Source organism: Betta splendens, chromosome 14 (assembly GCF_900634795.4).
Source record: "Betta splendens chromosome 14, fBetSpl5.4, whole genome shotgun sequence".
Classification (NCBI taxonomy): Eukaryota; Metazoa; Chordata; class Actinopteri; order Anabantiformes; family Osphronemidae; genus Betta; species Betta splendens.
This window is the reverse complement of record NC_040894.2, coordinates 13988561-14060158: the sequence shown is the minus strand read 5'-3', so window position 1 is coordinate 14060158 and position 71598 is coordinate 13988561. Positions and strand designations below refer to the sequence as shown.

General features: G+C 43.7%; 3 protein-coding genes and 1 long non-coding RNA gene across 9 annotated transcripts; 2 read left to right on the top strand and 2 right to left on the bottom strand.

Moving 5' to 3' along the window:
- Positions 1–22808: 22808 nt before the first annotated feature.
- igsf5a (immunoglobulin superfamily, member 5a) lies at positions 22809–31834 on the bottom strand. Of its 4 annotated transcripts, none has more exons than XM_055502059.1 (9): positions 31721–31834; positions 31240–31322; positions 30383–30697; positions 25681–25971; positions 25023–25142; positions 24517–24541; positions 24352–24410; positions 24195–24259; positions 22809–24056 (listed from the first exon to the last, which is right to left on the bottom strand). In XM_055502059.1, the coding sequence occupies exons 2-9, from the start codon at positions 31304–31306 to the stop codon at positions 23952–23954; spliced, it is 1047 nt and encodes a 348-aa protein (XP_055358034.1). In that variant the 5' UTR covers positions 31307–31322; positions 31721–31834; the 3' UTR covers positions 22809–23951. The 4 variants fall into 4 exon arrangements, with proteins under 4 accessions (XP_055358034.1, XP_029030481.1, XP_029030485.1 ...); XM_029174648.3 differs by having other exon boundaries at positions 31565–31765; XM_029174652.3 differs by lacking the exon at positions 31240–31322 and having other exon boundaries at positions 31721–31788.
- Positions 31835–31879: 45 nt separating this feature from the next.
- LOC129602957 (uncharacterized) lies at positions 31880–33258 on the top strand. Its single transcript, XR_008692457.1, has 3 exons — positions 31880–31996; positions 32650–32763; positions 32864–33258. It is a non-coding gene; the product is annotated as an uncharacterized LOC129602957 (long non-coding RNA).
- A 19003-nt stretch (positions 33259–52261) lies between these two features.
- hmgn1b (high mobility group nucleosome binding domain 1b) lies at positions 52262–55299 on the top strand. The gene is made up of 6 exons (XM_029174243.3): positions 52262–52421; positions 53700–53723; positions 53886–53915; positions 54009–54050; positions 54141–54251; positions 54327–55299. The coding sequence occupies exons 1-6, from the start codon at positions 52404–52406 to the stop codon at positions 54372–54374; spliced, it is 273 nt and encodes a 90-aa protein (XP_029030076.1). The 5' UTR covers positions 52262–52403; the 3' UTR covers positions 54375–55299.
- Positions 55300–64814: 9515 nt separating this feature from the next.
- Positions 64815–70422, bottom strand: LOC114869300 (glucose-6-phosphate exchanger SLC37A4-like). Of its 3 annotated transcripts, none has more exons than XM_029173419.3 (10): positions 70170–70422; positions 69027–69454; positions 68631–68863; positions 67717–67963; positions 67399–67551; positions 67227–67312; positions 67043–67156; positions 66875–66940; positions 66655–66793; positions 64815–66495 (listed from the first exon to the last, which is right to left on the bottom strand). In XM_029173419.3, the coding sequence occupies exons 2-10, from the start codon at positions 69172–69174 to the stop codon at positions 66350–66352; spliced, it is 1332 nt and encodes a 443-aa protein (XP_029029252.1). In that variant the 5' UTR covers positions 69175–69454; positions 70170–70422; the 3' UTR covers positions 64815–66349. The 3 variants fall into 3 exon arrangements, with proteins under 3 accessions (XP_029029252.1, XP_029029253.1, XP_040929668.1); XM_029173420.3 differs by lacking the exon at positions 70170–70422 and adding an exon at positions 69728–69865; XM_041073734.2 differs by lacking the exon at positions 70170–70422 and adding an exon at positions 69603–69740.
- Between the last annotated feature and the right edge of the window lie 1176 nt (positions 70423–71598).

The window sequence follows — 71598 nt, the reverse complement described above, 5'->3', positions numbered from 1 at the left end:
AATACAAATTTACAACTACTACAATATAAAATTTGTCATAGAACACATTATACAGGACAACGGATGTTCCAAATCGGTTTCACAAACTTGAATATTTGCCCTAAATGTACAGATAACACAGCAGATACAGTAGACTCCTACTGTACATGCATTCTGGTCATGTTCACCTGTGCAGCAATTTGGCAAGAAGTATGTAAAAACCTGTCAACCTGGTTAAGCTGTCCAGCTGGGAGTGCCTGCTTGCCTAAGGGAGCGGGGCAAGGGGGCTGATGGATTTATGGGTGGTCACATGGGTCCGCTGCAACCCGCTGGGGGAGTGATGGCTGCTGGGACCAGTAGTCTGGCGCCGGAGTAGAGCCATTTGGAGGGTTGGCGTGTGCCTGTCTCCGGGGGCGGAGATGGGCCTCCCTGCCAGTGGAGGCGGACCTGGGGATGGAGACCTGAGTACCCTGTGTTTGGGGGGTCCCTCTGGGACGCTGTCCCTGCTCGGTGGGATGCTGCCTGCTCTAGCTGTCCGACATTCTCTGGTGGCTGCTTGGGCCTGTCGTGGGGGGGGGCATTGGGGAGGTCTAATGGGCTACTCGTTCTTCATCCGGCCCTAGGAGGAAGTTGGCCCTCCAATGCACAGCCGCAGAGTATGTGTGTACATTTGAGTGGAACACTACATGGGGCGAGCATGAGGATGCTTGACCGAGAGAATGGGTAAGTGTGACAGAGGGGTGATGGTGGTTCTGGCTGCGCTGCTTGTGGTGCCTAGTACTGCGGTCCCTGGGTCTCGTCTATCTATTCCTGGCCGGGGGTTGAAGGGGGCCGTGGGATGGGTAGCAGAGCTAGTCTGGAACCTCTGATATATTTCTCATTTACTCTTCTTGTTAAATCAAAACTGTCCGGCACAATACGGCATTCAGCCTAATACATGTTGCTTGTTGAACTGCTTCACAACAAAAAAAAAAGGTTCGAGCAAGAGCAATCATGCAGACGGGGAGCAGGCAAATGGTAATCAGTATCCAGAGAGGGTCAAAAACACAGGCAAACATCCAGATACCAAAACCGAGGGAAACAGGCAAGACGAGGTCAAAACAAGCGCTAGAGTCAGTGCACTGGTAGGAGTTACTGGTAATGAACGCTAGAGAGTTGACACAGGGATGTGATCTAACAATCTACAGTCGTAGCACTTAAAAGTGTCAGCCTTTACCGCAATCAGCTTTCATTTTCAGCACGGTATCACCTTGTTTTTACCGCATTGGAGCATGTGTTACGTCTTTTTGGCGTATAGGTGGCGATCCCTATAACGCCGTACTAAGACCATGTTATATGGGCCCACGTATAGTAACGTTACAATGTCTTGGTGGTGTAATGGTTAGTTATTTAACAGTCTTGACTCATCAGTTTTTTTGTCCCAGGTTTGAATCTGGTGGAAGCAGTTGTAATTACTGAACAATCAGCGTTGTTATCTCATTTTTATATTTTGGCCTACAAGATAATAACAAATGACTAATAGGGCTGGCTGTTTGTATTATTTAGCAGACGATTGTAGTATTTAGTATAGTAGTATTTCCAAGTTATGGCAGTTCAAATCTGAAATAAGCAGCTGTACTGTATGCTTAGACAGACCGAGTGCGCACTCCCACATACAGCGTTCGATTTTATTATATTATTCCTGCGGGACAATCAGATGTCGTAGAACAAACAACTTGCTGCATTAATGAGTCAGCGATCTGCTGACTGCTGGCGTTCTGGCATACCATAGAGAGAGTTTAATATTTATTTTTATTATATAATATCCTCTACAAGTTAGCAGTGGTAGTCTGCCAGACTTGTGTGAAATACCCTAACAAGTAAAAAAAGTGAAGTCAAAGGTTTTGGCGTCCCACAGCCTACGTAGGCGCAGCTGATCATGTTGCCCGATCTCCCATGGAGCGTTTTCTTTGTCTCTGAGCTAAAGCAGCACTAAGCACCTATAGACCAAGTGGTGACAATATGTTAACATGTTCCTGTGCCAATATGGAGTAGGGGGAAGGGGTGTGAAGTTCGCTTTACTGACTGAACCAATATCAGACACCATGTTTATGATGCAGAGCGAGTTCCAAATCCACTGTGTTACCTGTGTAATAAAAGTTTGTTTTTCTGCAGATATTGTGAATAACGTCATTCCGGTAAAATGTTGGAGCTTCCGTTTAAAGGACATTGTGTCAGACTCGGGGCAGGCGGCGGACCCACATGCACAGCACGGAGGCGAGATGATGATTAGACACGGGTTTATTCGACAAGGCAAGGTCAGACGGTCCAGGTCATACACAGGAAGGCTCAGCGACAAAGAACAAAGGGGAGCAGGCAATCTCGAGTCCGGTATACAAGCAGGGTTTGATACACAGGTGGTCACGGCAAAAGTACAGGCAGGGATAAGGCAAAACTCACGGTCAGATAGTTAGTCCAGGGTCAGGCAGGATACACGGTGCAAAGCAAAACCGGAACAAAACACGAGGAACACGAAACACGGGAAACTTCAAGACACTCAGGAAACTCAGGAAACTCGAGACACTCAGGAAACTCAGGAAACTCGAGACACTCAGGAAACTCAGGAAACTCGAGACACTCAACAATCTGGCGGAGAACTAAGGACACAGGTGGTGGTTAAATACACGGAGACTTGATTACCGATTACAGACAGGTGAGGTGAATGAACTAGGGAGTGAGCAATGAACTGACAACGGGAAGTCTACAAAATAAAACAGGAAGTAGTGTGACAACAGGACATGACGTGATACATGACAAACAAAAGGACATGGCGTGAAACATGACAGTACCCCCCCCCCCATGGCGCCTTCCACGGCGCCCACGGAAGCCCCCCCCCCAAACCAGGGCGGAGGGTGGTCCCAGGAGGAGGGACCGAACCCCTACCCCACAAGGCACACGAGCAGGGTGGGTGGAGGGAGGACCGGAGGAGGGTCAAGACAAGAGTTCACAAGTCCGATACGGAAAGTCCATGCCCGGGAAAACACAAACTTCAGGGATCCCCTCACGGAGGGTGAAGGCGTGGCGAGATCCTGCTCTGCCGCCGCTGAGCCCGGGTGGCCCTCTTAGTGCCCTTGAGCTGGGCCGACGTCCCCGGGGACCACCCCGAATGGCGACGTCCTCCAGGCGGACGCTGATCCGAGGGGCTGAGGAATCGAGGTGGACGTCGCCGCAGGAGGCAGCGCCATCCACGCAGCAGGAGGCGCCGAGGGCGAGGCCACCAGTCCGGCAGCCGAGGCAAGGACGAGGCAGGAACCAGCGGCGTCCTCCATGGACCACCGCGACGAGACACAGGAACCAGCGGCATCCTCCTTGGACCACCGCGACGAGAAACAGGAACCAGCGGCGTCCCCCTTGGACCACCGCAACGAGAAACAGGAACCAGCGGCGTCCTCCTTGGACCACCGCGACGAGAAACAGGAACCAGCGGCGTCCTCCTTGGACCACCGCGACGAGAAACAGGAACCAGCGGCGTCCTCCTTGGACCACCGCGACGAGGAACCGATGCAGGTGCGGCCGGAGCCGGGCCGCCAGGAACCGATGCAGGTGCGGCCGGAGCCGGGCCGCCAGGAACCGATGCAGGTGCGGCCGGGGCCGAGCCGCCAGGAACCGATGCAGGTGCGGCCGGAGCCGAGCCGCCAGGAACCGATGCCGGTGCGGCCGGAGCCGAGCCGCCAGGAACCGATGCAGGTGCGGCCGGAGCCGAGCCGCCAGGAATCGATGCAGGTGCGGCCGGAGCCTAGCCGCCAGGAACCAATGCCGGTGCGGCCGGAGCCGAGCCGCCAGGAACCGATGCAGGTGCAGCGGGAGCTGCGACGGGAACGACACCCTCCTGGAGGTCCGCCGGGACTGCGACGGGCGCGACCCCCTCCTGGAGGTCCGCCGGGACTGCGACGGGCGCGACCCCCTCCTGGAGGTCCGCCGGGACTGCGACGGGCGCGACCCCCTCCTGGAGGTCCGCCGGGACTGCGACGGGCGCGACCCCCTCCTGGAGGTCCGCCGGGACTGCGACGGGCGCGGCCCCCTCCTGGAGGTCCGCCGGGACTGCGACGGGCGCGACCCCCTCCTGGAGGTGCGCGGGGACTGCAGCTGGCGCGACCTCCTCCTGGAGGTGCGCGGGGACTGCAGCTGGCGCCGCCAGGAGGAGGCAGGGACGGGAGCGCCCTCAACTTGGCCGACAGGGACAGGAACGCCCTCAACCTGGCCGACAGGGACAGGAACGGCCGCAACATGGCCGACAGGGACTGGAACGGCCGCAACATGGCCGACAGGGACTGGAACGGCCGCAACATGGCCGACAGGGACTGGAACGGCCGCAACATGGCCGACAAGGACTGGAACGGCCGCAACATGGCCGACAGGGACTGGAACGGCCGCAACATGGCCGACAGGGACTGGAACGGCCGCAACATGGCCGACAGGAACAGGAACGGCCGCAACATGGCCGACAGGAACAGGAACGGCCGCAACATGGCCGACAGGAACAGGAACGGCCGCAACATGGCCGAGAGGAACAGGAACGGCCTCAACATGGCCGACAGGAACAGGGACTGGAACAGCCTCAACATGGCCGACAGGAACTGGAACGGCCTCAACATGGCCGACAGGAACTGGAACGGCCTCAACATGGCCGACAGGAACAGGAACGGCCTCAACATGGCCGACAGGAACAGGAACGGCCGCAACATGGCCGACAGGGACTGGAACAGGAACAGGAACGGCGTCCTTACTAGAGCCGCCGGCGCTGCTCTCAGGCTCCTCACAGGAGCCGGCGGCGCTGCCCTCAGGCTCCTCACAGGAGCCGGCAGGGACTGAAACGGCGTCCTTACTGGAGCCTACGGGGAAAGGAACGACCCCTAACGGGTCGACAGGAACTGGGACGGCGTCCCCTCCGGAGCCGGCATCTGCAGCTGGCGCCGTCTCCTCCTGGAGGTGCGCGGGCGCTGCGGCTCCGAGGGTGACAGGGACTGGAACGACCTCTCTCGGGTCGACAGGAACGGGGACTGGAACGACCGCTACAGGGCCGACAGGAACGGGGACTGGAACGACCGCTACAGGGCCGACAGAAACGGGGACTGGAACGACCGCTACAGGGCCGACAGGAACGGGGACTGGAGCGACCTCTACTTGGTCGACAGGAATGGGAACTGGGGCAGCCTCAACTTGGCCGACAGGAACGGGAACTGGGGCAGCCTCAACTTGGTCGACAGGGACGGGAACTGGGGCAGCCTCAACTTGACCGACAGGGACGGGAACGCCCTCAACTTGGCCGACAGGGACGGGAACGGCCTCAACATGGCCGACAGGAACAGGAACGGCCGCAACATGGCCGACAGGGACTGGAACAGGAACAGGAACGGCGTCCTTACTAGAGCCGCCGGCGCTGCTCTCAGGCTCCTCACAGGAGCCGGCGGCTTTGCCCTCAGGCTCCTCACAGGAGCCGGCAGGGACTGAAACGAACTGGGGCAGCCTCAACTTGGCCGACAGGGACGGGAACGCCCTCAACTTGGCCGACAGGGACGGGAGCGCCCTCAACTTGGCCGACAGGGACAGGAACGCCCTCAACCTGGCCGACAGGGACAGGAACGCCCTCAACTTGGCCGACAGGGACAGGAACGCCCTCAACTTGGCCGACAGGGACTGGAACGGCCGCAACATGGCCGACAGGGACTGGAACGGCCGCAACATGGCCGACAAGGACTGGAATGGCCGCAACATGGCCGACAGGGACTGGAACGGCCGCAACATGGCCGACAGGGACTGGAACGGCCGCAACATGGCCGACAGGAACAGGAACGGCCGCAACATGGCCGACAGGAACAGGAACGGCCGCAACATGGCCGACAGGAACAGGAACGGCCTCAACAGGGCCGACAGGAACAGGGACTGGAACAGCCTCAACATGGCCGACAGGAACTGGAACGGCCTCAACATGGCCGACAGGAACTGGAACGGCCTCAACCTGGCCGAGAGGAACAGGGACTGGAACAGCCTCAACATGGCCGACAGGAACTGGAACGGCCTCAACATGGCCGACAGGAACTGGAACGGCCTCAACATGGCCGACAGGAACAGGAACGGCCTCAACATGGCCGACAGGAACAGGAACGGCCGCAACATGGCCGACAGGGACTGGAACAGGAACAGGAATGGCGTCCTTACTAGAGCCGGCGGCGCTGCTCTCAGGCTCCTCACAGGAGCCGGCGACGCTGCCCTCAGGCTCCTCAGAGGAGCCGGCAGGGACTGAAACGGCGTCCTTACTGGAGCCGACGGGGACAGGAACGACCCCTAACGGGTCGACAGGAACTGGGACGGCGTCCCCTCCGGAGCCGGCATGACTGCTTACAGCTGCCGAGCTCGACGGAGGAGACGTCGGGCCTGATTGGGTGGAACTAACAGTCGTCAGACGGACGTTGCCCTCTGACTGGGATAAGGACTGAGCGTGACTGGACTGGACTGGGACGTGACTCGACTGGACTGGAACGTGACTCGACTGGACTGGAACATGGGCTAGACTCGACTGGACCTGAGCGTGACCGGACTGGACGGGGGCCTGGACGTGACTCAACTGAACTGGGATCTGGACTGGGCTCAGCTGGACTGGGCTCGGCTGGACTGGGATCTGGACTGGGATCTGGACTGGGCTCGACTGGACTGGGCTCGACTGGACTGGGCTCGACTGGACTGGGCTCGACTGGACTGGGATCTGGACTGGGCTCGACTGGACTAGGCTCGACTGGACTGGGCTCGACTGGGCTGAAACCTGGACTGGGCTCGACTGGGCTGAAACCTGGACTGGGCTCGACTGGGCTGAAACCTGGACTGGGCTTGACTGGGCTGAAACCTGGACTGGGCTCGGCTGGACTGGGACCTGGACTGGTCTCGACTGGACTGGGACCTGGACTGGTCTCGACTGGACTGGGATCTGGACTGGGATCTGGACTGGGATCTGGACTGGGCTCGACTGGACTGGGCTCGACTGGACTGGGCTCGACTGGACTGGGATCTGGACTGGGATCTGGACTGGGCTCGACTGGACTAGGCTCGACTGGACTGAAACCTGGACTGGGCTCGACTGGACTGGGGCTGGAACCTGAGCGTGACAGGGCTGCACTAGAGCATGAGCGTGGCGAGGCTGAACGGCGACTGGAGCCTGAGCGGAGCATGGCTGAACTGGGGACTGGGCAAAACACGGCTGAACTGGGGACTGGGCAAAACACGGCTGAACTGGAGACTGGGCAAAACACGGCTGAACTGGAGACTGGGCAAAACACGACTGAGCTGGAGACTGAGCAAAACACGACTGAGCTGGAGACTGAGCAAAACACGACTGAGCTGGAGACTGGGCAAAACACGACTGAGCTGGAGACTGGGCAAAACACGACTGAGCTGGAGACTGGGCAAAACACGACTGAGCTATAGACTGAACAGCTCGCGGCTGGGCTGGAGACTGACCAGCGCGCGGCTGGGCTGGAGACGGGGGACCGCATGAGTGCAGGAAATCCTCCCAGCGGAACAAACATGGAGCTGGGCAGGTTGGTGCAGACACGACGGTCCGACGGGGCTGGGAGGAGGAAACCGAAACCATCGGCGGTGCGACCGGCGCTGGCGTGGTGCGGAGCGCGTCGCTTAGCTCTTCGAACCTTGCGCACAACCGTTCGTAGAGGCGATGAACACTGGGGAGCTCTAACACGCTGTCCTCGTCCTCCAGGGTCAATATCGCCACCTCCACGGCGCTGCGCTGGTTTTCCGGGTTACGCGCTCGTCGGTAATCCTCCGCGAGGATTTTAAAATAAACTTGGAGGTCGCTAGGTAACTCGGCGCAGGTAAACTCCATGCTCCCTCGGGTGAATAATATTTGCCGTAAAAAAAAGCAAGAAAAACAGTCACTGACCTGACCGGAGGCTGAGTGCTGGCTGGGTCCAAGCTGGCCAGATTGTTCTGTCAGACTCGGGCCAGGCGGCGGACCCACATGCACAGCACGGAGGCGAGATGATGATTAGACATGGTTTATTCGACAAGGCAAGGTCAGACGGTCCAGGTCATACACAGGAAGGCTCAGCGACAAAGAACAAAGGGGAGCAGGCAATCTCGAGTCCGGTATACAAGCAGGGTTTGATACACAGGTGGTCACGGCAAAAGTACAGGCAGGGATAAGGCAAAACTCACGGTCAGTTAGTTAGTCCAGGGTCAGGCAGGATACACGGTGCAAAGCAAAACCGGAACAAAACACGAGGAACACGAAACACGGGAAACTTCAAGACACTCAGGAAACTCAGGAAACTCAGGAAACTCGAGACACTCAACAATCTGGCGGAGAACTAAGGACACAGGTGGTGGTTAAATACACGGAGACTTGATTACCGATTACAGACAGGTGAGGTGAATGAACTAGGGAGTGAGCAATGAACTGACAATGGGAAGTCTACAAAATAAAACAGGAAGTAGTGTGACAACAGGACATGGCGTGAAACATGACAAACAACAGGACATGGCGTGAAACATGACACATTGACTATATCTTACTGGTTTAACTGTTCTCACACACACCTTAAAAGTGGTCAAAGTGGTTTATGCTGCAGAGCAGAAGGAGTTATTTTTGTTTCCATCCAGTATAACTGTTAACATTTGGAAACACACTGTGTGTATCTTCTCTTAATGTGTGGAATCAACAAAGACTGGGCAGCAGGGCAACGCGGTCTCTGTGCGTTATAACAGTTTGATTTCCCCACCAGAGTAAAAGATGGTTTTGTCGTTTTCTCGTTTTGAGGAAAAAACGGAAAACAAGAAAGCGACTCGTCTCGTTTTTCCAGCTTTTACTCTGGTGGGGAAATCAAACTTAGAACGTACACGGACCCGGCACACCCGACAGTACTTAAACATGAGGACACACTGTATAAAGACAGCAGCAACTTCAGCAATTGACAATTGACAACAAACACTAGCGCGCATTGACAACTTGATCCACGTCATCTGCCTATAAATAAGTGGCTCCTCAGCACCAAATCATTGGAAGGTCACATCACTGTCTGCTTGGGTTTGGTTTCTCCACCAACTTAAAAGCTGCTATAACGAAAGGACGACTTATTTTTTCATTCTCTGTTTTTTTCTCAAAACGAAAATCAGCTTTAAATCCAACTCTGTGCTTTGTGTCGAAAAAACAACAACACTTGAATTGCGTTTGTCGGAATTTGTTTTTTTCAGCTTGCTGCAGGATTAAAAATCCTTAGTCGGGGACACACCCGTTTGCGCGGTGGCGACGCGACCGTACTGCAGTAAAAAAAGGTGGTTACTTTGAAGTGCTACGACTGTAGCAAACGGGTGAATACTGGAGCTTAAATAGCTTAAGTGATGACTAATTATACGCAGCTGGGACATCACATGACAAGAAAATAAAGCTGGCAAGAACAGAAACAAGCAGGAAGCAAAACAAAAGACTTTGAAGCTGAAACCTTGATGAAAAATAAAGCATGAATTAACTAGACAAAACAGGAAACCAGGCAGAAACCATAAAATGATGCTGAATCTATGATATCATGTTAGCAGCCTCCTATTGAATGCTGTACTGTGGTTGCTGTTCGATGGTAGTTTCCAGGGCAATAACTGTCCAGCTGATTTTCCTTTGATCTGCATCATTCACAGCATTAATTGAGGGAAATACTCATACAAGTTCAAAATAATTATAATATCTCTACTTCAGAGACATTTTTTAATTCATTGAGTATTGTTATAATTGTAATAATGCAAAACATCACATTAAGATAAAGAACACCTGGGTTACTGGTGAAATAATAAATGTATTAAAATATTAAGGTGTCGCTGCCTTGTCCATCCATCCATTCTCTACCGCTTATTACCATGCAGGTGGTGCTGGAGCCTATTCTATCTGTCCATGGCGTACACCATGGACAGATCACCACATCGCAGGGCAACACACAGAGACAATCATTTAAACACACACACACACACACACACACACACACACACACACACACACACACACACACACACACACACACACACACACACACACACACACACACACACACACACGCCTACGGGTAATTCAGAGTGACCAATCAACTCAATGCATGTTTTTAAACTGTGGGAGAAAGACAGAGAACCCCGGAGAGAACCCATATGAACACGGGGAGAACATGAAAACACACCGGGCCGTCCCGGGAATCACACCCAGGCCCCTCTTGCTGTGAGGCAACAGTGCTACCCTCTGCACCACCCTTGCTACCTTGTCTTTACCTAATTAAAGGGAGACTGTTCTCCATCTTAATTAACAAAATTACTCTCAAAGCACTAGGACAGGGAATAAAAATGGTCCATGTGAAAACCCGTAGACAAACTGTTGCTGGTGCTGAAGCTCATTAATTCATGAACTTTTTGCTGTGCCACGTCCTATTTTACTTTGTTGACATTTCTGGTTTAGTTTGATGATCCAACAGCTGTCAATAATGTGTAATTAAGTCAATCATTCCTGTATCTTTGCCTGTTGGCTGTGCGTTACGACCTGTGCCTGTTTTTTTTCAATCTGTCAATCAGTGCTTACCTTTACCCTTGCTCTGAAAAGACCAATGCTGCACTCCAGGAGTTGGCTCGCTGCACTACCTGTCAGGAGAACATGGTGGTGAAGCTCAGCAAGCAATTTAAAGGATTTTACTTGAGATCCTGCCGCCCGAGGTTGCGCTGGTTGAGGCAGTTTACTCTCCTGCTCCTGCTGCACGCCTGGGAGCTCCCTTGTGCTTTTCCAGTGAGTCAGGTGGTTGCCGAGCGTTCCTCACACAATGCGACATTCATTTTGACCTTCATGCCCCAATTTTTTCCCACAAAGGTAGCGCACACCATTTCTCACGGGGCCCGTAACAATGTTTTTTTCGATTCTCATTCAGAGATTATTCACCTCCATTTTGTAAAAGCTTGCTACCATCCTGTTGTCTTGGGCCACAAGACTGCACAATCCCCACCTGGATTGGAGAAGCAGTTAAATAGGGGAATCGAGTTCAGAGTGCTCCAGTTCTTGTTTTTGTCTTATGCAGATCTTGACCTTGCAACTCTCCTGGACAGGACCAACCTGAGCAGGGGCCAAGATTTTTGCGCAATGCTTATCATTTGGTGAAAATCAGAGAAGGGGAAGACAGTATTAATACTCCTAATGGTCACTACGAGCTCTACATAAAGGCGGAGAAGTGCAAATTCCTTGGTCATGGGATATCACAGGGACACATCCAGATGGATCCAGCCAAGACTCAGACTTGTACAGCAGCATAGCCTCACCTCTCCACTCTTATCCAGCGCATGCCCGACCTGGGTCGTCAGTTTGGCGTTGAGGTGAAGGCCTCCAATACCGGGGTCATCCGGTACCATCCTCCCAGCTGGTTCTCTGGTTGGAGCTGTCACCTGGGCAGTAGACGAGCGAGTAAAAGAAGCCATCCAAGGCTTACCTCCTGAGCCGTTCTGTCTCACCTACAATCTGTTTGTTCCCCCAGAGGTCAGAGAAGTTATTCATTGGGCCCATGAGGTCCCTGGGAGCTGCATGGACCCAATGGACGGGCGATGTTACCATGGCGGCCGAGGTCGCCTCAGACAGGACCACCATGGCAGCCGAACGTGAATGTTCCCCTCCGGACCCCCAGGAATTGAGGCGTGTGTGGTCCCCTCCGGACCCCCAGGAATCGAGGAGTGAGTGGTCCCCCCTTGACTCTCAGGAATCGAGGTGTGCGTGGTCCCCTCCTGACCCGGCGTGCGAAAAGTCTGGGAAAGCATAGACATTGTACATAGCATAGACGCACGGTTGTAGTCCAACACTCCAGAGGAGGTGGATAGAAGGAAGTCCACCTCCCACTGCCACTTAGCCACTGCCACCAACTCCCTCCTGAAGTGTTGGCGGGGTAAAGCAGGGGCCACGATAAAACTGAGGCCACTGGTAAAGTGAAAGTAACACTTATTTTGACAATTAGTGAGACTTTTAAAGCAAAAAGTAACAATAACTTAACTAAAATATTTACCTGGTGCATTCATTTTATCCAAAACGTGACATTATTATTATTATTATTATTATTATTATTATTATTATTATTATTATTATTATTATTATTATTATTATTATTATTATTATTATTATTATTATTATTTTATGATTGTGGCAGAGTATATAGGACCATAAAATCAATATGTTGATATAATGTTTGAAAGTATTGTTTTACAAACACATTTTACATTTTATACATACAATAAAACTACACACATCAATAAGAATCAAAGACCACTAATTACTCATGGAGGCTTCCTACCCAATTTCCAGCTGGGGAGAAAAAGAAAGAGATGGCTGAGATGTGAGAACAAGGCTCTGCTGGAATGCTACTACTCAAGTAACCCTAGTCAGAGGGGCTACATGCAAAGAATGCGCGGTGAATGGGAACATTCAAGGCTAACGGCAAAGCAACTAGTAGCTCAGTGTTCCAACATCCACAAACGGCAACTGCTATCACAACTTGAGATTGACGATATACAACACAAATGCTATGGCAAGGGGGAGCCTGGACGCCAGGTCAGAGGGGAGGTTTCACCATCTCCCCAACCGGAAATTGGGTACGAAGCCCCAATAAGCACAGATACACTGAGCGAGGCAGCGACTGACCTGAAAGATAAGATCATGGCGAGATTGAACAGGCAACCCCGAACCCCACTACAACGGCTAAGTGAAGTACCATCAGAAAGTCTCATGGAAGATGTGAATGCAGCATTGAGAGCGATCCCTACCACAACAATCACAGATACCAATGAGCTGATATACGCTTCAGCATCAGTGATCCTAGAGGTGCTTGGCCATAAGAGCAACCATGGGAGCCATGAGAAACAATACCCACCATGGAAACGAAGGTTGGAGGCAAAAATCAAGGCAGCTGGGAGGGAAGTGAGCCAAATGACAGAGGCCCAGAGAGGTGCAATGAAAAGACCGATGCCCAAGAGGTACAGCCAGATGACCATACCTGAAGCACTCGAAACTGCCAAGCAAAGGCTACAAGCCTTGGCCAGCCGCCTAAAGAGATACACCAGAGATAACGAAGCCAGACGAATAAACCGGCTGTTCGCAACACAACCTGCGAAAGTGTACTCTCAATGGCAGGGTAATAACAGAGCAGACCCACCAAGGCTGGAAACTGAACAGTACTGGAAGGGTATATGGGAAAGGGAGGCATCACACAACAGTGATGCACAGTGGCTGGTGGATCTGAGGGAAGACCACAGCAACCTCCCTGAACAGAATCCAGTGACTATCACAGAGGCAGACATCCAACAAAGAGTCTCAGGTATGAAAAACTGGACAGCACCTGGCCCTGACATGATCCACGCCTACTGGCTAAAGAAGCTCACTGCAATCCATGAGCGCCTGGCAGCACAAATGAACCAGCTGCTAAGGGATGGGACTCACCCTGAATGGCTAACCAAAGGGCGAACGATCCTAATAATGAAGGATCCCTCAAAGGGTACAGTCCGATCCAACTACCGACCAATAACCTGTCTCTCCACAACATGGAAGCTCATGTCAGGAATCATCGCAGCTAAGATAAGTGGGCACATGGGTCAATACATGAGCGAAGCACAGAAGGGCATTGGTAAGGACACCAGAGGAGCCAAACACCAACTCCTGGTTGACAGAACAGTCGCCCAAGACTGCAGAGTGCGACACACCAACCTGTGCACAGCCTGGATCGACTACAAGAAAGCCTATGACTCAATGCCACACACATGGATCACTGAATGCTTGGAGCTGTACAACATCAATAGGACTCTAAGGGCCTTCATTGCAAACTCGATGAGGTTGTGGAGAACCACCCTTGAAGCCAATGGAAAGCCACTCGCCCAAGTATCCATCAAATGTGGCATATACCAAGGAGATGCACTGTCCCCACTGCTGTTCTGCATAGGTCTGAACCCCCTCAGCGGAATAATGAACAAGACTGGCTATTGATACCGACTCCGGAACGGGGCCACCATAAGTCACCTCCTCTACATGGATGACATCAAGCTGTACGCTAAGAATGACCGAGACATCGACTCGCTGATCCACACCACCAGGATCTTCAGCTCAGACATTGGGATGTCATTCGAGCTCGAGAAATGTGGGAGGATGGTGACAAAGAGAGGCAAGGTAATCCACACAGAAGGGGTCTCACTCCCAGAAGGAACAATAGCAGACATTGAGGACAATTACAAGTACCTTGGAATACCACAGGCGAACGGCAACCTTGAACAGGCAACAAGGAATGCGGCAACAGCCAAATACCTCCAACGAGTAAGGCAAGTCCTAAGAAGCCAGCTCAATGGCAAGAACAAATCCCGGGCAATAAACAGCTACGCTCTGCCAGTGATCAGATACCCTGCAGGAATAATTAGGTGGCCAAAGGAAGAGATACAGACCACAGATGTTAAGACACGAAAGCTCCTCACCATGCATGGAGGGTTCCACCCCAAATCCAGCACCCTGAGACTGTACGCTAGCCGCAAGGAAGGAGGCCGAGGACTAGTGAGCGTGAGAGCCACTATTCAGGATGAAACATCCAAGATCCATAAGTACATCAAGGAGAAGGCACCGACAGATGACGTGCTGAGTGAATGTCTCCAACAGTGGAGAACAGAGGATGAGATGCTGAAAGAGGGACCATCATGGGAGGACAAGCCCTTACACGGGATGTACCACCGGAACATAACTGAAGTGGCTGATCTCAACAAATCCTACCAATGGCTTGAAAGGGCTGGGCTGAAGGACAGCAAAGAGGCACTCATCCTGGCTGCACAGGAGGTGGCCCTGAGCACCAGAGCCATAGAGGCCCAGATCTACCACACCAGACAAGACCCAAGGTGTAGACTGTGCAAAGAGGCCCCTGAGACAGTCCAGCACATAACTGCCGGGTGTAAGATGCTGGCAGGGAAAGCATACATGGAACGCCATAACCAAGTGGCTGGCATAGTATACAGGAACATCTGCGCAGAGTATGGACTGGAAACCCCAAGGTCAAAATGGGAAACACCTCCCAAGGTGGTAGAGAACGAGCGAGCCAAGATCCTGTGGGACTTCCAGATACAGACTGACAGAATGGTAATGGCGAACCAACCAGACATTGTGGTGGTGGATAAAGAGCAGAGGAAAGCCGTAGTGGTGGATGTGGCAATACCAAGCGATGGCAACATCAGGAAAAAGGAACATGATAAACTACAGAAATACCAAGGGCTCAGAGAAGAACTGGAGAAGGCTTGGAAGGTGAAGGCCACAGTGGTGCCTGTGGTGATCGGAGCACTGGGGGCTGTGACCCCCAAACTGGAGGAGTGGCTACAACAGATCCCTGGAAAAACATCCGAAATCTCAGTCCAGAAAAGTGCAGTCCTAGGAACAGCAAGGATACTGCGCACAACCCTCAAGCTCCCTGGCCTCTGGTAGAGGACCCGAGCTTGGAAAGTGGATGAGACCACCCGCGGAGGGTGAGAATAGAGTGTGTGTGTGTGTGTGTGTGTGTGTTTATATATATATATATATATATATATATATATATATATATATATATATATATATATATATATATATATATATATATATATATATCACATCTCGATACGATTTATATTATATAAATAATGAGTACACAAACCTCATGAGTTTATTAAATGTAAAGTAGTTAACTTAAAGTTATGTCTAAGTAAGTAGAAAATTACAGCAGTTCTGAATAAAATGCCCTTTAGTCAAACATTCAGTCAAGATGGATATTTTATTTGTTCTAATTATACTATGTATTACTGTATTGTAATGATTAGCACTAAAATTACTGGCATTTTTTTTCAACCAGTCAGGAATAAATGACAACAGTCTAAAAGTCTAGTCTAAAAGCTTCCTCAGGCTGAGGGAAGTTTCATATTATCCTCCAGTTTGGCTTTACTTCACACTTGCAACGAACTGGCTCGTTACGTGAACAAAAGACACAAAAGTGAGTAGGTGTGATGAAACCTCCCCCAAGAAGGACACCAGACTGAAAGTGTTGACATGACTCAACTTCCACACACCTTCACCTGAGCCATGAAAACCAGATATATTTGTAAACTGCTTAACAAGAAAATTTGCCATAGGTCCATAACTTTAAAGGTTCTGCTCAAATCAAGGCTTTGTTAACTTAATGCTGTATGAAGGAATTAGTGTCTGTACAGTACAGTAGGTCACCCTCAGAGGACCAACAGCCTAGTGGTTGTACAGCAGGAAATCAGCAGCCTCATCCACCATGTCCAGTAATAAATGGACATCTGAATACATGTGTTACCAGAGTTATGCCAGCTGATATTCTTTGATTTCTGTGTCATTTCAATCGCCTTTACTGCCAAATGTAACCACAATCGGCTGATTGTGACGGCTCTATAATTTTCAAGTTTACTCACAGACTTTTCTTAAAGTAGAAACATTACCAGGTGCAGGAACCTTTACCATGTAAAATGTGCAGGAACCTGCAGTCTGAGTAAAGTTAGGCATTATCCTCTATTTACAATAGGCTTCACTTCACACCTGTAAAGAACTGGCTCATCAGTTGAACAAAGGACTGTGAGAAGGTGTGAAGTCCATGTCCCCCATGAAGGACATATAATGTAAAAGCTCCTTGAGAAACATTTCTGCTCTAAAAGAATGTACCCAACTTTCACACAACCTGGTTTAGAAAATGGTCTAATTAACTAGATGTTTATAAAATCTGTATATAAAAATTGTTAAAAAGAAAGCGTTAAACTTATGGCTTCAGGATTTAAAAGTTTCTTATATTAAGCCATGAACTAACAAAAGCGGTTTGTTTAAAAAACGGTGGGTGGGAAGTTGTGTGTTTTAACCACTAGGCTCTTTGAAGAGATGGATCTCTGAAAAATCTTCTGTTTAAGTAGTTCACAAAAGTTTTTGGTTGCATCACATCAGGTAACAGCACTGCAGGACTTTGATGCTTTGGGGAGAAGGGGATGGTGTGAAACCAGTCTAATTAGTGCTGTGGATTGGTCGTTCTGTCTGAAAAGAGGCTCTCTATTGTTATGTTCATCTAAATTTGATTAGAAGATTCGAATGCTAATTTTTAATTTAAAATAGTTCCTGGAGCAGGCACACTGACACACACTACATCCAAGTGAATATGGCCGAATAAATAGAATAAGAATTTAATTTCATTAGGTACATTAGTAAAGTCCAATTTAACCTAATACACCCAGTAACTGATAAACCTCCAGAAGATAGTTTGGCAGCTGTGGTAGCGTGTGCTTATCTATGATTAAAAAAAGCAAGTTTAACATTCAACTCTGACATGAACTCAACTTTTTAAGTTTTCTCAACTTTTGTTGTTTTTCTTAACTTTTTTAGTCAGACTATTGTCTGTCTGTCTGTCTGTCTGTCTGTCTGTCTGTCTGTCTGTAGAACTGACATTATTAGATTTATGTCCTGTTCTCAGAACTGTGCCTATACTTGGTATTTGACCCAGGTCAGATATACAGGTCAGATACTAAAGCTCCATCTTTTGGTTTTACCCTGGAATTGCATCTTTGGTGCTAAAATGGGGGTGGCCTCACTAACATTTTTAACACCTTCCCCAGACAGACCAAGGAGGGGGGCTGCTGACAGTCGGCTCATGAGGGTGTGATAAGTGTGTGATCAGCGTCAGAAAGGGCACTGTAAGTCGGCTGAAATCAGCGAAAATGAACCGCTCCATCTGTAGATCAGAATCAGAATTAAATTAGAATCAGAAAAGCTTTATTGCCAGGTCCTGTAGAGAGCACTTTACAGATCTAGGAAAGTGTCTTGGTGTTGGCAGGTGGTGCATCACAAACTACATACAGTGGTAGCAGTTCAAAGTAACTAGCGTTTTCACTGCAGTACCGTTGCGCCGCCACGGTACAGCGGGTGCGTCGCTGACTAAAAATTTTTAATCCTGCAGCTGGCTGAAAAAAATCAGGACACTAGTCTCGTTTTAACCACCAGGTGGCGCAGCGTTGATTAGAAGCCTCCAATGCACTACAGCGTAACTGAGGTCTGACTGTTCATTTCTACCTGTAACACTTATATTACACCAAACCTATTTTACTATTAAGTTTTTACTATTAAAGGAGACTGATCATACTTTTCATTCAAAAAAATATTGGACTTTAATGTCTCAGTAAGGTCTGTGTAAATTTCATCCCAGACGGAAGCGCATACCTTTTTTGTTGTTTTTTTTTTAATTGGCTTCATGGATACAAGCCACCGCACGGTTAGGATACAATACGTGGAAGTAGTGCGACATTGAGAATGAAATCCACCGCAATCCTCCCCAGAAGAAGAAGACCCACTACAGGACTGCACGACAATAGCCAGCTGATCTTGTAGCATAGTAGAACCATACGTCTAAGATCCCGAATCTGACCCTGAAGCTAAAGAGGAGGCTGTTGAAGTCACCACAGTTTGGCTGATGCAAGATCTGTCTCATTGGTAATGTCGTATTTACTTCAATTTAATTGATTTATTTGCAAAGCGACTAGCGGTTGCTAATGCGTATGCTAAATGGCCTGTGCAGCTTGAATATTCACAACACGACTTACCTGAAAAACTGTTGTTAATAGAAAATACTACTTTAGCTTACATTATACAAATAAATAAGTTTGAGGGCATAGCCGAAATAATATAAATACATTTTACATAAACATTCCACTGTTTTTGGCTTACTCGTGCTGCTGCTCTGACATAATTCAATTTTAAAAATGGGCATTAATATTTAGAGCAATCACTGCATGACCTACCTGGGAACAAAAAGCATTGGTTCAAATTATATATTGACCTGACGTATTTTACTGCTTTTAATTATGTTTTTTGAACATTCTTGATAAATCTGACAGTAATATGTCTCTGTATCTGAAGTTGTTACAGGTATCTAGTCTACAGAGGCTAGTGAGCTGGTGCTGGGGATCCCTGGGTTGAAGAATCTGAGTTGCCATCTCTTCATGCTTGGGTTGTAGATGAAGGCAGAGTTTCCTGATGGATAAAACACTAAAACACTCATTGTATGATGGATGTAGACCACCTGTGGAATAACTCCTTTACCATTTGAGTACAAATGTGTTTGTTATGGGTGCAATTTTTTTTTCTTTATATATAATTTATAGCTTTTTATTTATGGCCGGTTCAACTTTATAGCTTACCATATTAGAAAGAGTAAAACATGTAATTTCAATACTATGATTTTCTGAATTAAAGTGTTTTCCCTTCAGAAACAGAGTTCAGTGAAATACGTGATAGTTAAAGCCAACTTTATTGTCAACCAAAAAAATGCACCACTACTCCAAAGCTAGAACTTACTGTTACCTTCACACTCCAATGTGCAAAGTATAGGTTACTGAGTTAATTAAGCAGTCTGGGGGTTTGAGGACAGAAGCTTTTGCAGGGCCTTGCAGACGAAATGCATGGAAGTAGGGTAAACAGTCCATGTCCTAGGTACGGGGTACACTTGGTTATGTTGGAGATTTGTTTCTGCAGCAGGACAGGTATGGTTGTAAATAGATGACCAGGGAGATGTGGTGATCTTTGTTCTCATCGCTATTTGGAAGACTGAGCGGAAGCAGTCCTCTACCAGATGGAAGCTGTGACTGTCCTCACCATTACCTCATCAAAACAAAAAAGGTACTGCAATCAGAATTGTAGATTAGTGAAATGTTCATTATTATGTAGGTCAAAACCTTCTCTAATGTAAGAATACACAATACCAGACAAAAAATTAAACCAAACAAGGACAGGCCTGTCTGTGCTAAAACAACAGATAAACAGTTGTTACAATTCAAATATATTATATACTATAGGTAACTAACCAGATAAGCAGAAGTTATTGTAGAGCTGTGACACAGGACGTGGTAATAACAAACATAACCGCTTTCATCTGTAATTTCATATTGTAGCGATCGACCAGCTTTAAAGTGCAAAGGCCTAAAAGCATGCTAACGGCTAACGCAACACACAAATAGGAACAGCAACACGTCAACAGGACAAAAGCTCGATCCACCGCTCCCTGCCTGTTGCGGATCCATAGCTATTAGCGGAAGGTCCATAGCTATTAGTTGTTCCCCACACAGGTGCGTGATTGCGCCAACTCAGTAGCACATTTGAAAGGGACAAAGGCTTGCTGTAGCCGTTAGCAACGCAAGCTATTAGCTTGTCTCACATGTGGGTTACTATATTTTAAACATACCCAACTAAAATATTTAGACATCACAAGTGTCAAGCACAAACTTAGTACAGCAAGCTAGATCCACCGCTTCCTGCCTGTCGCCGCTCGAAGGCCAGTAGTGATCAGCTGTTCCCCGCAGGTGTATGAGATTACAGAAAAAGGACAAAAGCTAGACCTACCGCTCCCTGCCTGCAGCTGCTCGAATGCCGATAGTCGTTATCTTTTTTTCACACAGGTGTGTGGCTGCAGGAGCCCACATAAGCACATTTGAAGGGGACAAAGGCTCGGTCGACTGGCTGTAGCCGTTAGCATAGCTACCTATTAGCTTGCCTCACACATGGGTTACTACATTTTAAACAGACAAACTAGCATTTTAAAACATTATAAGTATCAAGCATTTACTTTCTTCAGTGAGTGGATGATGGACTGTAGGAATTGATCATTTTTTCCAACAGGAGCCGTGAAACAAATCCAGCATTGTTTGCACCTTTGTTTGAAATGCACATATGTATAAATGTTGAGGCAGTGTTTCGGGCACTGGTCCATTTAAAATAAAAGTGACCCACAAATTCCTCACTTGTTGATCCCTTGGTAAAGTGAATAGACTTTGGTGTTGGTTAAAACACCCAAGTACTAAGTACCCACCCAAGTAACTATTTCTATGGGAGGACTTGGGCGCTGCCATGCTCGTCTGTTCACGGTGAGTGAGAGGGGGGTGGCGGAAGTCCAGTTTTGGTTCGGTATCATTGAGGGGGTGGTGGTTTAGGATTTGCAGGGAGGACCTCCTACATCTGTGACGACAACGGGGGGACAGCTTCAGAGTAGGACAAGGTCTGTCTCCATTGGATGAGAAAATTCACATTTTTAAAATGTGAAAAAAGGAGGAAATGCACTTCTACCATGCTCAGTGTGTGTAAATGTGACCCATAGAGTCATAGGAACTCCAAAATGTCTAAAAAGTGGATTTTGCATGATATGACCCCTTTAAAGTTTCTTTCTTGCCCTTATCCCTTGGATCTCTCTATTTCTGTCTCTGAGTCTGTCTAAATCCACTTGTCCGCCATCTTGCATGGGGGAAAATGATACATTTTGCACAGGAGCTGCTGGAGGCGAAACTAGAGTGAATGTTGGCCTTTATTCATCAGCTAGCATCAAACAAAACACAACAAATCCTCATGTATGTTTGCCCCCTTACTGATTTCTGTCTTTTTTGCATGTTTGTCACACTTTTCACATGTGTCTGATCATCAAACTGATTTAATTATTAGTCAAAGATAACACAAGTAAACACATCACGCAGTTAATTGAAGTTTTTATTACTAATGGTACCACATTGCCTTGTGTGAAAAGTGTTTGCCCCCCTGTTAAAATATAACTTAACTCTGATTTGTCACACCTGACAAATCATTTTCTCTAACTGCACCCAGGTCTGATTACTGCCATACCTGTTTGCAATCAAGAAATCACTTACATAGGACTTAAATAGAATAAATAAATTAAATAGAAATCAGTAAGAAATCAGTAAGGGGGGAAAGACTTTTTCACACCATTCTATACCTATGGGCAGCTGCCTGTTAGGTACAGTACAGTAAAGTGAGGTAATGTAGTGTACTGTATGTAATCCTAACATGCTTTCCTGTAGTATTTCATCAATGGTGCAAAAAAACATTAACACCAGTCTACTTATTTCTAATGAATTAAAGGCAATCTCATTTGGCGTACAGTAAGTTAAGAAAACTTAAGTTTTATCAAAAAGCTACAATAAAAGCATAGATTATACCAAGATGATGCAATGAGTCAGGATTCCGACCAGGTGACTCACTGATTGTTGTGCCACATTTTAACAGTGACATTGATATTGATATCAGAGACAAATGGACTTTTTCACGTTGTGAACTAGAAGAGTGATGGAATGAGACTGCTTATAGCCAAGGAAGAGACAAGCATATTGGCTTTAACAGGGACTATCAGATCTCCATCGTACCCTATTGATGAGCTGACAAAGTGAGTGCTCATCTGTGCATGCTCAGTTTCAGTATTATCCACTATTAAATACGTGACAGTTATTTATGTTTACATCTTTATTTTTCCCTCATCCTGGTTTATCCATCCAGTTTTATTCTGTCTCTGTTTTTTAGGCTTATATATCTTAAAAGTTACTCCCCTCTATTTTAAAAAGTATTAATCTGAGGACTCTTTGAAAGACATCACTCTGTATTAAAATGGAGTAAGTTACACATCCTTGAGAGACCAAAAATAAAATGCATCTCCATAGCATCTTCAGCCAATCAACTTGTTTAGATGTAACAGTAATTATCAACACAGCTCTTAATATTACATTGGGCACTGTAAAACTGCTGCTTACATAATGAACTCAATGTAGGACACCCAGGAGAGTAGCACTTCTTCACACAAAACATATTCTAGTTACCCGGCTCTAATTGACATGAAGTGTCTCCACACAGAAAACCTGAACCATGTCATCTAACAACAGATCTAATGATATGCTTCAAAAGGATCGTCTTTCATACGCAAGTCATTTATTCCACGTTATATGAAGTTATGCAGGGGGGGGGGGGGGGGGGGGGGGGCGCTGATGCTCTCCAGAATGGAAACATAGACAGAGCAGGTAATCTGATTCAGCATTGGGTTTCCCAGTAATGGAGGGTCCCTCACATTAGAGCCTAACCCCCACACTGACAGAGGCTGACACAGCATCACTCTTGAGCATCACTTTCCTTGTGTGTCTAGACAGACACCTGGATGAGTCATTTCCTCACACCTCTTGCATGCAACAGTGCAAAGTGTATTTTATAGCCAAGTAGTTTTTTGTGTGCTAATATATTAAAATAATATTGTGGAGATGTTTTAACTAACCTGTGATATTTGTTTCTACTGTTATGATTAATTTTGAGTCACTCGATGTCTTGCTAATTGTAGAATCACAGATTACAGTCAGTGGAAGACACATGCTCCTCATATTCAGCAAACTGCATATAGATAGAATCGTCATGCCTATTGGTGTTCTTTGATTATATTCCCATGTCCCTGTGTGAATTCAACTAAATGGACAGTCAGTAATGAGACCTTTCCAAGACAAGACCCTTTCCAGGAAACCATGGCGCAAAATTTACTGACTGGCTTTAACAATGTATGTGGTCTGACATTGTAATTCCCACATTCTGATCATCAAAAAATTTTAAAATACATGAATTGATTTCTGTGGAGAAATCACTTCTGTTTATGGCAACTTTGTTTACAAAATTTCACTTTTACAGATTAAAGGCAGAGCCAACCCTGCTCACTCAAATAATTCAAAAAAATCAAACTTATACTAAAAAGTATAAAAAACACAAATATTGCATTATTATAACAGCATGTGTAAAAGACGTAAGAATGCAGCCTCAGTCCTTTCACAAGCTCAGGAGTGTGAGCTAGTCCTGCTGCAAATGCTGCTGCAGTTGTTTGTCATTAGGCGATAACTGTTCTCATTTAACGTGTCATTGCACTGCTACTTCAATTACAGCCAGCCTTTATTAACGCATTGAATTGTTTTGTAAGAGAAATTATTTTGGCCTAATGCCATGTTTCAGCTGCATACTGTATTTTGTCAGTGCATTGTTCGGGGCAGATTCAGTCTTTTTTTCCCGGGTCTTATTTTTTTGCTAGGATCCAAAATGCCTGAGCGAGATTGTTTTAAGCCTCATATACACATTTGTCTTCTCACACAATGGTGGCATGTCTGTGTTTTCTGAAGCCTGATAGATCCACAGAGGGGGAGCTGCGGTTGGAGCACCCTTCTGCCTGATCATTTTTCACATGAGGCATCTAGAAGAAGGCAAAACAAATGAACCAACCATTAATCATGATGTGTAAATATAAAAGTAGATGTTACTTCCCATGACTCATTTTAGAAAAACAAACTCATCTGTGTCTACGTCCCCCACTGCCTGTACATTTTCCTACCTCCACTACACTGGTCCCTTTTGCCTGACAAAATCCGCTGCTGTTGAGTGCACCCAGAGCAGCACCTGTCGGCAGACGAGAGACACCAATTTACCTCCAACTACTAGCATAGTATTAAGAGGTAACAGACCAACTAGTTAAAGATGACTGGTCTTACTTTTATGATTGTCTGACACATAAACTGTGTTCACCTGGCCCTGTGTCTTCACTCTCCTGCTACATAAGTAGAAAAAATAGAACCACAGTTTGTTGAAGCATTTAAACAAATTCAGCATTGAAATGGAGATTCTACTAAATCTTTATCATTTTGGTGGCTTCTCACCTCATTTCTTGTTGATAGTTAGGTTCTAGAAAAGAATAAGTTCATAAAGAAGCAAAACATTAACATTGTTATATAATAAACATACTATTTGATAAATAATGCAGCTTAATTATAAATTAATCTCAATCTCCACACAGAAAACGGCAACAAGCAAGCTGGACAAGGTAATGCTGGAACAGGTAACAATACTCACGATTTGGCAGAGAACTACGGTAAGTGCTGGGGCTTAAATACAGGACTGATGACTGATTGTAAACAACATAGCAGATCATGTGACCGGAAGTAAAGTGGGACAACTGCATGGTGGAACAGAAACCGGAAATACAACAAAATAAACCAGGAAATGCAGACATGAAAACCCCGGATTGTGACAATAACCATCTCTTTCCAGCAGACTCATTGTCATTAATATTTAATAGGGCTTTCAGACAATGGCCGCGACTGTGTTTTCTGATGTACAGTAATTGGTGTGAGTCCTGTGCGAACAGATGTAGTGATGGATTTACTTTTTTCTTTCCTGCGCTTGTAGCAGAATGTGATCCCAGCAATGAGCAGAACCAGCAAAGCGATGCCCCCGAAAGACACAACCACGGCTTTGAGAACAGTCCAGTCGGGGGGTTTCGGAACTGGTGCAGGAAGCAGAGCAGAATTAGACTTGGTTTTGTTCAGATACACAACAACACAGTAAAACATCTCGTTCACCTGAAGCCATGCTGTAGGACCTGCTACAAACCTGTGGTGACAGACTGAAAGCTGACACTCAGGGTTGCTGCTGACAGTAATAACTGTTGTAATTGCTATGAATCATACATTGAATGGGTTTTCCATTCAATTAAATGTGACTCCCTGATTGTTCTCCACTTATATTCTATAGGTCATATGTTCACAGCATGTTTAGAAATTGATGGATGTGTCAGAAATCATCTCAGGCAAGTAGTTTTCCTACATTTTACAAAATTATACTAATAATTAATTGTTAGTTAAAATTTCTACATTTACTGTCTATGTTGGAAGGAGCAGTTCTCTATTCAGACTGTGTCTAAAGTGGCATAGCATTAATTCTTACTCTAATAATATAGTGCAATATGAACATCTACTTTAATCTTCCAGGAGCAGACACTGTACTGAATAATAGGAGTCAAATGTTTGTATAGATATTCTTACCTACTACCAAGTGGATCAAGCTAGACCGGGGTTCTGTCAGAGTCTGAACAGTTGCCAAACACTCCACCACGGTGTCACTGAGCGCCTGGAACTGGAGGACACTGGTGGAGTTATAGGCATCTCCCGCCTCCGTGCTGGTGGTGTTGTACAGGCTGCTGTCTACCAACCGGCCATTTGTGGCCCAGGTGATTGTGGGTTCAGGGAACCAAGCAGCTGTAATACACTGGAACGTCATATGTTGATCCTGTACCGCGGTTATGTTCCCTCCAACGATGGTGACGGTGCCACTCTCTGAGAGACAGACACAAGAACACATAAGTTTAAATGGAAGGGCCTGGGGCCCATTTCAAGAAGGAGGTTTAACAAACTCTGAGTTTAAACCTGAACTCTGAGTTGACTTACACTGAGCTTGAAAACCTGGGGTTTTTGGTTTCAGAACAACTGAAGAGTTGGTTTAAGCAACTCCGAGTTGACTGACTCAGAGTTAAGTGCGTGCATCACGATGATACGATTAGCTAAAATAGCTGCTAGAGTCAATGCGTAAGTTTACATTTTAATCATACCGTGTTCAGTGTAACTAATTACTAAATAATATTATATTTCACTTGTAAAGTAAGGACTTGTAAAGTCAGTAAGGAGTTACTTCAGTAATTGCATAAAATACCAATGTTTGTGTGGATTAAAAGTGCAGTGTTATGTCTATCCATTTTTAAAATTCCTGTTCTGGTTGATGTGGGATTTGTAAAGTAATGATAATTCAATAATCCAATGTTTTATGGAGAGCAATTATTACATAAATCTAATTAAGTTTCTAAAAGTTACCCAAAACTCATTAAATTTCTATTTTTATGTAGTTGCAATCCTGCAGGCAAAAGAACGTGGCTAAAAATGAAATATAAAAACATAATTTAATTTAAACAGGTAAGGCACCATCATATCATGGATGTAGACTACATGACTTTACAACATAGACATATTAAATCATTTTATAGCATGCGGAGTATAGCAGTGCAGCAGCATTTTCAACATGGCTGTAATGTTTTCACACAGTTAAATCATTGGACTTCTACATAGCCATCAGAAAGAAAGCATAGGCTAGAACAACTGGTGTAGGACCTGCACCTCCACCACTGATGCATGCAGAGGAGATGGCATGAACACTGGAAAGCAGGGGCTGAAGGAATTCCTGGAGGGAGTTCATCAGAACCAGTCACTCCCCAGGATACAAGTGCATTTGTAAAATGTAAGAGGCCTACCCATATCTTTGATTTTTTACATAGGCTACTTTTGATATATCCATTTCTTAGAGTTTGGGTTGGATTCTTTGTTGGTCTTAACAGATTCCGATAGTAATATCAGCCTCTTGGATCCTCTTGTCACAACAGAAGCCCAGGATGTTGTAAGTATATATATATATATATATATATATATATATATATATATATATATATATATATATATATTATATATATCTATATATATATATATATATATATATATCTATATATATATCTATCATATCTATATATATACGTGTATATATATATAATATATAAATAAAGCTTAAATTATGATAAGCAGTATTATAAAGTGTAAAATTAATATAGTTTATACATATAACATGATTTCAAATGTTTGTGTTGCGTAGCCTAAATGATGTAACTTGATCTCCAAGTATAGTGACATTAATATCTCCCCTCTGCCCCAGAGTGTGGAAGAACAGCAGGAGGAGGGTCCGTCACATTCTGCTGCACAGATGCACACAGTTCAGTGATGTTCAGTAAACGTCAGAGTTCAATTCTGTAAGAGTAATGAGGAACTATGTCATGTAACTCTAAATCTTCTGTATGTCCAGTCACCGGTTAAGGAGTTGTCTAAACTACATCTTATCAAGAAAATAAAAAAAAATAACAAGGAAATGTTATAATTGGACCGCGAGATTGAAAACATAATCTAGAAATTAAAATTCTGAATTGGAGGTGAGTGTAAGTTAAAGGTGAATTGTATGAATTATTGGAAGAATCATAAAATCTAACAATTGCCTTTGTATTTGTAGAAAATATAGAAAACCAAATAAATTATGATTTGTTTTTATTCTGTTTCTGTGGTGGTGGTGATGGTTGATTAAGACATTACAGCATATCAGATCTCTAGAGCTCAACTCTAATAATTGCGATATTGTGGAAAACAACACATGTCACAATATTGTCACAGGCCTCTCAGGTGTTACCCTGAGGTGACATGGGCACTGAAGACGTGCTTTCAACAGGCCTATGGTCATTTCCACCCGGGCTCTTGTTCTGCAGTGTGCCACATTAAAGCGCTGCTGGGGGCCTCCGTTTCAGGTTCTGGGTAAGTGCTGCATAGAGGTGCTCCTGTGAGTGTGAGTACATGCATTGAAATAAGTGTATAGGACACACATGTACTTACCACAGTTCAGCCTGTTACTTAGGGTTGACTCACGATATATTCATGAGTCATGACCAGAGCTGGGGCCACTTGGCCTCCACGTTTGTGATAATATGTGCAGCATCACATATGATCTTCGTGTCGTAAACAATGATACGTCAGTTACAGTATGGTGATGTAGTCTTTGACCATTACAAAGAGTGGTCAGTGTACCTGCACATTTATTAGTTTATTTCCAGGGGTCACAGCAAGATGTTATTAACTTATCATCATTTTTCAGATTAGCCTTACTTAAACTAATTAAATACTACATACCTGCAATCCTGTGAAACTCCTCTTTAGTGGCTTTGAGAAGTTTGTGGCAAGGAGAGCGCTTGAAGTCGAACTATTCTACAAACAGTGGCTTCACTAATGTTTGCAAAAAAAACCTAACGCAACACAAAGGATCTGCTCGGATGCAAGAGCACGGCCACGATGGGTGATGTGTCTGGTGTAGGGGTGGATAAGATTATTGATATATTTTATGGAGTCTCGAGAAAACAGTACCGTTCAAATAAATATGCATGCAGATATGACAGAAACTTGTGGTGTCAAAATCTTCTTGCAGCGTAAATTCAATGCCCTGCAAATTAATACAGCCTCTCTCCGCGCCAGTCTCTGCGCGAAAGGAAACAGATGAAATCTATAAATATACTGGAAGATTAAACGAGGTCAGCCTATTTAAACACTGTTCACTTTAAAAGAGGTGGGGACCAAAGAAAACTCTGGGTTTCCCGAACAAAACCTGCTCCCAACCAGGTTAGGTTCAGTTTCGATTACCTCACTTCTTGAAACGGGTTTAACTTACCCTGCTTTATGGGTTTAAGTTATCTCCCTTTCTGAAACTGAAAACTCTGTTTTCCTCATTTTGGGGTTAACAAACTCACAGTTTCAACAAAACCTCCTTCTTGAAACGGGCCCCTGGTCTGCATCTGGATGCTCCCACTCTGTCTACAGCGTAACCCAGAGGAAAGTGCCAAAACTACTGGTGATCAAAGACAGAGGTGAGCTGGTTCAGAAGCAGCACACAACAGAGTGTCATGAGCCTTTATGACACCATAGCATTTTGTTAACTGGAGAATCTTTAAAAACGGCCACTGTTGTTGTTGTTGTTGTTGTTGTTGTTGTTGTTGTTGTTGTTGCACATGTAAACATTGTGTGTATACTTTTTCCCCCTCACGGGGATCTATTTAGTCCTGTTTTTTATCTATGTATCGAACCTAGTCACTGTATATATTGCTCATATTGTCATTACATATGGCAGATGGCAGAGAGACAGATAAATGCTGCCCTCCACAGTATATCACAGGTACTACACCTTCCTTACCCATGATTGAAAGATGTGAAAAGGTAGCAGTTTCTAATTTACAGTATCATTTGTAATAGTAGCTCTTTAGAAACTTTAACCCGACTTTCCAAAAAAAACATCTTAGGGTAATAGATGTACATTCACATATAGCGATAGCACAGCGTCCTGGGGACTAAAACATAACAACACCAACAAAAGACATGTGCCAAAATCTACCTGCCAAACACCATAAAAAAACTTTCCAATGTTCTTCCCATGCCAAACATTCACTATTTCATTTGACATGGACAATGTTGTGTAATATAAGCCATGTTATTGGTGTGTGATGTAATTACATTACAGAGATGTTACACGCACAGGACAACCCAGACTCGAGCCAACTGAAAATCCCTGCCGTGCAGGAGAACTAAGTAATCACTCCACACTAAAACATGCACCAAACACAAGGACAACACAGAGACTAGACAAACCTTGACCGGGGACAGGACAGGACTGAACCACAAGACAGAAGTGACTGCTAACATCAACATACATGTAACACCAATAACTAACCGACAAAGACTGAACTCAAACTAGAAACTTAAATACTCACTAAACAGGTGACACTAATCAAACTAATAACAGGACATGACACTACAAGAAATGAAAATGCCAAGAATCAGCCAAGAGGGCATTAATACAAAGTGAGCCAGACTGCCCTCCGGCAGCACGGAAGCTGACTCGCAACAAGAGAATAACATGGCTACCTTCCCCCTCCATATTATCTGAGTAGGTTTCCTTATCATTAAACCTACTGGTTTGCGTTGAATCAGTGACTTACTGTACTTTGTCCAGGAGTTAGAGGACTGGGAAGTATTTCATCCCTCAGGGACCCTGGCATCGTTGGGATCCCAAACAGGACCTCTGCATATACTGGAACAGCTAGATCTAGGTTTGCGGCCTTACCTTGGATGTTCAGCTGTGCTGTCTTGGATCCTTGCTCTCCCTGCACAGTACAAATGACTGGCCCTGACTCCTTTTGTGTCACATTATGGATGATGAAGTCAACACAGCCGGTGTCACCACTGGAGCAGAATGTGGCAGAGAACCTTCCTGGAGATGAGCTGATATTAGTGTTTGGGAGGATGGTGAGAACCAAGAGGCCTCTGACATGCCAGGTCATGACCTCCCATAGTCCCACCACAGTTGCTTTGAACTGCACATCTGAGCCTCGGTGCACTGTGGCATCCAGAGGCTCCAGCTGGATCTGCTGCAACAGCACTGAACATACAAAAATAATTATAAAATTAGGGATGGGATTTGTACATTTTCACAGCAAATAACTTATTAGACATATTATAACATTATTTAGATTATGAAATTCTGAATATGCCAACCACTGCACCAAGGGAAGTTGTTTAACTTTGCTGATGTCTATAGTAACTGCATTCAGATGCAATCACCAGCGTCTAGCTTGACCTTAACTGTTTACAATTAGATGAAAATATCTGATTATACAAGGCACTTTTTTCTTTAAGTCAGCACAGAGAGTATTGATTAATACCGGATGCCGAGTATCTGACGTAATGATAGGCACACAAAGGATGAAGCTCTCATTTCATCATGTAGTCCGAACTTTATGTTGAAATAATACTGGATTTTAGAATGTTGTAAATGTGTAGCATTGACAGACAAAACTTCACTTGTTCAGGTCATTTTTCAGAAGTGGCATTTGGAATTTTATTTTCATTCACACTAGGAGTAAATGCAGTATAACCAAGTTCAGCAATTTATCATCCAGTTATTACAAAACAAATGCCAACCTCCAGTTGGACCTACTAATAAATAGATCCAGAAGAGGTGAGGCCACACTTTAGAGGGACCAGTCATGCTTTTGCGTTTTTTTCTGAAATATGAAACAGACGGCTGTAAATTCCCAGACTCCTAAATTGTTTAACAATTACATTTGATGTGGGACATTAGAGACACAAATAAATTAAAGTAAATTAAATAAACAATATAAAGTAAATAGTTTATATTGTTCCTTTAAACAAAATGCATGTAATTCAAAGCGAATCACAAAACTAAAAATGAAAGAATATGTATCATATAATATACACTAATACTGTAATACATTGTATGACTTACTGTTATCTCTTCACAATAAATAGCCAACGTCGTCCATTGTGAAACAGCTTTATAGTTTGTTTGTTTCTTTTCTATGCTAATGTTACTTTCAACCACTTGTAGCAAAGATTCATGCTGTAACTCAAAATTACAGCTCTGTCAGGTAAATGAACTTACTGCGTATTCACTCCTGCTGTGCTGTGTGACTCGAATCGTAGCTTCTTTTTCTAAACAGCAGGTGAGCAGCAGGACTCTACCTCTACCTGCGGTTGTGACGCCCTAAGAGGGGGCAAGGTTCAGGCCTGGCCACCAAAGCCTGGTGCTTATCTGCTCAATAAAACCCTTGCTGGCCGCTGGGCTGTGGGTGTAAGGCAGGAGTTTTCACCTGCAGGCAGGAAAGCCAGGCAAGATATTTGTGTCTTATCCCGAGGTTGATTCTGTGGTGCTACGTTTGTGAGTAAAGCTTATTCTTTAACGCCATTGTTGAAATACTGTTTTTATCACTTTTATCACATCCCTAAAGTTGCTTGTCAGTTAATATTAGTTTTAGATTTCCTGTAGATCCTGTAGATGAGGACGCTGTGTTAGTTCACACGGTATTGAATTTACGCCGCGAGAGGATTTTGACACCACGAGTTAATTTTCTGTCATATCGCCGTGCATATTTATTTGAGCTGTACCGTTTTTCTCTAGACTCCATACATATGTCAATAATCTTATCCACCCATACGTCAAACACATCACCCATCGTGGCCGTGCTCCTACATCCGAGCAGATTCTTTGTGTTGCGTTACGTTTTTGTTTTGCAAACGGTAGTTTTCTTTATAACATTGGAGATGCTGAGCACATTAGTGAAGCCACTGTTTGTAGAATAGTTCGATCTCAAGCGCTTTCCTTGACACAAACTCCTTAAAACCATGAAAGGGGAGTTTCACAGGATTGCAGGTATGCGGTAATTAATTTGTTTCAGTGAGGCTAATCTGAAAAATGACGATCAGTTAATAAAATCTTGCTGTGATCTGAAATAAACTGATAAATGTGCAGGTGCACTAACTACTCTTTCTAATGGTCACTGTAACTGACATTACATTGTTTACATCACCAAGATCATATGTGATGCTGCACATATTATCACAAACGTGGAGGCCAAGTCTGACTCTGGTCATGACTCATGAATACTGTATATCGTGAGTCAACCCCAAGTAACAGGCTGCACTGTGGTAAGTACATGTATGTCCTATACACTAATTTCAAAGCATGCACTACACACTCACAGGAGCATTTCTATGCAGCACTAAAGTAATGTGAACTTTCTTCTAGGAGAGATTGACGGTTTTATGCTGGAGATAGGGGTTAAAGCCAGCCCACACTACTGACCCCTCACCCAGAACCTGAAGCAGGCCCCCAGCAGTGCTTTAATGTGGCCCTGCGGAACAAGAGCCCGGGAGGAAATGACCATAGGCCTGTTGAAAGCACGTCTTCAGTGTCTACGTCACCTCAGGGAAACACCTGAGAGGCCTGTGACATTAATGTGGCATGTGTTGTTCTCCACAATATTGCAATTATTAAAGGGGAGCAACAGCCTGCCCTACAAATACAAGACCATGACGAAGACTCCTTCCATCATGGTAATCTGCAGAGTGGATGGACAGTCAGATGTGATATGCCATAATATCTTAATCAGCCATCACCACCACCAATAAAAGAAACTGAATAAATGCAAATCATAATTTATTTGGTTTTCTTCATTTCCTACAAATACAAAGCCAATTGTTAGATTGTATGATTCTTCCAATAATTCATACAATTCACCTTTAACTATAAACTCACCTCCAGCTTGTGTTTGGGAATTTCAATTTCTAGATCTGTCTTTTCAATCTTGTGGTACAAGTATAATATTTCCTTGAGATTAAGTTTATACAACTCTGTAACCGGTAACTTAAAATACAGAAGATTTATAGTTACAAGACATAGTTCCTCATTACTCTCACAGAATTGAACTCTGACGTTTACTGAACATCACTGACTGTGTGCATCTGTGCAGCAGAATGTGACGGACCTCCTTCTGCTGTTCTTCCACTCTCTGGGGCAGAGGGGAGATAATAAAGTCACTATACTTGGAGATCAAGTTACATCATTTAGGCTACGCAACACAAACATCTGAAATCATGTTATATGTATAAACTATATTAATTTTACACTTTATAATACTGCTTATCATCATTTAAGCTTTAGTTATTAGTATACTCACAACATCCTGGGTTTCTGTTGTGACAAGAGGTTTTATATATTACCATCAGAATCTGTTAAGACCAACAAAGAACTCAACTAAGACTATAAGAAATTGATATATCAAAAGTAGCCTATGTAAAAAGTCAAATATATTGGTAGGCCTCTTACATTTTACACATGCACTTGTATCCTGGGGAGTGACTGGTTCTGGTGAACTCCCTCCAGGAATTCCTTAGCCCATGCTTTCCAGTGTTCATGCTGAGGGCCTTCTCCTCTGCATGCGTCAGTGGTGGAGGTGCAGGTCCTCCACCAGTTATTCTAGCCTCTGCCTTTTTTCTATTGGCTGAGCAGAAGTCAAATGATTTTACTGTGTGAAAACATTACAGCCATGTTGAAAATGCTGCTGTACTGCTATACTGTGCATGCTACGTAGTTATTTAATATGTCAAATGTCGTAAAGTCAGGTAGTCTACACACATGATATGATGGTGCCTTATACCTGTTTGAATTATGTTTTTACATTCCATTTTTAGCCACGTTCTTTTTATACCTATGCACCTACATAAAAATTTAAATTAAATTCTTATATTACATGTGTTTTGGGTAACTTTTAAAAACCTAATTAGATTAATGTAATGATTGCTCTCCATAAAATGTACTGGATTATTTAATTATCATTACTTTACAAATCCCACATCAACCTCAACAGGAATTTTAAAAATGCATAGACATAACACTGCACTTTTAATTCATACAACCATCGGTATTTATGCAATTGCTGAAGAAACTGCTTAGATGAGTGAACAATTACTTTCAAGTCCTTATTTTACGAGTGAAATATAACAACAATACTAAAATTATTTAGTAATTAGTTACGCTGAACACTGTATGATTAAAATGTAAACTTACACATTGACTCGAGCAGCTATTTTCTTCCAAGCTAATTCTTTCTCTTTCGCCGCTGGAGCCGTGTTGCTTTTTCTACGGTCATATCCATTTCCAGACGTCTTTTGTTGTCCTGTTGCCATGGTGACTCGTAATATCTTCACTCCATTGATCAGGGCTTTGTATCGTCGCGGCGCACACGCCTAACTCTGAGTCAGACAACTCAGAGTTGATTAAACCAACTCTTTTCAGCTGTTCTGGAACCGAAAACTCCAGGTTTGCAAACTCAGAGTAGATCAACTCAGAGTTTTGTTTTAACTCAGAGTTTGTTAAACCTCCTTCTTGAAACGGGCCCCTGATACAGTCTGGGTGGTGTTTTACACATCCTACAAATTGCTCTAGGATGCTCAAACAAAGTGGACCCCTGTGGATTGGTGTTGAAAATTTACCACTAGATATCCGTGTAGGATGCTCAGACAAAATGGGCCCCCTATGGACAGGTGGGTGCTCAAAAAAAACACACTCAAGCAATATATGTGGTTATCTAATTAGTGGGAGAGCTGGCAACAGCTCTTACACTATTGTTATCTTCTGTCATTATTAGTGGGAGAGCTGCAACAACTAGAAATTACTTTTTCCAGTACAGTGAATGCTGGTGATGCTCCAGCATTCACTGTGTTGTTTTTCTAATCTTTATAATTATTTCGTACATTTTTCTGCATTTACTGTAACTAATCCCACATACTTTCAGCTACAGAAAACATTCAACTATCAAAATGTTCAGCTTTTTAAGAAGAGGGGTGCTATTACTTTTCACATTCATATCTTTCATACTTTTTCAAATTTTTTTTCCTCTTCAGATTTGTCTAGTTTCAGCTTTAACTACTTCCGCATACTTTAAGCTACAGACACCATTTAAACTAAAAAACAATCTTCAACTATTCAACTATTAATCTATTGTTCAGCTTTTTAATATCTTTAACACTTTGTGAGTTATAGCAGTTCAAATACAAGGTGGTTTTTGCTGAATTTTCAGCTTTACCATTAGTGTGTATTGTGTGAGCTAGAGTGCGTGATGTCACAGCTAGAGTGTGAGGACACATTTTTTTTTAAGACAGAACTTTTTTATTTAACTCGTCACTACAGCCACATTTTTAACTAAGTTGTAGTCATACTTGTCTTCTTTCTAATTATGTGCCTGGTTAAGCTCTCAGGGCTATACTATAGGCTGTATCTTCCTCAGGGAGTGCAGGGAGTTCCAGAAATCCTCCCATAGACTTCAATGGAAATGTTTCGCTCACTTCTGGCGAGAGTCGCAGAGGACTGGCGTTTTTAAATTGCGTCTGTGGCCACAATTTTCACTCCTCAAACATAAAACTAACACCAGTTTCACTCTGAAGCCCTGGGCTTCAGATTATTCATATAGTGCAGTTATTTTGTGATAACCATTATGCTTTTGCTGTAACAACCCAGTTAAGCAGAGGTGGAAATGATATTCCGTGCAGCTGCAGCAGATAAGGGATTGAGTAGTAAGTCAAAGTAGCACTTTGACTTACAAGTCAAACTCCTAATGCTCACAGCAGCTCTATGCATATTAATGATGAGTTCATTGCACTCTTGATTCCCAATAAGAGCAGGTGTAGACATTAAGCTTTTTTAAACTACCTGGTCTTTCTAATAGTTGAGGGGGTGTTTTTAATGAATTAAGTCAACATTACAGCATACAACAATATATGCAAATTTATAGCACAATGCATTGTGGGTAATGTACCATAACAGAACCTGGTGTTAATGGGAGTGACCCTTGCAATGAATAATGAACAATTTTTGGATTAGGCTCTTCATTTTGACATAAGAGACTAATCTTTGTTTAATTACAATATATTTGAATTTATTTTTCTTCAATTTAAATTGTTTTTTAATCACAGAATGCTCTTCAGTTCTTTTGCTTATACAGTAGAAAAATTATTAAAAATTATTAATGCATTTTTTTGTATTAAGCTATGCATATTTGGCTCAGGTTAACACTTTGTAACTTGTAAAAGTCTTTCTTGACACACAAAAGCAAGGCCAAATAACTGATTATGCAGTTAATTCCTTTTTTAAGTGAAATCATTCATGTCTCAGTTGCTCAGATTACACTGTGCAGGCAAAGAGACACAAAACAATAGCATCTCTTGGTGAGCTCTATTTGTAGAAAACAAGCCTCATTTAATTGTCATACACCAAACAAATCATGGCTCGTTGAGGTTCACTCCCACACACAATCCCCTCACTCACGGTGTACCACACAAAAAAGAACAAAAACAAAAAGAACACATTAAAACCATAAATGAAAAAGATACTAAATTAATTTCACCAAGTTATAACATTTTTTGAATCCTAACTTTAACTATAACACTACAAACACAAGAACGGTTGTTTTACCCATAAGCCTTAGCGGTTCAGGGCGGGACTAACTGCTGTGAGCCACTACAATATGTTAGAATTGAAACTGCAGGAGCTAGTTTGGCTTAGTGGCTAATAAGCATGACTCTAATGGAATTCCTGGTTCGAGACCCAACTGGAACAAGTCTTATATATATTCAGAAGAAGCATTTCTCTGTAGGACTTTAAAAGGTAAGGTTTAAGACCTTACACAACTAAACCCCACAGATCCCACATACAGCAAGGTTTTAATTTGACAGCAACAGTGGAGAGGAAAAACTCCCTCTCCACTGTTGCTGTCAAATTAAAAGCTTGCTGTATGTGGGATCTGTGGGGAGAAACCTCCAGCAGAACCAGGCTGGATGTGGGCGACCATCTGCCTTGACCGGTTGGGGTGAGGGGATAGAGAAAAGCACAGCAACAACAACAAGCAACAACAGAGCACATGCAGGTTGGTTGGTTGGACCAGTGACTGGGTACAGGCAGGATGGTTGGATCCGCAGCTGCCCATCACAGACACAAAGCTCTGAGTCCGATGATACCTGTAGGTGAGGACAGAGTCGAAGAGAGAGCGGGGTAGAAGCACAACTACTGGAGAGAAAGAAACATGGTTAGTTAAACATGGAACAATGATGGGAGGTTATTGGACAGAAGAGGTAGAAGGAAACAGAGGAGCTCAGTGTCTAAATTAAGTCCCCCAGCAGTATGTATATCTATTGCAGCTTAACTAAGAGATGGGTTCTTTGACTAACAATCATTGCCATTGACCTGAACCATCTCTAACTATAAGCTTTATCAAAAAAGTTTTTAAGCCTGATCTTAGAGAGTGTGTCAGCTTCTCAAACTTGAACAGGGAGCTGGTTCCACAGGAGAGGAGCTTGGTAGCTAAAAGCTCTGCCTCCTGTTTTACATTTAAAGACTCTAGGAACCACAAGCAGCCCAGCGCTCTGAGAATGAAGTGTTCTGCATAAGGAACTATGAGGTCTCTAAGATAAGAAGGAGCTTTATCATTAAGTACTTTGTAGGTGAGTAGGAGAATTTTAAATTCTATCCTACATTTTACAGGCAGCCAGTGCAGAGAAGCTAATATAGAAGAAATGTGATCTCTCTTTTTAAGTCCTGTCAGAACTCTGGCTGCAGCATTTTGAATAAGCTGTAGGCTTTTTAAGGAGCTGTTAGGACATCCTGTGAGTAAGGAGTTACAGTAGTCTAGTTAAGAAATGCATGAATCAGTTTCTCTGCATCACTCTGAGAGAGGGTGCTTCTGATTTTAGGTACATTTCTAAGGTGAAAGTAGACGGTTCTGGAGATTTGTTTAATGTATGATGTCAAAGAGAGATCCTGGTCAAAGATGACACCAACACTTGGTGTCATCCAGTGGAATCTGAAGCTAATGTTATGCTATCCAGGGTGGCTATCTGACTCAATAGTGTCTCCATTTGATTCTTAGGTCCAACAATAAGAATTTCAGTTTTATCTAAATTTGAAATATTTTGGGACACCCAGGATTTGATGTCTTTTAAACAACTTTCAATTTTGACTAGTTGATCTGTTTCATTTGGTTCCAAAGACATATATAGCTGAGTATCATCTGCATAAAAATGAAAATTAAAAGAATGCTTCCTAATAATCTCACCTAGAGGAGACATGTGTTGGCTAAACAGAATTGGACCAAGCACAGAACCCTGTGGTACTCCATAGCTAATATTTGTGCATGTGGAGAATTTGCCATTAACATGAACAAACTGGAATCTGTTCAACAAATAGGATTTAAACCACCCCTGTTCCTTTAATTCGGATTCTATGTACCAGTGAATGATCAATTGTATTAAATGCAGCACTAAGACCTACCAGGTAAAGGACAGAAACTAGACCATTGTCTGAAGCTAGGAGAAGATCAAGAATCTTTGAAATAAAAGGTAAATTTGAAATGGGCCTATACTTGTTATGATTCCTGGGGCCGTTTTGTATTTCCTGCTTTATTTTGTTGGCATCCTGTCTTTGTGTTTTTGTTCCGGGGTCGCTCCTGGTCACATGACTCCGCAGCCGGTTTCTATCTTGTAATCAATCAAGGTATAAAGGCTCTGGCACTCACCTTATACCTCTGCCAGATTGTTGCGTGATATCCACCACATTCCAGCATACCTTTGATTGTTTACTTAGCTCGAGATCGTGTTTCCGTCCCTGACTTCTGCCTGTGTCCTGCCCTTGCCTTGAAAGTTGGTAACGTATCTGTTTGTCTGACTCTGAGAAAGCCTGCTCCTTACCTGGTACCTTTGCCGTGTCGAACTGTTACCGAACTCCTGCCTGTCCCTGAACCCGATTGAGCCTGTTCCTCCTGTACTTACCATTCCAGATTTTTCTGTGTATGACCTGGACCGTCTGTACTAACCCTTGTGGAATAAAGACTGAGCATTCTACGCTAACGATACGTATATCCTGTTGTCCGCCTGTGCATGTGGGTCCGACATCTGCCAAAGCCCAAAAATACTTGGTTAGTTCTCCAGGGTCCAGAGTAGTTTTTTTAAATAAAGGTTTGACTACAGCCACCTTGAAAGCTGGTGGTATATAGCCTAAATGTAAAGATTGGTTGATTTGATTTTGATTTAATATGAACAAGCTGATTGAAGGTAGAACTTCTTTAAGTATTCTGGTTTGGATTGGATTTAAAAGACAAGTAGATGACTTGGAAGAATTGATTATTAAAGTTAACACCATATGTTTTATGGGAAAGAAGCTGTCTAGATAAGACAGAGGAATTGGTAAATTTAAAGTTGATTGATCTAGACAGTGTTTTCTGTCATTTGGAGGATGCTGAATGTCTTCTTCAATGGTGGTAATTTTATTAGTAAAGTAGTTTATAATGTTATTGCTGCTGAGATTTAAGGGGACAGTAGGCTCAACACAGCTATGACTCTTAGTCAGCCTGGCTACAGTGCTTAAAAAAAACCTGGGGTTGTTTTTGTTTTCCTCAATTAAGGAGGAATAATATGTTTATCTAGCAACTCAAAGTGTTTTTTATCTATTATTAGACTGTCCTTTCATGCAATGCAGTTTACATTTATGTTGTTGGAACGTCACTGCCTTTCTAGTTGTCGGGTCCTATGCTTTAGGCTGCGAATCTCTGAGTTATACAATGGTATTTGGTTTGAGGTGTCTTTATTCGAATGCAACAGCAACAGACGGAATGCATTTCATGATTTGAGAACACGGTCCAAGAGTCTCAAAATTAAAAGCGTCGTTCAAACTTGATTGGCCGGGGTTAAACTGTCACTGGTCCTGTGTCTGTCTGCCAGAAGTTTACTGCCACACGCGGGAGCATGCACCGCTTCGTTAAAGCGTTTAGCTCGGTTTGTGTAGGACTACAGCTGCTTATTTCGGTCTCAAATGGCCACAACTTGTAAAAATGAGCAGCTACACATTTTCTAGTGGACGTAGTGACGCCACGTCTTCTCGCGCCTCTCTGCATGTTTTCTACACCCGCCACCCACTCTTAGTCTTAGACAACGCTGTTGCCAGATTCGAGCAGATGATTTTCAATTAAATTTTATTCATATAGCGCCAAAATCACAACAACGTTATCTCAAGGCCCTTTAGAAGGTAAGGTTTAAGACCTTACACATCTAATCCCAACAAATCTCACATACAGCAAGCCTTTAACTGTAATAATTACAATTTAACAGCATAAGTGGAGAGGAAAAACTCCCTCTCTAACGAAGACGAAACCTCCAGCAGAATCAGCCTGAATGTATGCTGCACGGAAGAAACTGCCTTGACCTGTTGGAGTGAGGGGATAGAGAGAGAAAAGCACAACAACAAACAAACAACAAAATAGCACAAGCAAGATGGTTGGGCGAGGGACTGGACACTGTGGCATTCTGCCTCTGCGCCGCTAGAGGCGCTCCTGGGGCTTTTTGTCTAAGTCAGTTTTAAGTTTAATTTCCTGTCTAATTAGTTGACCCAGCTGTTTGGTTGTATTTAAGGGATGTCTTTGGTTTCACACGGGGTTGGTGTGTACACGCGGGCGTAGCTGGATGCTACACCATTGTTACGTTTAAGAAGAGTTTTGATGCAAAGGAGTTCTGATTTGTTTGATGTCCTGTCTCACCACGTAAGGTTTGAGTGTCTTGTGTTTATGTTCCATGTTTAGTATTTTGCCCGTGTTACGGAGCGTGTTTTGTTTAGCCTGTTAGACAGTGCTGTGTTTTTGTTTTTAGTTGTCCTGTGTTATGTTTTGCGCTCCATGTGTAGGTCTTTGCCCGTGGTGTACGGAGTGTTTAGTTTGATAGTAAGTTTAGTTGTTAATAATGTTTACCTGCATTGCAGCGATTTTTAGTTCTTCCCTTTTGTGTTGAACTAAGTCCTGCTGTGCAGTGAGTTTTTGTTGTATTTTAATAAAGTCCTTTAAATGTTGATTATTAGCTTCTGTGTTTAGGTCGTGCATTTGGGGTCCCCCCCCCCTCCTGTGTTCCCTGCGACCTGGTCTGGCAGTTGCGGCCAGGTGTCTGTGTGAGGGAATACACAGAGAGCTGTGTGCTGAAAGCACATCAGCCGTGGTGCCTGAACCCTCCGCTCAGTGTGAGCGCGTTCTCCTCCCGGCTCCGTGAGAGCCATAGCCTTCCCCGCTTGGAGCGGGTGCGGTTATTGTTTCTCTCCACCGCATCCCTTCTCCTGCCCCAGGGTTCAGTCAAACCCCGCCAGTTCGGAACCGACGGGGCGAGTTCATAACAGACACAGGCAGGATGGTTCAATCCACAGCTGCCCATCACAGACACAGCTATGAGTCCAATGATACCTGTAGGGGAGGACAGCGTGGGAGAAGGAGATGCACAACTACTGGAAAGAAAGATAAAGTTAGTTAGTTAAACATGGGAGGTTATTGGATAGAAGAGTTAGAAGGGAACAGAGGAGCTCAGTGTATAAATAAACTCCCCCAGCAGTCTATGTTTATTGCATCTTAACTAAGAGATGGTTCCTGTGACTAACAATCATTGTCAGTTACCTGAACCATCTATTACTAGCCTTATCAAAAAGGAAGGTTTTAAGCCTAATCTTTTAGGGTGGAGAGTGTGTCAGCTTCTCAAACCTTATTCCATCATCTTTTGCCTCATTGTCTTGTCTCTGTTGTTCTCAGAGGAGAACAGTCACCTTGATTCTTATGAACAGGTTGACTGACTTGTAGATGATGCTGCAGCTTCTCTACGTACAATGTTAGACACAGTAGCTCCTCTGAAGAAGAAGTCAGTGAATCAGAGGAGGTTAGCTCCATGGGATAACTCAGAGATCCGCAGCCTAAAGCACAGGACCACTAGAAAGGGAGTGGCGTTCTAACTAAATTAATGTAAACTGCATTGCAAGGACAGTCTAATAATATATAAAAAAAGCACTTTGTGCAGCTAGGAAAACATATTATTCCTCCTTAATTGAGGAAAACAAAAACAACCCAAGGTTTCTTTTAAAAAATAAAGAAAAAAATAAAGGCTATATACCACAGGCATTTAAGGTGGCTGTGGTCAAACCTTTATTGAAAAAACCTGCTGCATTTGATACGATTGATCATAACACTCTATTACAGAGACTAGAGCATAGCATCGGAATTAGGCAATGGGATTGTTTAAATCCTATTTGTTGAACAGATTCTAGTTTGTTCAGTTTGTTCATGTTAATGACAAATCCTCCATTCACACAAAAATTAGCTTTGGAGTATCGCAGGATTCTGTGCTTGGTCCAATACTGTCATGTCTCCTCTAGGTGAGATTATTAGGAAGCATTCTATACATTTTCATTGTTGTGCAGATTATACTCAGCTATATATGACTTTGGAACCAAATGAGACAGATCAACTAGTCAAAATTCAAAGTTGTTTAAAAGACATCAAATCCTGGATGTCCCAAAACTTTCTTTGACTAAAACCAGATGAAGCCGAAATTCTTATCGTAAAAATCTTGGAAACCACTATTGAGTCAGATAGCCACCCTGGATGGCATAACATTAGCTGTGGTTCCTAGAGTCTTTAAATGTAGAATGGGAGGCAGAGCTTTCAGCTTGCAAGCTCCTCTCCTGTGGAGCCAGCTCCCCGTTCAGGTTCGAGAAGCTGATACACTCTCCACCTTTAAGATCAGGCTTAAAACCTTCCTTTTTGATATGGCTTATAGTTAGAGATGGTTTAGGTCACTGGCAATGATTGTTAGTCACAGGAACCATCTCTTAATTAAGCTGCAATAGACATAGACTGCTGGGGGACATAGTTTATACTCTTGAGCTCTTCTGTTTCCTTCTATCTCTTCTGCCATCATTGTTCCATGTTTAACTAACCTTGTCTCTTTCTCACCAGTAGTTGTGCTTCTCCCCTACTCTGTCTCTTTCACCACTTTGTCCTCGGTATCATCGGACCTCAGAGCTATGTGTCTGTGATGGGCAATCATCCTGCCTGTGTCCAGTCACTGGTCCAACTGTCCTGCCTGTGCTCTGTTGTAGCTTGTTGTTGTTGCTGCTGTGCTTTTTTCTCTTGCTCACTCCTTACCCCAACCGTTCAAGGCAGATAGCCGCCCACAATTAGCCTGGTTCTGCTGGAGGTTTCTTCCTCGTTAGAGAAGGAGTTTTTCCTTTCCACTGTCGCTGTCAAATTGTATTTAAAGGCTTGCTGTATGTGGGATCTTTTGGGTTTAGTTGTGTAAAGTCTTAAACGTTACCTTGTAAAGTGCCTTAAGATAACCTTGTTGTAATTTGGCGCTATATAAATAAAACTGAATTGAAATTGAGACAGTGATGTACATTTGCTGCATAAAATAAGAAAAGTAAGAAAGTAAGTTTTATTTCATATTTAAAAGTAACTATTTATAAAACATCTTTGTGTCTGCTTTTGAAATCTAGGCAAGCAATTCCTGTTCTTATCCACGTGGGACCTGAACCACATGTGACGCTTGACAACTTGTTGGCAGTTGAAACTCATCAACATTAACTTACATGGCGTGAAGCAGGGGGGAAGCTGGAGCTGGTCTGTCTGCCTGCTGCTCTGGCCATAGGCTCTGGCTCACAGGCACAGTTGTGTGACAGCCACAGTTTATTATGTGCTGGAATGTCTCCAGACACAGCTGTGATTGTACAAGCAGACAACCATGAAAAACAGGAAGCAGATAGTGGGGGAGATCAGTGGTAATAGTCTTCTCATGCCTTGCATGCGGCCCGCTTGAGTTGTGATAGACCTGTTGTTAAATTAATAATAAATATTAAGTGTGTTTAGACACAGATTAATTCCATTCAATTGGCTCATCATGGTGTGGCACTGTGGTGCAGCGGGTAGCACTGTCACCTCACAAAAGAAGGGCCTAGGTTGCTGGGATGCCCCCCCCCCAATCAGAGAATTAGCTAAAACCCCACGATGTGAAGTCTCTTAATGAAACACACTGCAACACGTTCCTCTGTGTATATTTTAGAAATTTGACACCAATACGTCTGTCCTTCTATGTTTTATATGTTGTAAATGTGCAAATTTTCAGGTGATTGAAAAAAGGTCCAGACAACCATGAGTTCTACCAAACAGAACTGTGACACTTCCAGTGACACTGGAGCCCCCCTCACACACGCTGCTGTAATCTGGCTTTATCCACTGCTCCATATGGGAAAGACCCTTCGCTGCACGGGAAAAATCCACTTAGTAAAGATAGAGCTGGAGAGAGGGAGAGACGCACTCAGTCCCTCCTTAACAGAAGCTGATGCAAAGTCTCCTCAATTGTCTCTCTCACTGATTGTTTACAGGCTGGCAGTGTGGTGAAATAAAAGTTGCTGGTACACACAAAAGCAGCAGTGGTGATGAAACGACAACACAGCAGCACTGTTGTCTGACTTCACGTAATGCTTGCTGCTCCTTCCGTCATTGGGTGGTGTCATGTTTTTTATTTACTACCCACCTGTATACAGACTCTTAAGTCAAACTGCAAGTGCTTTTATTTCAGTGATGGGGAAATTCTATGATAATGTACCACACACATTTTTAATTATTATTAGGATTATTATTATTAGCAGTAGTAAGAAAACATTTTTAAATACTTATATAAAACATTTTAGTTCATTCTGTTATTAATTTCTCAGGAAAAATACAAACTTGTTTCTGATGTGAGTTGGCTGTGGATAAGTAGGTTTAATAGTGCATTTCATTTTTATGTGAAGATAAATCTACTGTATATGTATACCAGCAGGAATGTTATATATTTATATTTATACAGTGGTTTTCAGAAATCAAAATTGCGACAAATGTATTACTAAACATTTAAATGTCAGATGTTGTTCAGTTAAATAACCTGCTAACACTACACTGAAAAAATGTGGAGTGAAATTTACTTTACAAACCTAGGTAACAATTTCCAATTTCCCAAAAAATATTTATCTATTCATCGATTTTCTACCGCTGAATCCCTGTGTCGGGTCACGAGGGTGATGGAGCCCATACACTAAAAAAAATGTGGAGTGAAATTCACTTAGAAACACCCAGGTTGCTCCAGTTGTTTACTTGTACGCAGTACAAACAAAGTCCGGAGTTGAAACGACGCTGTCTCTCCTCTGTCGATAGATGACCTCTTCCGATCTCCATTGGTTCCTCCCTTTCTGTCATGAGAACGCCCAGGTTGCTCCAGTTGTTTACTTAACAGATTTGCTTGGTTTCAGCAGCTGGTTGCACCCCTTACCCCCCGCTAAGTAAATATCACAGGTATACTAAACTTACAGTAATAGCGCATAGTAGTTTTTATTTAAGTACTCAAGTGAACTTTAAGTTATTGATCCAAACAAATCACTAGATCTTCCTCACTCCACTTTAGTAAATGTTATTCTAAATTCATTTGCATGAATACATTACATCTGAGCCCCTGGACTGCTATAACACAAAGAACACAATGCATTTCATGTACTTAAGATTAACAAGTTTAACACTTGGTCAGTAAGAATACAGTTCTGATATTGAATAATAAAACAAATTCTGTAAAAATAAACAGTTTTTTCTTACACCTGATACATATTACAATTTACTTGGATAAAAATACATATAATGCACTGATTTTTCTTAGAGGCCAACTGACCATTGCACGTGAAAATCCCCCGCCGCTGAAGTTCAAACCTGCTTTGAGTGCAACCTTTTTCCTCTTATGTCATTCAGTGACGGTTGCCAAATTTAGTTTCATCACCCTGTTGTGAGTCTCCTCCCAACCTCAGAGGGCGGCACTGAGCAGCTGTTTCCTTCCGGGAACATCATTACTGGGGGACTATTTAAGTTGAGGATGGAGACTCCTCCAGTTGTCAGTGTGTCATGGTGGACTCTCTGTTTGCATCTGGCTTCCTGTATGACGGTTGGTTTTGTTTAGTTTGGATTGTGAACAGCCCTGCTACTCCTAATTTGGCTACGTTTGTAGAAAGGTGTGGAGCCTTACTCTGTAGTTTGTGAAAGTCTTGTTACTCTTGGTTATATTTTACCTACTCAGTGCAGTGACCTATTGTGTCCTGATTTTGATTTGTAGTTACTTCTGTTTAGTGTTATTCCTCTGTTTAGTTTGTTTTGTCCTGCTTCGCAGTGCTCCTCAGTTTAGTTGGTGTACCTTTTTCCTACTCTGTAGTGACCCTCTGTTTTGTGTAGTAATAATAAATATCGTTTTGTATTCTGCCATCCTCGCCTGTTACTGCTTGTGGGTTCCGTCCTGTTTGGTCTTGGGGGTGATTGTAACAGTACACACTGACCAAACATGGACCCAGCAGCAGGAGAGGAGGCCTGGCAGGCTCCGAGCCTTTGCAGTGCTAGTTTGTTACCCGACAGCCCACGCACTACAGCCCGAGCTGAGGCCTTGCGTACTCTGCGGGAGATCGGCAGTGAATCAGCATCTTTAGAGGCGATTCTGTCTTCCCAGGTTAGACTTTAGAAGTTTTACGGGGATGCCTCCCGTTGCCAGAGTTTCCTGACCGCGTTACGGCTAATATTTAGAGTGGAAGCGGAGCTGTTCCGATCTGAAGATGAGATGATGGCGTACTGCATCTCGCTGTTAGGAGGAAAAGCGCTAGAGTGGGGTGCGACGGAATACGAGAACAACGCAGCCTGTGTTGCCTCTGTCGAGGGATTCGCAGAGGAACTCACTTCCCTGTTTAATCCTGTTGCGCATCGCCAAGTGGCGGCAGCCAAACTGTTCCACCTGTTTCAAGGACGTTCCTCATTAATGGATTATGTGGTACAGTCCCGCACGCTGGAGGCCGGGTTGGATTGGAGACAAGAGACCTGGTGTGATCGTTTTTATGACGATCTCGCGGAGGAGATCAAAAATGAGTTGGCGGGGCACGTACTTCCGGATAGACTGAGAGATCTTGTGGCACTGGCAGTGGCGATCGGCCAGCGTTTCGCGCAACGTGAGGCGGAGCAGGGAGCGCTGCGTCGCAGCATCAGCCGACCTCCATCGGCAGCAGGGATTTCACATCACAGCGGACCCGGGCAGGTTCAGTCGTTCCCCACTGGGATTCCAGGACGACGAGCGGCGAGCGCAGGAGCCCAATCTGCAGCCGACGCAGGGGGAGGATGGAGACTCCTCCAGTTGTCAGTGTGTCATGGTGGACTCTCTGTTTGCATCTGGCTTCCTGTATGACGGTTGGTTTTGTTTAGTTTGGATTGTGAACAGCCCTGCTACTCCTAATTTGGCTACGTTTGTAGAAAGGTGTGGAGCCTTACTCTGTAGTTTGTGAAAGTCTTGTTACTCTTGGTTATATTTTACCTACTCAGTGCAGTGACCTATTGTGTCCTGATTTTGATTTGTAGTTACTTCTGTTTAGTGTTATTCCTCTGTTTAGTTTGTTTTGTCCTGCTTCGCAGTGCTCCTCAGTTTAGTTGGTGTACCTTTTTCCTACTCTGTAGTGACCCTCTGTTTTGTGTAGTAATAATAAATATCGTTTTGTATTCTGCCATCCTCGCCTGTTACTGCTTGTGGGTTCCGTCCTGTTTGGTCTTGGGGGTGATTGTAACAGTACACACTGACCAAACATGGACCCAGCAGCAGGAGAGGAGGCCTGGCAGGCTCCGAGCCTTTGCAGTGCTAGTTTGTTACCCGACAGCCCACGCACTACAGCCCGAGCTGAGGCCTTGCGTACTCTGCGGGAGATCGGCAGTGAATCAGCATCTTTAGAGGCGATTCTGTCTTCCCAGGTTAGACTTTAGAAGTTTTACGGGGATGCCTCCCGTTGCCAGAGTTTCCTGACCGCGTTACGGCTAATATTTAGAGTGGAAGCGGAGCTGTTCCGATCTGAAGATGAGATGATGGCGTACTGCATCTCGCTGTTAGGAGGAAAAGCGCTAGAGTGGGGTGCGACGGAATACGAGAACAACGCAGCCTGTGTTGCCTCTGTCGAGGGATTCGCAGAGGAACTCACTTCCCTGTTTAATCCTGTTGCGCATCGCCAAGTGGCGGCAGCCAAACTGTTCCACCTGTTTCAAGGACGTTCCTCATTAATGGATTATGTGGTACAGTCCCGCACGCTGGAGGCCGGGTTGGATTGGAGACAAGAGACCTGGTGTGATCGTTTTTATGACGATCTCGCGGAGGAGATCAAAAATGAGTTGGCGGGGCACGTACTTCCGGATAGACTGAGAGATCTTGTGGCACTGGCAGTGGCGATCGGCCAGCGTTTCGCGCAACGTGAGGCGGAGCAGGGAGCGCTGCGTCGCAGCATCAGCCGACCTCCATCGGCAGCAGGGATTTCACATCACAGCGGACCCGGGCAGGTTCAGTCGTTCCCCACTGGGATTCCAGGACGACGAGCGGCGAGCGCAGGAGCCCAATCTGCAGCCGACGCAGGGGGATTCCCTACGTCACGTTCACGTCATCCATCTCCGCCCACCCGCCAGGTGCCAGGGGCTTTCCCCCAGGGCGTTCTCATGACAGAAAGGGAGGAACTAATGGAGATCGGAAGAGGTCATCTATCGACAGAGGAGAGACAGCGTCGTTTCAACTCCGGACTTTGTTTGTACTGTGGGGGTCCGGGTCATCACGCTAACCAGTGCATGTTAAAGGGCAACGCTCGTCAGCCAGTGGAGAGGCGCTGACGAGCTACACCGTGAACTTAATCTCCCTCTCCAAACCATTGTTTCCAGCCACTTTGTCAGGACCCCTGTCGGCGCGAGAGCTTCCCGTGTTTGTGGAATCCGGAGCTGAGGGAAGCTTCATAGACAGACAACTTGCTCGGGAGCTGGGGCTCAGGCTGATTCCAGTACCAGACCCCGTGGTGGTCTGAGCGCTGGATAAACAGGTCATTCACCGCATCACCCATCGCACGGTGCCGGTGAGTTTGACTGTGTCGGGAAATCACAAGGAGGAACTTTCTCTCCATGTTTATGTTTGTAAGGAGGTACCTGTACTGCTGGGCATGCCGTGGTTACGGACACACAACCCACACATCGACTGGGCGGAAGGGAGAATTGTGGGTTGGAGTTTGTTCTATTTGGCAAATTGTTAACGGGCGGCGGGGGCCGATCGTTAAGGAGCCTGGGGCTGAAACTAATGCGGAGATCGATTTGACCCGGATTCCTGCATGTTACCATGACGTGGGGGCTGTCTTTGATAAGGCTCACGCTACTTCGCTTCCGCCTCATCGACCGTATGACTGTGCGATCGACCTCCTGCCGGGTTCCACACTGCCGAGGGGAAGAATCTTCTCATTGACTAAACCGGAGCGGGAGGCTATGGACCAGTACATTGGGGCGCTTCGCACGGGGCTCATCCGTCCGTCATCATCACCCGCTGGTTCTTTTTTGTAGGGAAGAAGAACGGCGGTCTCCATCCCTGCATTGACTATCGGGGCCTTAACAAGATTACTGTATGTAATCGCTATCCACTTCCCCTCATTGCGTCCGCTTTTGAGCTTTTAGAAGGTGCGACTATTTTTACTAAGTTGGACTTACGTAACGCCTATCATCTTGTCCATATAAGGGAGGGAGACAAATGGAAGACGGCATTTAATATCCCCACGGGGCATTACGAGTATTTGGTCATGCCTTTTGGTTTGACAAACGCACCTGCGGTGTTCCAAGCTCTTGTAAATGATGTCCTGCCGGACATGGTCAACAGGTTTGTCTTCGTCTATTTAGATGATATTCTCATGTTTTCTAAAGACCCGCGACAACAGGAGGTGCACGTGAGAGCGGTTCTGATGAGACTCTTGGAGAACCAACTATTTGTGAAGGCTGAGAAATGTGAATTTCACACAGCTAAGACTTCGTTCTTAGGGTTTTGTTTGGAACCAGGGAAGGTGGCGATGGATCCGGGAAAAGTGCCGGCTGTGACAGATTGGCCGGAGCCGAGGCATCGTAAGCAGCTGCAGCGGTTTCTGGGGTTTGCCAATTTTTACAGGCGTTTCATAAGGAACTCCAGCAAGGTGGTGGCTCCTCTTCATGCCCTCACCTTCTCTAAGGCTCCGTTTGTTTGGTCGGCGACCGCGAAGGGAGCCTTTGAGCTACTGAAGTCCCGATTTACGTCTGCACCCATCCTCTGTCTCCCCGATCCTCAGAGGCAATTCATAGTGGAGACGGATGCCTCCAGCACCGGAGTGGGGGCAGTTCTGTCACAACGCAGTGAACAGGATGGTAAGGTGCATCCGTGTGCATTCTTTTCCCGCAAATTGAACTGTGCAGAGAGGAACTATGATGTGGGCAACCGGGAGCTGCTGGCAGTTAAGCTGGCGTTGGAGGAGTGGAGACATTGGTTGGAGGGGGCAAAACAACCTTTTATGGTTTGGACGGACCACAGGAACCTTGAATATATCAAAACGGCCAGGCGGCTTAATGCGAGATAGTCCAGGTGGGCTTTGTTTTTTGCTCGTTTCAATTTTACCCTGTCATATAGGCCCGGCTCCCAAAACGGGAAGCCAGATGCTCTGTCGCGGAAGTTTAAGGAGGTCACAGAGGAGGAGCCGAGGGCAGAGGAGGACCGAATCCTGCGCCCACTGACAGTGGCCGCGATTACCTGGGACCTTGAGACGAGGGGGGGGGGGGTTCCTACAAACACTCGGTGCCTATTCCTGCTGGTTGTCCTCCTCATTGCTTGTTTGTCCCGCCTCCTCTTGACACTGATGTAAACTTTTGACCCAAAAGAATGTCAACTGTCATTTAAAATGTGTGTCACTATCTAGGTGTCTTCATTTGCAATTTAAGTCTTAAGTTTAAAATAAGACTTTTTCATATTAAGATTTGTTTTTAAGTTTACAGTACAGCTCGTATGTCATATTAACTTTCAGTAATTCAAAGAGAGTCTGATGCATTTCCTCCTCAGGTGGAAGGATGGGCTGTGTCTTTCAGGAGGGATCAAATCTATAGAACTTTATTTTAATGGTTCTGCATCTTGGGGGGTTATTTTTTGGTTTTGTATCATCTACTTTTTAAATTATAAAACAAACATATCTGAAAAAAAGTCGATCCAATATAATAAATGACATATTCGCCATTCAGAAACGTGGACTAAATAACTGCGGTTTACACAGTAACGCATCACGGTCTTGGTGCGGGGCGGGTTCCACAGAGGAGAAATTAGGTAACATTCCAGGGAGTTAAACCGGTGTCTATGCTGAGACGCGGTTAATTGCTTCTGCATAAAGCTATAGCGCCACCGCGGCTGGATTCAAGTTTGGACTGCACAATTACAATGAAGCAAGTGGACGATGACAACACAGCAAGAAGGTTGCACAAGACAACATGCTAACAGCTGTACCCGCACTTATTCTGTCGCCATTTTCCCCAGCTAAAATACAAAAGAGTTGGCTAGAGCACACGCCCCTCTCTAAAGCCTCGGCTAGTAACACGTCGCACGCTGTTATTGTCAGTGTTAAAGGCGCAGCGTTAGCTTACAATGAATGCACAGCTTATCAGGCATGTCACGATACCACATTTGGTGAAAACAAAACCATTTGCGACACTAACGGCAATATTAATGACAATCTGTCCTTGTTACAGCAAACTGTACATAAAGACAAATAGTTCGCCATATTTGTTGACTGGCGTGTGACGTGGTCACACAGGAAAAAGCCCAGAATTCAAATCTGGTCGCTGATCAGTGCGCGAGCGAATCGCCGCCCGGCAAAGGCGGGATTTAGCACCGTCAATCATAGAGAAACTACAACCGTTTGAATAGGGAGGGAGGGGGAGAATCCAATCCGGTTTGAGCTAGTTTTTCTTCCAATGGAACATTAACGTTTCCCGGCGCAGTATTAGACTGTACTGGTAAAGCTTTATCCAGTATATACTACTGTAGTACCTCCTGTACTCCTATTTTTCCTTTTTACATACACACTACACAAACCAACCATGCCTAAAAGGAGCAAAGTGAGTAGACTGATACCTTTGATGCGTTTAGTAATACAGCATTTATAAGACACAACTGCAGTTGGTTAAACGGGCTTGTTACAGCTGGCGGAATTGGTTGCTGGTGGATGTCAACAGCGTTGAGCCTCGCAGCCATTAGTTCATTTAGTGCATTATCGTCTGTTTTGATTTAACCAAATCTTGGTCATACCGCTCTCGTGCTGTGATTATCTTTGTGCCAAGTGTATTTCCGCGTGCCGGTTTCGTGTGACGTGCACCGTAACGTTCGCGTTTTAATCCGTTCACTTACGGCGTATGACAATTTCTGTGACGACTGATCGTTTTCGTGCAGAGAAAGTTGGTGGCATATTGATGGTGTTTGAAAGAGGCCGTCACGCTATGCACGAAAGTTTTCCGTGCGAGAGAAACGGAAGAGACGTTTAAAACCCAAGTCCAGCAACAACCGTGTGTATTTGATTGTGATGTTGACATTTCGCTCAGGCGCGACGTCCTGTTTCTTGCGTTGCTGCGCAGGGATGGGCGAGAAAAATCAGTTTTAATATGACCCTCGCTGATCACCTGACGTGCTTGTGTGTTGCTAGCTTATGGCCGCCCTTATTTTCACGCGTGAAAAGTGTACGTATTGAAAAGCGACCGTCGCGTTGGCTCGCGCGTCTTTCCGTGCGCCGCCGGCTCTGGCCAGTCGTAGGTTATGCAATGGCGAGCCTCCGTCAGCACAGGGCTGCTTCTGTTGCTGGGGGTTCTAGTAAAATCTGCTCGTGGACCGACGGAGATTCGCGGAGCATCTCGGAGCGCCTCTTTTCAAACACATGGCGGGAACGCTCGGTGCTCTGCTCGGGTTTATCCGTGCAGCGGCAGGTCTCATCTATTACCAATGAATGGATGAGTCGTGAGGAGGCGGAGTCCGCCCCTTCTCCATTCTCCTCCTCCTCCAGAGCTTTACAGTAGGCAAGTTATAAATAAGAGAAGGGAGAGCTAGGCCATTTGATACAATTCACACTAAATGCATCAGACAATGTAATTCTTTAACGATGAATCTGATCAGATTTCTAGTTTATGTGGCTGAGTTCATATCGTTTTGGACGTGGTATTTTCCTGGTTTGTGTTTTAACATGTCTCAGTTTCTGAACTAAACAGTATGTGACGCTGAAAATACAACGATAGGCTAAGATTTTAAGTGGCCACACCCACCCCAAAATTTTAAGACTTTATTCTGCATCCTTTATTTAAGGCCCACGCATGCACATTTCTAATAACCTGCTTTTTTGTACTTCACAGGCAGCTGCAGGAGGAGATTCAGCGGTAAGCAGATCATCGTGCATCATACTTTCAGTCTAAATGTATTTAACGTCTTTAAAATAATGAAACACAGTCAGTGCACCCAACAGGGGTCAATAACTCCCCATCGGTGGGAGCCACTGCTTTAGACTAAATGTAAAGTACTGTGTCTCGCTCTCTCTGCAGCCCAAGAGGAGATCTCTCAGGTTGAAAGATGTAAGTACAACCAGCCTCGTTCTGTCAGAGACAATATGCATATTGTTGTCTTTTCCTAGCTCTTATTTTAATGTCTTCTTCCCTCCCACCCAGAGACCTGCACCTGCAAAGGCAGAGCCCAAAGCTAAGCCAAAGGTGGAAGTTTGTTTCAGTACCTGTTACTACACTACTACTGTATGACTTGTTATTTGTCACTGGCTAATGTGAAAGTGTCTGTACTTGCAGAAGGGACCTGCTAAGCCCACTAAGAAAGCTAAGGAGGTAGAGAAGGCCAAGCCTGGGGAGAAAGCACCAGAGGCCCCTGCTGAGAACGGCGAAGCCAAAGCTGAGGATGAGGTAACGGCGATGTCAGATAACTGACTGCAGCCTGTATGTATGCTCATGTGATTCTTAAAAATTTTTGTCTTTCAGACACCAGCTACAGACGCAGCTGAACAAAAAGATCAGGCAGCAGAATAACATCTCTAAAACTATTGTCTTTTACCAGTGCTCCCTGTACCTCTTTTCTTGTACAATTCAGGGTAATATTTTTATCAACTATTTTCTAAATACAGGTTTTTTAGTAGTTTGATTGTATAGAACACTTTTTTTTAATGAAAGAAAAAAGCCAATTTGGAGACGGGAATTTCATCGCATTCTACAATTTTGCATCGCCATAAAAACTGCAGTCATCGTTGTTACTGTCAGTGGATTTATTTCAGTTTTAAATGTGAAGGAGGGGAGGGTGCGGGACTGGTTACCGTGTCAATGCATAAAACCTGGGGCACCAACAGAAAGAGCTTGCCCACCATGATTACATTCCATATGCTTTTATAAGGGACAGTGTATGTAATCTGTGCTGGGGTGGGGATGGGCAAAGCCAAGGGAAAACTTATTTTGTGGTTTATAATAAAGAACAGTGTTTTAGAATGTTTGTAAGTGATGTTCATATGAGTTAACTCTTGTACTGCTGCAATTTTCTTAACAAATCTGGTCAATAAAAACTAAAATTGCTAGTGTTTGAGCTTTGCAGAACTGTGCATCACGTGTGTTGGTTGTGTCTCCGTTCTGTGATAGCATCTCAATAAGTTTGTATAGCTGCTGTGAAATGGGTTTTCAGTCTTTCTGTATGCAGTGTGTAATGGTATATTGTAAGGATGGTAAAAATGAATTTCTGTTTTTTAGGCAAGCAAATGAGGCATGTAACTGTAGAAAAACAAATGTGTTAAGTTGGGCTTCTTAAAGGCAGTCATGCAAACTACATTAATTTGAGATGTCATTTGCATACCTGCAGTAGCAATATTCATGTGGGTTTTAGGTATCTGTATCACGTACACGTGTATTTGTTTATAGATGTACCTGTGTAATGATTGGTATAAACAAACCAATAAAAACTTGGTTGTTAGTTGTTCCACTGTTTTCTTGTGAAAAGGTTTCTTGAATGAATAATAAAAAAACAATACAATGAAGGGTTTGATCCCTCTTTCAAGGGTGTGACAATATTTTTGTTCTAGAAAGCACAAGAGAAAAATTATATTTTCTTATTTTAAGCAATGTTGATTATAATGCATTAGTATGAATTAGAATCAGCATATCATCAATTATAATCCAAAGATGTAGGTGAACAGCATAGAATTAAATTAGCTATCAGGTGTATCTAGCAATATGATGGAATACTAATAATGATTAAAAACTACACATTTACTATTATATATTATTATTATTATATTTAATAATATTTCACTGAATGCAGATCTTTAGCAAAGTCAGTGTTTTAGCGAAGCAAATATCATTCTAAAGTATGTTTTTTTTTTATAAATATTATCTATCTATATTATCTTAGTAATATATATTGTTATTAAATGTCAGTTAAAACCATAACAGAAACATTTTACCTTTAAGGTTAAAGGAAATTTTAAACTTTAAAATGTGATCTAATAAATTAATCCGTTCATCATTTAGAATCTTTTAGAAGTTTTATCTTGAAATAGTGGTTTTACAAATCCACTGCAGTAAAATGTGAAAAATTCATTTCAGCACTATGGACAGCTCCACACTGGACCGGTGGGTGAGAGCTGTGGAATTTTCTGTATCAGTTTTATATACATTGGTTTTTCTCATATCATAATGCACTTGTTGTTTTTACAGGTAAAAATTATATTTATTGGAAAACAAATCATTACTGAATTGTGCTTGGAACCTTCATCCATCCATTTTCGACAGCTTTATCCGGGGCCAGGTCGCGGGGGCCGCAGTCTAGGCAAGGAGTTCCAGACTTCCCTCTACCCAGATACTTCTTCCAGCTCATCCAGTGGGACCCCAAGGTGTTCCCAGGCCAGCTGAGAGACATAATCCCTCCAGCAGGGCTGGCTCTGGGCATATGCGAACTAGGTGCCACCTGCTATAGGTGGAACATACACAAACTCCTCACCAGGGAGGCATCCAAACCAGATGCCCGAGCCACCATAACTGGCTTCTCTAAATGTTACCCTATCTCTAAGGGAGCACCCAGCCACCCTGTGGAGGAAGCTCCTTTTGGACGCTTGTATCTTGTCCTTTTGTTCATGACCCTAAGCTCATGGCCATAGGTGAGGGAAGGAACATACACTGACCGACAAATCCAGAGTTTCGCCTTTTGGCTCAGCTCCCTCTTCACCATAATGGACCAGTATGCCAACCGCATTACTGCAGCGATCTATCCGTCAATCTCACGCTCCTTCTCTCACTCGTGAAGACCCCAAGATAAGGTATATGCGTTTTGGCGTTGGCATAGAGGAGGTCCAGAGTTTTATTGTCTTAACGTATTGGGTGAAGTTGGACAGGCTGGCAGGGAGGGGGAGCAGGCACGATTAAAGTCCCCAGAGATGGGAATCAGGGCGTTCGAGTGCTCTGTTCGCAACCGGGACATGGTCGCTCACACGCGGCAGCGGCCGACGGAGGGATGTAAGCGGTGACTACCAGCATCTGCGAGAACTCCCGTGGAAGGTAGTACGGCTCCCAGTGCTCTTCTTTAACAATGATGTAATCCGGGTTACACCATCTGTCGTTTACAAACACCGCCAGTCACCCGCCTTTCCTTTTGCCACTCTGTGCTATGCTCTGGTCCGCCCACACCAGCGTAAATCTGTTAACAGATACAACAGAGTCCAGTGTGTCTTGGTTGAGGTGAAACACATCAGGCTGCTCTCCTGGTACACGCGCTGCAGACGCACTAGCGCCGTTAGCTTGTCCAGCTTGTTGGATAGAGAACAGACGTTTCCCATGATAATGGATGGTACGTATGGCTTAAACCTCTGTTTCCTCTTCCAGCGCTTAACTCCAGCTCTCCACAATTCTCCATATCTCTGCTGGAATCTCTGGTTTTGCAGCATGGAGAAACGTGGCACGGCTTAGAGCTAACAGCTGGTCCCGAGTGTAAACAATGGAGCCGTGTCCTGAAGGGTCCCCTGAGGCCGGCTCAAAGAGTTGAAAAAAGATAATAAAACATAGTGCAGAAGTAATTAAGTTTGTGCCCTTAGTCGCACCACTCCATATGGAATTTTATAACAAACAAAAAACACAAACAGCGTGGAGAAAGACATTAAAAATCGCAAAAGAAAAGGACACAAAGAAGCCCAAGAATACACTACAGTTCTGCTCATAAGCACAAACTACAGAGAGTGACCTATCTCTGACCCAAAGGCAAACGACCCTCTTTCTACCGATAAAAACACCAACACATGGCAGTTGAGCTAGGAAGCTATGAGCAAACCCACACCAACCCGCCGCTTCTTACCATGGGAAACTTCAGAGTAGAAGAGAGTTCAACCCCTCTAAAAGAGTTGAGTTCCAAAGTCCAGGCTGTGTGTGGAGCTGAGCCGGACTATTTCTTGCCGGTAACGCTCAACCTTCTGCACAAGCTCAGGCTCCTTCTCCCAATGTGATGTAACATTCCATGTCCCAATAACCAGGGGCCTCATGTACAAAGACTTGCGTAGATTTCCTATTAAATTTGGTTCGAATCCAGAAAACTGCCTACATACAAATGTATCAACATCCCGTAAGTACGGGAATACCCACATCCTTTCGTACTTACCAATCAATGTAGAATTGAGCGCAAGTGAATGAGTAGCAGACTCCTCAAGTGACACGCCTCCATATAAATGTTGGAGATATGCTAGGAGCACAAATTATAATAATTGGATTTATAGCTCCTGAATGGAGATACCAATTCTTTTTATAATTTAGATTCACAAATTTTGGTTATTAGCTTAAATATATAACTATATATGACAAAGGTCTATAGTTTGGTAGGTGAAACACTTAATTATTATTGATTAATAATTATTAACTGAATTAATAATTAATTAATTTACGGGGCACCACCCTGTTACCAGGGACCAATAACCAATTTGGAATAGCCAATACAGTCTCAATTGTATTTAAGTTAGTTAAAGGGTGAACTCCGTACCATAGCCGACTCAATTTACCAGTGCTGCAAAACCATATACAAATACTCACAGACAACGACCTATTAAATTATGATCCCTTTTATTAAAAGAATTAATATTAACTCCAGTATCAATAATATCTTGAATAACTCTTCCACAACTTAATCATATGGTGTGTTCGTCTGGAAGTACTGTATGTGTATGCGTGTTACCTGAGATAAAAGTGTGTGTGTGTGTGTGTGTGTGTGTGTGTGTGTGTGTGTGTGTGTGTGTGTGTGTGTGTGTGTGTGTGTGTGTGTGACAGAGAGAGAGAGAGGAAGAAGAAGGAAGGAGAAGAGAGGAGATGGGACAGCGCGGCCCCCTTTAGGGGCGTGGTGAGATGGCATAGCTGCGCGGAAGCTGCGTGTGCCGGTGAGCCCTTTGAATGGAGCGTGCGTGACTGGCGCTCACAGGTAAAAGAAGCGTGTGAAGGAAAGTGAAGTTGGACTAGCGTAAATAATGCTTGCGGTCTCACAAACACGGGGGGCTATATTTGGCGATAAAGTCAAGTGATCACGGAAGCGGACAGTAGCTAAATTGTGCGCTTGGCGTGATCACAGCAGAAACAGAGCAACCGCACAGTACCACAATAAAGCAAGCTTTAGCTAGCAAAATCACAGTTTACAGCACTTCAATGTTAACCTCTCAGATTCATGAAGATCTATAATGGCGTTACAGTCACGTGATCGCGGAAATACACAGCAATAAAGCAATTACTGATCCCCTAAGAGTTCTACTCTGCTCAGACTTAAAGGAATGCCTCTGCCTTACTGCTCAATCCTGGTGAGAAAGTGCCTGTGTGCGTGCTTGCACTGTTGCGGTCCGGTCCAGGTGTGCGTTGCGGTGATCACGTTGTGATGCTTCAAGCATTTACTGTATTGTTTTTCTAATCTTTATGTGACAGGGCGGTGTAGGCCCGTCGGAAAGAGAAGATCACCAGGGGTCAGAAGATTAAAAAGGGTGTTTTAAAATAATAGATTTTATTGCACAATTTAATTTATTCGCCAGCGATAAAAAACAATGACTAAAAAAGTACACTAAAACTACCCGCTTCGGATGTTATCAGCCATAACGAATAGGCTGATCAGAACTTATCAGCGCATTCGAAGGGGCCAGTAGGTGCCAGCTCTCCCTACTCGCTAACAGCTAGCTAAGTTGCTACGTTCAGCAGCTTCGGACGTTATTGTGGTTAGGGTTAGGGCTGGATAACGGGTGGGGGGTTCAGGTTACAGTTAGCTAACACAATACCACTAGCTGTTTGCTAAGATATGCTCACTAATAAATCAAAATCAAAAACTTCGATCCTCCCGTCTGAACAACAACCGCTCAACAGCGCCTCTACTAACTCTGCTGGTTAAATCATCCGAGCCGTGATCAACCTTACGGATCAATGACGGCAACCTACTGCACCTAATTACCGCTGCCAGCAGGTAGAGGGGCACCTACCGGCCCATACGTATGGGCTGATAACCACTGATAATGACCATTGAATGGCGTGATAACGTCCAAAGCCGCTGCGCTAGCGATGGTGCGTCACCCTGACCTGCTGGCACGCGATACCAACTGCCGTCAGTCCCACCTCACTCGATCAGAGACCAATGGTCGAGGTAAGAGCCGGTTCAGCTGTTTCTCTCTCTTGGCACAAACACTTACAACCCACACACGCCTCACTGCTACGTGCGCCGTAATAAGAGTGTCAAGAAAGGACCGGCGCTTAGACGCACTTGCATTTAGCCAGGCTCTCACCACGCCCCTATCACCTCCACCAATCGTCTTCGTCTGTCACTCAGGTGAGTGGACGAGGAGGACCGTCACATTTATTATAGTTCTTCTGTCTGCATCTAACTAGTCCCACATACTTTAAGCTACAGAAACCATTCAACACGGGCTATTACTTTTCTCATTGATATGTTTCATATTTTTCAAGTTATTAAGCTTTTTCTCACTCATTGTTTTCCATTGAAATGAATGGAAACAACTTTTCAAAATCAAATTTCTCTGACTAGTCATTCACACTGTTGTACACTTAAGCCATTAACCACACACATTTTCAAAATAAAAGCACAAATTCATTTATTATATGACTACTTTAATTCAATTCAATTCAATTTTATTTATATAGCACCAAATCACAACAAAGTTATCTCAAGGCACTTTACAAAGTAAGGTTTAAGACCTCACACAACTAAACCCAACAAATCCCACATACAGCAAGCATTTAATTTGATTGTTTCCTTCTACCTCTTCTGTCCAATAACCTCCCATCTTTGTTCTATGTTCAACTAACCTTGTCTCTTTCTCTCCAGTAGTTGTGCTTGTCTCCCGCTCTCTCTCTCTCCTCACCTACAGGTATCATTGGACTCAAAGTTTGGTGTCTGTGATGGGCAGCTGTGGATCAAACCATCCTGCCTGCATCCAGTCCCTGGTCCAACTGTCTTGCCTGTGCTCTGTTGTTGCTTGTTGTTGCTTGTTGTTGTTACTGTGCTTTTCTCTCTCTCTATCCTCTCACCCTAACCGGTCGAGGCAGATGGCGCCCACATCCAGTCTGGTTCTGCTGGAGGTTTCTTCCTCGTTAGAGAGGGAGTTTTTCCTCTCCACTGTTGCTGTCAAATTAAATGCTTGCTGTATGTGGGATTTGTTGGGTTTAGTTGTGAGGTTTTAAACCTTACTTTGTAAAGTGCCTTGAAATAACTTTGTTCTGATTTGGTGCTATATAAATAAAATTGAATTGAAAATTGAACTGAATATGAGTTATGGGGAAGAAGCTGTCTAGATAAGACAGAGGATTTGGTAAATTTAAAGTTGATGGATCTAGACATTGCTTTCTGTCATTTGGAAGAAGTCGCTGCTGGATGTTTTTCTAATGGTGATAATTTTATTAGTAAAGTATTTCATAAAGTCATAGACTCAACACAGCTATGACTCTTAGTCAGCCTGGCTACAGTGCTGAAAAGAAACCTGGGGTTGTTTTTGTTTTCCTCAATTAGGGAGGAATAATGTGTTTTCTAGCAGTGCTTTTTTTATATTTTATTAGACTGTTCTTCCATGCAATGCAGTTTACATTTATTTTGTTGGAACGCCACTGTCTTTCTAGTTGTCTGGTCCTGTGCTTTAGGCTGCGGATCTCTGAGTTATACCACAGAGCTAACCTCCTCTGATTCACTGTCTTCTTCTTCAGAGGAGCCACTTGGCCACTGCCAATTCAGATCTTTAGCTTTATATAGCAATAGTTCTGCTTTCAACTGGTTTATTATGACTTTATTATATGACTATTTTAAAATTTAGTAATTAGGCATACACTTCCAATCCACCACCAATCAAAATCCTTAGACAAAATAGAACATTTTCTTCTTTTGACTGGTTAATTATGATTAGTTAATGAGACTATATTACTGTTTAGCAATACCCTGCACATGCGTCATCAAATGCTCCAACTTTTCCAAATTTAAAATAAAAAGTAATCCCAAAATTACTTGCTCTGCAGCTACTGTCAGCTGTTCTAAATGTTTCCACAACATTTAACTATTCTTTCAGCTCTTGGATTCTATTTAACTATTTTGATACATTCATCTATATTTCATCAAATTCAGCAATCCTTTACATACTTCGTTCATTTTAGCAATTCTTGAATTTCAACAGATCACTTTGTAATTTCCTTTATTTGAAATTCAACTTCTTCAGCTTCTTTTGAGAATGTTCAACACTCAGTTCTGTTCAAATACATTCATCTATATTTTATGTGCGTAAGCTACATTCAGATATGTTTTAAATGTTTCAGCTATTTTCAGCAATTCTTGGACCACACATTCAGCATGGAAGCATTCACTGTGCATTTTCCTATGGAAATGCTTTATCTAGTTATTATTTTCCTCCGTACGTTTTTCTGCATCTAACTAGTCTCGCACACTTTCAGCTACAGAAACGATTCCGCTATTACTTTTCTCATTCATATGTTTCTTTTTTTTCAAGTCATTAAGATTTATTCAACTTTTTTTCCCATTGAAATGAATGGAAACAACTTTTCAAATTCTCTTCAGCATTGTCTATCTTCAGCTTTAACTGCTTCCACATACTATAAGCTACAGACACAATTTAAACTACAAAGTAGTGTTCAACTATTCAACTATTAATCCTCTAGAAATCTTTTAAATATCTTTAAATATTTTCTGATTTATAGCAGTTTAAATAGTGGGTGTTTTTTGATAAACTCTGAGCTTTTCCATTAGTGTGTATTGCATGAGCTAGAGTGCGTAATGTCACAGCTGGAGTGCAAGGGCACGTTTTTTTAAGATAGAACTTCTGTCTTTAACTCGTCACTACAAACACAGTTTTTACTCTACAAACAGCCTGTATCTGCTTCAAAGATCAGAGATTTCTAGAATTCTTCCCATAGAGTCTAATGCATTCGTCTGTGAGACTTTTTAGGAGAAACACAGAAGTCCTACATTTTTAAATTGTATCTGTGGCCACAATGTTTAGTCTTCAAACATAAAACTTATACCAGTTGCTCATTAAAGACTTGGCATTCATAAAGTAGAGTTAATTTTTGATACCTATTATAATTTTGCTGTAACAAGCCTGTTTCTCCTGTTACTTTGCTTTTATAGAGCAGAGAGAATGGAGCTGATTTTCCCGCCTTTCGTCTCTATGACAACGGCGCAGCTGCAGCTTTGACTGACAGGTCAAACTCCTGATGCCCATTGTAGCAGCTCTATGCATATCACTGATTAGTTCAATACCCTAAGGTTTATTATAACTAGTTAATTAGACTAATATACTGTTTACCAAATACCTGCACAGGCCTTTTCTATATTCTTTCAAAATAAAAGCACCAATCCAAATTTTTAGCTTTAATAGCACTATTTTGCTTTTGAATGGGTAATCGTGACTGGTCAATGTGACTGTTTTACAGTTTAGCTATTAAGCACACAGCTTCTCCACATCCTTTAAAATAAAACCCAACCCTGATCTTCAGCTAAAAATACCAATATTTCTGCATTTAGCTGGTGTATTGTGACTAGATAATAAGACTATTTTATTGTTGAGAAATTACCTGCACAGGTGTCCTCAGTATCCATTCAAAATAAAAGCACCAATCCAAATCTTTAGCTTTAATAGCATAATTTCTGTTTTTGATTGGTTAATTGTCACAAGTAATGAGACTTTTAAGGTTTAGCTGTAAAGCACACTTATGTCTAAATCCTTTTAAAATAAAAGCATCAAACCAAATTCTTAGCTTTAATAGAACAATTTCTACCTTTGAATGGTTAATTGTGAATTGGTAATGAGTCTACAAGTAATTACTGGTTTATTATGACTAGTTAATGAGACAATTTTTTCAATTTAACAATTACCCACACAAGTTTCCTGTAAATTATTTTAAAATAAGAGCATTAAACCTTTAGTGCTACTAACTAAGCTCTAAACTTTTTTTGATTTCTGCTTTTGACTGCTTTTTTGTTATTTAGGACTACTTAATGAGCACTTTTTCCAATTTAGCAATTTAGGACAAACAATTCCTCAAATTCTTTTCAAAATAAAAGCACCAATCCAACTCTTTAGCCTAAATATCACATTTCTGCATTGACTAGTTAATTATGACTAGTTAATGAAACTATTTTACTGTTCAGCAATTACCTGCACACACTTCCTTCAAAGCGTCAACTGTTCTCAATTTTAATTCATCTACTTGAGAAAAAAAACTATCAAATTACAATATTTAGCCCTTTTGATACATTTGGCTATATTTAAAAAAATTAAGCAAACCTTTACACACTTCCTTGATTTTCAGTAGTTCTTTAATTTCAGCAAATTTTTTTTCAATTTTCCTCCATTTGAAATTCAACTACTTTAGCTTCTTCTGCAAATATTAAGCACTGTTTAAACAAGCTAATTCTCTTCAGATACATTCATCTATGCTTTACATGTGTGAGCTATTTTCATCTGTTTTAAATTTTCAGCTTCTTTCAGCAATTCTTCAGAAATACATTTAGCATGGAAGCATTCACTGTGCATTTTCTTATGGAAATGCTTAATCTAGTTATATATAATTTTTCTCCACTGTGACTAATGATTGTTTTCATGTGATTAACAGTTTCCCAGTTTCCTGGCGAGCGAGCTTGCGTGTACCATTCATACATGAGGCCCCAGACTGGCTATCCAAAAATTGGGTCCCCGAGGCCTCCGCCTTTGACCACTCCATCACTGTGGATGGTGGGTCCACAAGGACGGTCCTTCGGGTTGTGCTCGTTGGGTCTCGTGGTTGGAACCTTGGCCAAATATATTGTAGTGATGTGATGTGGTAATGAAAAAGAAGTTTCTTTCTTCTGACTCTACCATATATCACCCTGCACAGTAGAAGAGTGTCCCACCACGTGTACAGTATATGAGCTAGACCATATTAGTACCCAAAACTGCATTTTCAGCACAAAAAAAGAACTGGACATTGGGATGAAATTAGGGAATCTGAATTTTAATTACAATAGAAGTATGATCCAAGTAGACACGATGCTCACAGATTGAGGAGGGTCTCATGAGAGGTGGGTAAACAAAAACAAAACAACTAAGTTTTCAATTTTATAATTAGTTATCCCTTTTAATATTTAATATGGTGTACTAACTGTAGATACTTTATTATATATTTTTGGTATTAAAGATGCCCTAAACGGATGTTGGAGATAAAAAACATTATCATGCAATCCACTGTTTTAAGTAATGTATACGACAACAGCAACACCTGTAGCAAAGGTTTGATGTTAATTTTTTTACTACAAAGCCTGACACAGTCCAGGGGCCTCATTGCACAAAGCATGGATTTCCAACTAAGTGAGAATCCAGAAAACGGCATAAATAGAAAAAGAATTGTTTGTTTCATCCTGTGACGGTGCTTTTATAGCGATGTGTCCAATCGATGGGTCCAATTACATTAGACAGACCGGCTCTCGATGCAAATTGCGCTTTAATGCCTTGATCAACTGCATTATATGAAAACTTGATGCCTTGCTGATATAGGGATGATTGTGTCCCACACATCTGGCATGGCTTGGCTTAGGGTCCACTGGCATATACCCGACCGGTCTGCCGCTCCTTCTGGATGCCTCTGGCTGGGACCCTGGTGTGTTCAACAGCTGGATGTGGCTGGCTGTGTGTGGTACTCGCGGTCGTACTCTAACAACAGATGCATCTAACACCAGATGCATCTAATGGATCCTCTAACAGGGCTATAGAATATATGTTTGCACCGCTTTGCTCGTATTGTTTTATCCTCTCATCTGATTGCAGATGCGTGTCTGTATTTATTGTTTATCGTTTTTCTCCGGTGTGACTACTGATCGTTTTCACATGATTAACAGTTTCCCTGTTTCAACTCTAAGTGTCGCCAACAGACCAATAGGGAGCTACACTTTAACTACTTCATTTGATTGAATTGAAAAAAAACTACTACATTTTAAAAAGTACTTGAGGTATTACTGACATGATCAATAACGACAGACGCTACTACATTTGTGCAAAAATCCAGACATTTGTGCAAAAATCCAGACAAACAATCCAGAATATACTGACTTACTGTACCAGTAAACATTCAATAGGCTTTGTATAGCTTACCTGACGTGAGCACATATCTATTTTAACCATTAACAAAGCCAAAGAGACTTTAATATTCATGTCTAAGTTTGTACACACCTGTCATAAAGAAGTCTTCATTGGTAAAGGAAGTATGAAGTGATGCAGTATTACTATACTGTCTGTAATGCTGTTAAGTGTCTTTGTGATGTTAAACGTTAGTACCAAATTCCAAAATAAAGATATTTAATATTTCATGACCTGCACCTGAGTATCTCGATTAACCAAATAGATTAGCCTGTGTCAGTGACTCTACTTTTATTAATGTGCAGTATTCTGTGTACAGAGCATTTAACTGTGAAACATGTTCTTGGTCTGGTCTGGACAGTTAGCTGGGCTACATTAGTCAATTTTCCCTCCAGTCTATCCCATTTTTGTGCACATGTTGCGTACTAGGAAGAACCAGACAGTTGCCATGGTCATCACCACCTCAGCCACCCAGAAAGCCATGTCCCAGCTGTATTTTTTGGCAATGGTGCTGAAGGGAAGCCCTGCCATGAAAGCCCCCACTGCAACACAAGAAAGACAAACTACCATCAGGGCTGGAATGCCTTCAAAGTTTTATATATACACTGTAAATACTATTTTTTTAAAAAAAGAGAAATCTGACACACAAACACACACACAAGCAGAACTTGTGTTGAATGCATCCGATCACCACAGCTTACCATTAGCCATGAGGGCTACAACAGCATGAGAAGTCCCACAGTAATTTGATGGAGCACTTTCACTGGCTATCACTCCAAACAAGGCGATCGGTCCGTAAGAAGAAAATCCAAACACGGCACCAAGAAAGAGAATCCATATCTGTGAAGACAAAAATTAAATATGGACTGTGTTTATTGGCAAGAGTTTCATATAGAAATTTGTTTTGTTCCCTTCACTCACCTCTTTTTCTGACACCCCGATGAGAACAGAGACAGGATGAATGACTTGGGCCCAAAGAGGAGCCTCCTGAATAAAGAAAAAAGAAATCTTTAAATTTTTAATTCTTCCAGTTGAACAATTCAAACCATTGATGATGGTTATACAATGATTGAAGATGATTACAACTACCTTTGGGATTTCAGGAGTGATGGTCACTCTGAAAAGGTACATGGACACACACATCCCCGACATCATGAGAATGAGCAGGCCATGACGAGGGTTGCCGTGGGTCCCCAAGCCTTGCTGGAGGAAGTCAAAAGCATATTGTTTAAAATGCCATAATTTAGCTGAGGTTCTTGCTTCTGTCACTCACCTGAGCAACAGCTCTGTCCGAGATTAAGCCTGCTGCAAGGCTGCCCACAAAACCACCCACCTCCAAGGCACTCATGTAGGTGCTTCCTATTAGGAACACAACTCACATCAGTGCTGAAACAATCAGACGAGGTCACAATATATATGCTGCAACACACAAGTGATATGCGTACCCATTAAAGCAGTCTGGCCTTTCTCTTGCATGAGGAACAGCTGACCCCAGTCAGTGGCTGCTGTCTTCACTCCGAACACCACCAGGTAACCCAAAGACAGCACCCAGAGGAAAGGCGATAGGAGGAATTCACTCAGAGTGCTCTCACTGTTGCCTGATGAGGAAAGAATGCTCACAATTGAAACCTTACCACACACAAATGAAAACAGGATCACCAGTTGTTCAATATATCCTCAGTATCCAGTGATATTATTGAGTTAATCATCTACAGCGCTATAGCAGACAGCCTCTGTTCTTGCTGGAATTCTCTGGGCCTCACCTCCTTTAGCTCTCTTCTTGGCCACCACCTCGACGCTGGGCAGACCCACATCCTTTGGCTCATTCTTCACGAACACTAGACAGACAAACGAGAAGGCAGCACAGAAAGCGCCTGACATGGTCAAGACAGTCCTCCAGTCGTGGTACTGCAGGAGGACCGTGACCACGATGGGACCCAGGCTGCCAGCAAGATTCATGCTGCAAGACATCACAGACCACCATGTTCCAAACTGTGAGGGTTCATACCACTGATGGGAGAGAAATACACAAAAGTACAAGCAGTTAATATAAACATGTCCAAAGTCACATAAAGGCAGGAACAGAAAGAAGTCTACTTATTATCCCTTCAAAAAAGTAACAATGATAAATAATGTACAAAAGTTTGACCCAGTTTTTTTTTTTTTTTTAATACAACACTAATCTTGTTTTTCCACTTTCATTAAAACGGGAACACACCCTGTCAGGATGTCAAACTGCAGCCATAAACATTCATCAAACAGCATAGTCAACAGGACAGCAGGGCATCCAGTAATCTAAAAATGCACTGGATGAACACTATGGGCAGCCACAGCCCGATTTACTATCCAGAGTGGATGTGAAGTTGCTGCTACTAAACACAAGGTACAGTTATGGGCATCCGATTAAAGCTCAGACCTCTTGAAGATGTTACCTCTCACTCGAAAACACGTTTGGTTAAAATGGTGTGGTGGACTTTCTATTAATAAATTCTCTAGTAATCTGAGCCCCTCCCAGACGCTGAACACATACCAAAGCCTATTTATTCCTCCCCTTATAATGACCACTGGTCTGAAGCTCAGTACCGTCTGACAACGTACATGTACAATATGATGTGTTTCACATCCACCATGAAGTATTAATGCATGCTGTGTGAGGTGGCAGACAGAATGTCACTACCTTGCGCAGCACTTTCCCGCATGGAGGCCAGCCACAGCCCTGTCCGAGGCCGTTGATGAACCACAGCAGTGCGAACATGGACACAGTGGAGGACCAGGAGAAGACTATGTTGATTCCCCCCACTACAAAGAGACCAATGGCAAAAAGCCAGCGGGCGCTGATCCGATCCGACAGCACGCCGCTGATGAACTTACTAATGGCGTAGGCCATGGTCTGGCTGCTGGTGATCAGACCTGTGGGCACACAGTAAAGCATTACCACTAGGTATGCTGAAGATGTCTGACATCTTCAGCAATGCTGGTAATGCTGAAGAGGTCTGACATGAAGATGTTCATGTCAGATATTCATGGTATCCAGAGGATCTATGCAACTAAGCTATTGATGCTTTTGCTTTACCCAAGTCGTCTTTGTCTAGGTGAATCTCCTTCATCACCGATGGCATGACGAAGGAGAAAATCTTCCTGTTAAAGAAGTACAGCGAGTAGCCGATGAACATGCAGATGAAGATGACCATGCGGTAGTAGCCGTAACCTGTGACCCCCATGACTGGACTTTATCTAAGTAAACCTGAAGTTAAACTTTCAAGGATGTAAATGTAGTAAAGTAAAAATGAGTCTTGCAGAGTCAGATCCTCTGGCATTCAGACTGCAGCCAAGCAACTTGGTTATTGGTTGTAGACTAGTTGCATACACTGGAACAATGGTATGAAAATAGTGTGGTGCTGGGAGCCACAGATTGAATGTTTCCCATGAAGAGAAATACTTCTGGCAGGACTCTTCAAGGATGGTGGAGTTGAGGACAGAAGAAGGGAGCTTTACACCAGCCTACAAAATACAAAACAACAACATAAATGCCAAGAAGCACAAGTGGCTGACTATTACCGAACTGTACTCATTTAGCTGGATTGCTTGAACACACCACAGACTAGTTAGTTTTACAGGAATGTGTAAAGACAAAACCTTCTCCACATACAGATTTAGTTAGCAGCTATCATTCTGTGATGGTCAGAACGCAGAGTGACAAGACACCCTGGACCATTAGCTTCTTCTCCTGTCTTGCATGTACATCTAAATGCCAAAGTTCTTTGTTGACCTGACCTGACCACGTGGAGCCCGCACGGCCGGGCAAATATCAGGTGTCAGGGACCTCAGTGTAGATAACAACCCTCACTGTCGTCGTGGTAGGACGCGACGTTAAAGGAAGAGCATAAAGGAAGAGCAAGTTTGTCTGTGGTCACGATCAGAGCCCTTAGCCGTTAAGTTTGACCTTTAAATAAATGCGAACGCCACATGTGTAAACAGGATTTATTGACTGCAGTCTGTGCCGAACACAGCGACAATAAAAGAACTCATTCAGAATGACCCGCACCGCAGTTGCTAATCTAAATACAGTCGCTGATGAAGATCCGGGTATTTGAGCGTCCCTCCCTCGCTACCACAGGCATAAAGTGAGACACAGTGATGTTCACTACCGCTCAGCGAAGCCGTTTCATTGCGAGGCTGCGAAAGCGAACGAGGAAGTGCCTGTGAAGCTGGTTACCTTTAATTCGCGTCCCTCTTGCAGATCCAATCCACGCAGGAGGACGATACGCGCTCACTTGCAGCTTGGAAGCGCGTCGCCGCGGAGACGGGGAGCCACCGTGGGAAGAGCGCGAGGCAAATTTTTCGATGGGACGTGTAGTTACAACGTGGCACTGCAGCCACGCTATTGTAAGCCAAACTCTGTAACTTTAAACGTGCGCGGTGCATCGCACAGGATCATATATCCTGGAGAATAGTCGATTTTTTTCCTTAGGCTTCACACTGCTCAGTGCTGCCCTCGCGAGGGCACTGAGGGCCAAGCGAACCCTTGCTAGAACGCATGCGCCGAACACAAACGTTTGAAATATGATTTTTATCGAGCTTAAAACAAGCATCATACTGTATAACGGGATTTACAGGTGAATTTAAGAAGAGCTGCACAGTGATTCGATTTTCCTCCCTTTACATAGAGCTCTTTGTTTGTTCTCCTGTTTGTCAAACTATTTCTGCTTCAGGTACAACTTTTAACTTTTACCACAAACTGATTTCAAGCAGGTTTTTCATACGTTTGTGTAATGTGTTTGTATGTGTATCCACAACAAGTTTTATTTTCTTGTTAATACATTTTAATTGCAGAGATTTATGGACGATGATACTTCTTGCCAAAAGATGGCGCTATTGCTTTATGTTATCTGGAGCTGATAAATAAAAACACTTTGACACAATGTACCACTAGATTTGTCACACAATTTATTTATTTTATACTAATTTGGAAGAATTAACACTCTATAATCTAAGACTTATTCCAGACTTAACCTTTAACATTCTCTAAAGCAACGTCCTGCCCAAGCACCTTGATTACCAATAGGCAGAAAAACACACATTGCATTGAGCATAAAAGCAGAGGAAATATTTCAAATATCTGTAATAGCATATCAAGACAGTGATGTTGTGTGGGCCTACATTTCGTTTTTCAGTTTCTCACATTTTATCTTATGTATTGGTGTAATTTACTAATGTGTAATGTAGCTTTTTCATGAGCTTTGCAGGCAACTTAAATCCCCTGAAAATTTAAAGTGGGATGAATACTGACAGCTGCATTGTCTCTGTCAATACACTACCAAGTAGAACCCAGGCATTCTCACACACAGGCTGCAAAACCATGACCTAGAACCTTATATGTATACAACATGGGTGGGAAAACCTTTTAACTCATGGGCCACAATGGATTCTAAAATTTGACCAGGCCAGGATATATATATAAAAAAACTCCCTTCTCACCCCACGCGGGTGGTCTCGTGCGTTTTCCAAAGCTCGGGTCCTCTACCAGAGGCCAGGAAGCTTGAGGGTTCTGCGCAGTATCCTTGCTGTTCCTAGGACTGCACTTTTCTGGACTGAGATGTCAGATGTTTTTCCAGGCATATGTTGTAGCCACTCCTCCAGTTTGG

Bases quoted from the DNA above. Each gene is read 5' to 3' on its own strand.
- LOC114869300 (XM_029173419.3), bottom strand. From the start codon at position 69,174: ATGGGGGTCACAGGTTACGGCTACTACCGCATGGTCATCTTCATCTGC. The intron at 67,964-68,630 runs GTAGTGACATTC...CTCTCCCATCAG, and splicing joins GCGGGAAAGTGCTGCGCAAG to TGGTATGAACCCTCACAGTT. The intron at 66,496-66,654 runs GTAAGCTGTGGT...CTTGTGTTGCAG, and splicing joins TGTAGCCCTCATGGCTAATG to TGGGGGCTTTCATGGCAGGG.
- igsf5a (XM_055502059.1), bottom strand. From the start codon at position 31,306: ATGACTGGTCCCTCTAAAGTGTGGCCTCACCTCTTCTGGATCTATTTA. The intron at 24,260-24,351 runs GTAAGACCAGTC...GTCTGCCGACAG, and splicing joins TGTGTCAGACAATCATAAAA to GTGCTGCTCTGGGTGCACTC. The intron at 24,057-24,194 runs GTAGGAAAATGT...GCCTTCTTCTAG, and splicing joins AAGGGACCAGTGTAGTGGAG to ATGCCTCATGTGAAAAATGA.
- hmgn1b (XM_029174243.3), top strand. The intron at 53,724-53,885 runs GTAAGCAGATCA...CTCTCTCTGCAG, and splicing joins CTGCAGGAGGAGATTCAGCG to CCCAAGAGGAGATCTCTCAG. The intron at 54,051-54,140 runs GTGGAAGTTTGT...CTGTACTTGCAG, and splicing joins AGCCCAAAGCTAAGCCAAAG to AAGGGACCTGCTAAGCCCAC.